At 48.6% G+C, this 67413-nt stretch overlaps 6 protein-coding genes across 15 annotated transcripts in view; 3 read left to right on the top strand and 3 right to left on the bottom strand.

Annotated features, from left to right (window-relative positions):
• The window catches only part of Foxr1 (forkhead box R1), a 6757-nt gene extending 2782 nt beyond the window's left edge, over positions 1 to 3975 (top strand). The window contains 6 exon segments of the mRNA XM_036193600.1: positions 1070 to 1125; positions 1127 to 1145; positions 1248 to 1513; positions 1718 to 1947; positions 3277 to 3515; positions 3923 to 3975. Coding sequence (XP_036049493.1) covers positions 1070 to 1125; positions 1127 to 1145; positions 1248 to 1513; positions 1718 to 1947; positions 3277 to 3515; positions 3923 to 3975 — 863 coding nt within the window.
• Positions 3976 to 23414: 19439 nt separating this feature from the next.
• Cenatac (centrosomal AT-AC splicing factor) lies at positions 23415 to 31551 on the top strand. Of its 3 annotated transcripts, none has more exons than XM_036193302.1 (11): positions 23415 to 23612; positions 23710 to 23873; positions 24300 to 24398; positions 28195 to 28261; positions 28342 to 28404; positions 28698 to 28762; positions 28878 to 28983; positions 29420 to 29450; positions 30955 to 31044; positions 31157 to 31289; positions 31361 to 31551. In XM_036193302.1, the coding sequence occupies exons 1-11, from the start codon at positions 23493 to 23495 to the stop codon at positions 31419 to 31421; spliced, it is 999 nt and encodes a 332-aa protein (XP_036049195.1). In that variant the 5' UTR covers positions 23415 to 23492; the 3' UTR covers positions 31422 to 31551. The 3 variants fall into 3 exon arrangements, with proteins under 3 accessions (XP_036049195.1, XP_036049194.1, XP_036049193.1); XM_036193301.1 differs by having other exon boundaries at positions 23452 to 23612; positions 28857 to 28983; XM_036193300.1 differs by having other exon boundaries at positions 23452 to 23612; positions 28842 to 28983.
• Rps25 (ribosomal protein S25) lies at positions 31544 to 34252 on the bottom strand. The gene is made up of 5 exons (XM_036193304.1): positions 34167 to 34252; positions 33842 to 33937; positions 32796 to 32979; positions 31653 to 31751; positions 31544 to 31564 (listed from the first exon to the last, which is right to left on the bottom strand). Exons 1-4 carry the CDS (start codon positions 34167 to 34169, stop codon positions 31657 to 31659), a joined length of 378 nt encoding a protein of 125 aa, XP_036049197.1. The 5' UTR covers positions 34170 to 34252; the 3' UTR covers positions 31544 to 31564; positions 31653 to 31656.
• Positions 34253 to 34394: 142 nt separating this feature from the next.
• Positions 34395 to 37685, top strand: Trappc4 (trafficking protein particle complex 4). The gene is made up of 5 exons (XM_036193303.1): positions 34395 to 34796; positions 34924 to 35098; positions 36306 to 36409; positions 37026 to 37152; positions 37353 to 37685. Exons 1-5 carry the CDS (start codon positions 34622 to 34624, stop codon positions 37429 to 37431), a joined length of 660 nt encoding a protein of 219 aa, XP_036049196.1. The 5' UTR covers positions 34395 to 34621; the 3' UTR covers positions 37432 to 37685.
• Positions 37686 to 38487: 802 nt separating this feature from the next.
• Slc37a4 (solute carrier family 37 member 4) lies at positions 38488 to 44712 on the bottom strand. 5 transcript variants are annotated; one of them, XM_036193883.1, is made up of 11 exons: positions 44589 to 44712; positions 44107 to 44268; positions 42942 to 43283; positions 42014 to 42246; positions 41455 to 41698; positions 40825 to 40983; positions 40534 to 40619; positions 39977 to 40090; positions 39739 to 39804; positions 39293 to 39431; positions 38488 to 39175 (listed from the first exon to the last, which is right to left on the bottom strand). In XM_036193883.1, the coding sequence occupies exons 3-11, from the start codon at positions 43087 to 43089 to the stop codon at positions 39009 to 39011; spliced, it is 1356 nt and encodes a 451-aa protein (XP_036049776.1). In that variant the 5' UTR covers positions 43090 to 43283; positions 44107 to 44268; positions 44589 to 44712; the 3' UTR covers positions 38488 to 39008. The 5 variants fall into 5 exon arrangements, with proteins under 5 accessions (XP_036049776.1, XP_036049777.1, XP_036049775.1 ...); XM_036193884.1 differs by lacking the exon at positions 44107 to 44268; XM_036193882.1 differs by lacking the exon at positions 44589 to 44712 and having other exon boundaries at positions 44107 to 44566.
• A 5672-nt stretch (positions 44713 to 50384) lies between these two features.
• On the bottom strand, positions 50385 to 63733 carry Hyou1 (hypoxia up-regulated 1). 4 transcript variants are annotated; one of them, XM_036193382.1, is made up of 26 exons: positions 63632 to 63733; positions 62589 to 62686; positions 62293 to 62386; positions 62064 to 62142; positions 61784 to 61938; positions 61577 to 61653; positions 61102 to 61283; positions 60731 to 60846; positions 58307 to 58499; positions 58033 to 58167; positions 57845 to 57927; positions 57623 to 57755; positions 57277 to 57464; positions 56867 to 57005; positions 55915 to 55975; positions 55622 to 55701; positions 55035 to 55220; positions 54737 to 54909; positions 54565 to 54652; positions 54362 to 54484; positions 54052 to 54185; positions 53838 to 53922; positions 53438 to 53678; positions 53299 to 53349; positions 51793 to 51843; positions 50385 to 51697 (listed from the first exon to the last, which is right to left on the bottom strand). In XM_036193382.1, exons 2-26 carry the CDS (start codon positions 62677 to 62679, stop codon positions 51636 to 51638), a joined length of 3000 nt encoding a protein of 999 aa, XP_036049275.1. In that variant the 5' UTR covers positions 62680 to 62686; positions 63632 to 63733; the 3' UTR covers positions 50385 to 51635. The 4 variants fall into 4 exon arrangements, with proteins under 4 accessions (XP_036049275.1, XP_036049274.1, XP_036049276.1 ...); XM_036193381.1 differs by having other exon boundaries at positions 50385 to 51700; positions 63632 to 63732; XM_036193383.1 differs by lacking the exon at positions 63632 to 63733 and adding an exon at positions 63486 to 63625 and having other exon boundaries at positions 50385 to 51700.
• Between the last annotated feature and the right edge of the window lie 3680 nt (positions 63734 to 67413).

Below are 67413 nucleotides of genomic sequence, written 5' to 3'. Positions count from 1 at the left end.
AGCCAGTGCTGCTCAGAGAGACCATTGAGCCATCTCTCCAGCCCCAATTTGGTTTTGGTTTTGTTTTACACACACACACACACACACACACACACACACACACACACAGTCTCTCTAAATAGCCCTTGCTGTCCTGGAACTCACTCTGTAGACTAGACTGGCCTGGAACTCTGAGCTCCTTCTGCCTCTGCCTCCGAGTGCTGGGATTAAAGGGGTGTGCCGACAGGCCTGGCTGTTGTCATCGTTTTACATGTAGTTCTGTAGATTGGAGTCAGCTCCAAATGCCCTGAGCTATCTTCTCAACCAAGGACTTTATTTTGGGGTATTATTTGCACAGGCAGAGAATGTAAGTCACTATCTGTAAATCTGGGCTCTCAAATCCACCTCCAGACCAGACCTCCTCTGTCTGTGAGCTCCATCTTCAGTTGTACATCCCATATGAGGTTGTAACTCACACTTTAGTAAGATGGGGTTATAATGAATGATACTTGTGGGCAGGCCTAGGGGATAGGTTCTGTTCTGAACATTACCTGATATTGCCAACCCAAGAAAGTGCAATTTAATTTTAGATGTTAAGCTTGAAGTTGGCCATAGTTACATGTCAGTAATCCCAGGAGGCTGCGGTAGGGGGCTAGAGTGTTTGAGGCCAGCCTGTGATTTATAACAGGATCCCATATCAAGAGGGAAAGGAGCTGAAGGGAGAGAGAAGGGAGAGGGGATATATTGTGTTTGAAGTACTCGTCAATATCCCAAGTAACAACACCCAGTCCACAGCTCTACTTTAGAGACTAACAGGGAAGTGTGATATGTAGGTAGATTTGGGAGCCCTGGGTTTAAAGATGGTAACACAGCCATGGGCATGTATGAGGCTGTTCAGGGATAGTATATACAGAGTGAGAAAAGAATGCAGAGTGTTTGAAGGTCAGAGATAAAGGGCACACCAGTCTCTATAGCTTCATACTACCCAGGCTAGGCCCACACCGCCCCCAGAAATCTTCAAGCCCCCAGATCGTGGGGAAACAGTGGAAATTCTAGAATGTCTTGACTCACTCTCTCTCCCCTTTGCCAGTTGCCAAATACAGACTCCAAATAGTTGAACCACCACCGCTGCCTTTGGAAAAAAAACCCCAAGCCTGATAAAGATGGTGAGTTGTGAGCTCTGTGGACACAGTTCTGTTTCCTGAGCTGGGGTCACCTTGCTCCCCAGAGCTGGTGAGCTATGGGAAGTCTCCTTTTCCTTTGCACAGGTCCAGACATTAAGCCCAATCTGTGGATGTGGGTGAACCCAAACATTGTGTATCCTCCTGGCAAGCTGGAGGAGGAGAGACTTAAAAAGAAGGACCTGCAAAGTGTGCTGCCTTCCTACCATCCGTCCCGGAAGGAGGGAGAAGCCAGCTATTCGAAAGTTTCAGGGGCACGGTCATGGCTGCCTTCTTCCAGACAGCTATCATCTCCTTGCAGGCGGAAGCAGAAGCAGAAGCATTCAGCCTCTTCTCCAAGCACCTGGGAGGAGGTATGGCTGAGTGGGCACAGGGTTGAGGCATCAGCAGCTGGGTTTCTGAGGGCCAGTAAAAGATAAGCTTAGAACTGATCTGTACCCTTGGGTTGGGGAGAAGCCCAGACGGTGGATTCCAGACTGCTCCCCCATCTACCTACCACTGTAGCCTGGAGCTGAGGCCAATGAGTCAGGACCAGATCCTACTCTGTGCCCCTCTAGCTTACAGATGAGGAGGAGGCCAAGGACCAGGATGACAGCTCCTCTGTGGCTTTCCCATCCCTTCCCACAAGGGCCCCCCTCCAGAGCCAGAGGAGGCTTCGCCAAGCTGTCAGCCCAGAAGGGAGGCTTTGGTCCCGCCCCCCTCTCAATTACTTCCATCTAATTGCCCTGGCACTCAGAAACAGCCCCTCCTGTGGCCTCAACGTCCAGCAGATCTACAGCTTCACTCGGTATGTGCCCAGGGGGCCTGTGAGGAGGGGAAGGGAGGGTCAGGGCTGCTGACTCAGTTTCCCCATCTGGGTCTGAGGATATATGTGCCTTTCTGGTTTTCTTTCCCCAGGCCAGTGTGTGCCTACCCCATGTTCAGGAACAGAATTACTCCCATCCCCTTTCACTTCTTAAAATTGAGCCTTCCCTCAGATATCCGTCCACCTGGGTCAAGTTGCAGCTTCTCCCATCCTGCCTCTAAAGATGAGCCAGAATAATATCCATATTCCCAACAACATCTCCCATCTCCCACCTACTGCTCCTTAGACTGTCCTGCCTGGCACAGAGCCCTGTACCCACTGGGGTCAACAAGCCTCACTGAGAATTTGCATTGAGTGAGATAGTTGAAAGGAGGGCCTCTTTTTTTTTTTTTTCTTTTGAGCTGAGGATCGAACCTAGAGCCTTGCACTTGCTAGGCAAGCGCTCTACCACTGAGCTAAATCCCCAACCCTTTTTTTTTTTTTTTCTCGAGACAGGGTTTCTCTCTGCAGCTTTGGAGCCTGTCCTGGATCTCACTCTATAGACCAGACTGGCCTTGAATTCACAGAGATCCGCCTGGCTCTGCCTCTTGAGTGCTGGGATTAAAGGTGTGGGCCACCACTGCCCAGCTAGGGCCTCATTTTTTGAGACAAGGGCTGGCCTAGATCTTACGATATAAACTAGACTAGGCTTGCACTCTGATCCACCTGCCTCTGCCTCCTAAATGCTGAGATTAAAGGTGGGATACTACGATTGGCTGGCTAACATTTAGCTTTGATAGTCATGTACAGTGAGTACTGGGGAGGCATTCCCTGGTGATTGACAAAGTCCTCAGCATGTCTGTTCTCACGTGGTTTGATAGTGATTGGTTCTGCTTTGTTCCTGCTGTCAAAATCCCTAACCCTTGAGGGAGGAGCAAAAATGAACCTGGAGTTGGGGCACAGTAACTGGGCTTTAGAAGAAGAACGTTCTCAGCCTAGCATGGTGGCACAGGCCTGTAATCCCAGCACTCCGGAGGGCGGAGGAGGAACAGGGGTTTAAAGTTGTCCTCAGCTACCCAGAGAGTTCAGTATCAATCTGGGCTACATTAAGACTCTCTCAAAAAGACCAAGAGAAAAAAAAAAAAAAAAGGTGGGTCGTAAGCAATGCCCAGGATTGTGGTTCTGCCAGCAAGAGGCCGTTCCAGACCAGCCTGCCCTGCTTCACCCTGCTAGGAAGTGCTGAGGCTCCTGGCCCTGGGGGAGAACAAGGACCAGAGTCAGTCTTCTTCAGAGGAACCACACCCTTCCTTACTTTTCCTCCCCTGTCCACAGAGAACACTTCCCCTTTTTCCGGACAGCTCCAGAAGGCTGGAAGAATACGATCCGTCACAATCTCTGTTTCCGAGACAGCTTTGAGAAAGTGCCGGTCAGTATGCAGGGTGAGGCCAGCACACCACCTCGATCCCGCCTCTGGAAGTTGACTGAGGAGGGACACCGCCGCTTTGCGGAGGAGGCCCGAACCTTGGCTTCCACACGGCTGCAAAGTATCCAGCAGTGCATGAGCCAGCCAGGTGTGAAGCCTTGTCATGGGTGGGCCCCACGGTGGGGGACCTGAGGCCCAGACCCTAGGCTGGATGTGCCTGCCAGGGTCACACTCTAGGGACATCTGTAGGAAACAGGGAGAATAGTGGTTGAGACCCTCATTGATGTCTGCCTCAGAGACCTTCCGTGAGAGTGAGACTCTATACAAAGAATAGGTTGGGAAACTGCCGCTGACTGCTCACAGCCCAGCATGCTGGGAAATCCCTTACGAGCGAGCGGGGTGATGTACGAGGGCTTGTGTGCAAAGACGACTCTTCTGTAGCAAGCAGAAAGGCTGCAGAAGCGGTCACATTGGAGCCTTGAGCTCTGGGGGACAGTGTAGCAGACCCGGGAAAGATCAGGTCAAGGTTGCAAGCCCCTCTGAACTCTCTTACAGATGTGATGCCCTTCCTCTTTGACCTTCAAGAAGAACCAGACATGCCTTATTAAATAGTTTCATTTGGCAGCACCTGTGTGTGTGTGTGTGTGCGCGCGTGCGCGTGCGCGTGGTCTCTAAGGTTAAGGCCAAGTGGGGAGCGGAATTCAGCTCCAAGAATGAGAATGGGATTCTGCTGGGTAGTGGAGGTGCACACCTTTAATCCCAGCACTTGGGAGGCAGAGGCAGGTAGATCCCTAGGTTTGAGGCCAGCCTGGTCTACAGAGTTGAGTTCCAGGACAGCCAGGGCTAGACGCAGAGAAACCCTGTCTACAAACAAACAAAAAGAAAGAAAAAGAAAATAGGGGTGCTGGAAGCTGGCAGATGCTCCTGAGGCAGAGGTAGTTGCCTGTCAGGTAGGAAGGGGAGGTGCTTCCTTTTCCTCAAAGGAGAAAAATGTTCAACTCTCTTCAGGATCCTGGAGCAAGTTGTCTTTCTGGGGCATAAAGATCATCTTGGGAGATGCTGGCTTGTAGCAGTCAGCCCTGGAAGTACCACCCACTCCTTCAGCTGACAGTTAACAAGCAGCTGCTGGTACTCAGCTAAGGATGAGAGACAGGCCCTGCCTCAGCTACAAGGGAAGGGTGGGTGCTCAGAGCAGATCAGATCAGCTTGCTTGTTTGAGATGGGGGTCTTGCTGTGTAAGCAGGCTGGCCTTGAACCAAGTCCTGCTTGCTTCGGCAGTTGGGACTTCAGGCATGCTTCACCATGGCTGGTTCATGTTTGGAAACTGGTGGTGCACGCCTTTAATCCCAGCACTCAGGAGGCAGAAGCAGATGGATCTCTTGAGTTCAAGACTAACCTGGTCTACAGAGCAAGTTCCAGGACAGCCAGGGCTGTTACACAGAGAAACCCTGTCTCAAAAAACCAGAAAAAAAAAAAAAAAGAAAAGAAAAAAAATCCCTCACAAGTGAACCCAGCCAGTTGGGTTTTAGTTAATTCCAGATGTAGTCAACTTGACACAATCATCTCTCTTTAAATTGTATTTAATTTCCAAATGAAAATAGTAACCAGGTCATAATTATGCCTGACATAACTATCCCATGTACAATAGCAAATGCATTATATATTTAACTAGGTCATAATTATGCTTAATATGGTAGATACAACTATCCCTCATACAATGGCAAATACATTATAAATTTTAGAATAGGTGGCAATATCTCTTGAGGGACTTTTTTTTTTTTTTTAGCTGAGGACCGAACAGGGCCTTGCACTTCCTAGGTAAGCATTCTACCACTGAGCTCTAAATCCCCAACCCCAAGGGACATTCTTTTAGTATCTCAAGCTTAAATATAACCAGTGATAGTTTCTTCCATTTCTTTTTGGTTTTTCGAGACAGGATTTCTCTGTGTAGCTTTGTGCCTTTCCTGGAGCTCCCTCTGTGGTCCAGGCTGGCCTTGAACTCACAGAGATCCTCCTGCCTCTGCCTCCAGAGTGCTGGGATTAAAGGTGTGCGCCACCACTGCCCGGCTGATAGTTTCTTAATAGATATTACATTGCATGATAAAGAAATTGAAAGAAAACACAAACATCTGTACAAACACATTAATGAAATGACAAACATCTTGACACTTATAATCTTGTTTCTGCAACTGGTTACTTAGCTGGTATATTTATAACTACCTTCCTCTACTACCCATTCTGTGTTTCCTCTACCCTCAGCGAGCACCTCAGCAGGTCTTAGCTCTTTTCCTGGAGGAGTGACCCATACCTTCATTCCTGATGGGTCTGTGCCTTTGGTCACCTGCCTGGCTTAGGTGGTTGAAGCTTCCTGTTGACTTTAATCGCAGGCCATGACAGCACCAAAAGACACCCTAAGGATCTCCTGCACTCCATCCAATTCCCCATGGAAATGTGGATCAGTCACCCCTCATATCGCTGTTATTCCTTTATTAGCTTGTTGCTTAAAGGCATCAAGCCAAAATGGCCAAGAGGAAATCTGAGCTTCCAGATCAATGGAATGTTTGTTGTATCTCCTGGCAGGCGCGTTCCCCTATTAGGAACCAAAATTTCTAGGCCAGAAGAACTTAAGGTCATGGAACAGAAAGCAAAAATCTTCCTAGTGGATCACTAGGGATGATGGTGAGTGGAACTGTTCCCTTTCCACACCTTGATCCCTGGACCCGTGGATCTTGGCTACGGGAGAAACTATACCATATGCTGGATGCTGATTCAAAGCATGTACCACCTTCTGGGGAACCCCGCCCCAGCCCTCCAGGCTGCTGCCACCTAATGGTGCAGTAACTGTGTCTTCAAGAGGCCGTTCCATCTTTCTATCAGGCCAGCTGCTTCAGGATGGGGACATGGTAAGACCAGTGGATTCCATGATCTGGGGCCTGCTGTTGAAATTCTCTGGCTGTGAAGTGAGTTCCTTTGTCAGAAGCAATATTATGTGGAATACCGTGATGGTAGATAAAACATTCTGTAAGTCATGGATGGTGGTTTTGATAGAAAAAGTATTTGCAGGAAAGGCAAATCCATAACCAGAATAAATATGTACTCCAGTAAGGGACAAAGTGTTGTCCTTTCCATGGAGAAAGTGGTGCAATGTGGTCAACCTACCACCAGGTCACTGGCTAGTCACTCCCGGCAATGGTACTCAGTCTGGGGCTCAGTGTTTGTCTCTGCTGTTGGCACATCTGGCACTCAGCAGCAGCTGTGGCAAGGTCAGCCTTGGTGAGTGTCAGTCCTTGTTGTCAAGTCTCTGCATAACTCCAGTCTCTGTCACCATGGCCACTTGGTTCATGGGCCCATTAGGCAAGGACAGGAATGGCTGGGGAAGTGACTGGCCACAGAATGGATCATCCTATCTGCTTGATGACTGAATTCCTCCTCTGCTGGAGTCGTCTTTTGATGAGCATTTACACAGGACAGTTCAAGTCCTGACCAGCCAGCCGGTCTAGTGGCTATAGACCATGAGTAAGTGAATAGTTGCACATCTGGCCGTTTCTCCTTCCAAATAAAAGTTCCAGAGTTCTGCCCACTGGTGTCTTATAGAGTTGTCCCAGAAAGGGGTTATAATGCTGTAGCTGTCCACTTCTGGTGGTTCCTGCAGAACCATCAGTCAACCAGGCAGAAAGAGGGTCCTAGTCTTCTTTTTCTCAGTCTTCTGATCACAGGGCACACCCCATGAGGCTATAGCTGCATGCCTGACAGCAGATGGCATTATAATAGCTATAGAAGCCAGCCATTTGGGCAGCTTCTTCATATAACTTGCTTGTGCCTTCAGGACCTACTTGGGCCTGATCTCTTTTTTGTTTTGTTTTTTCTGAGACAGGATTTCTTTGTGTATATTTGGTGCCTGTCCTGGATGTCACTCGCTCTGTAGATCAGGCTGGCCTTGAACTCTCATAGATGCTCCTGGCCCTGCCTCTTGAGTGCTAGGATTAAAGGCTTGTGCCACCACTGCCCGGCTGGGCCTGATCTCTTCTATACCATCTTCATTTGATAATAGGTTGCTGCTGTGCATGTCCTACCTTATGACTTGGTGGGTTAGGTAACACCCAGCTCATGATGGGCAGCACAGATTGCATGGTAACTGGTTCCATTGTCAAACTAAGGCCCAATAACAGGTCAAGAGTTCAGGTTATCGAAATAACAATGTTAAGGAAACTCTTAACTCAGTCGTGCATAAATATGCAGTGATATGGCAGAAAACACCAGCCTTGTGCTTGCTAGGTAAGCGCTCTACCACTGAGCTAAACCCCCAACCCTGGACTGGATTATTTAATAACATTATCTTACTGTGGAAGAAGGATTGTAAAAAAATGCCTTAGACATTTTCTTAGACAGTTTCTTAGCTTTTCAATTGTTGTTTCTTTCTAGTAGTCTTTGTAAGAGTGTAGAAGTAGAGTTGAGGATTAGCTCAGTGATAGAGCACTTGCCTAAACCCTGGGTTCTGTCCTCAGCTCTGAAAAAAAAAAAAAAGTGTAGACGCATTCCTTCTTTGATAATGTTAAATTTGTAAGTTTCAGATGACATGTGAAACTTTTTTTAAGATTTTTCTCAAAAGTTTTGAAAAGCTATTAGCCAGGATCATGGTGTAATAAGACATAATGTTTTTCCTTTAAAAATTTAAGCTGGGTGGTGATGGCGTATGCCTGTAATCCCAGCACTTGGAAGGCAGAGGCAGGTGGATCTCTGTGAGTTCGAAGCCAGCCTGGTCTACAAAGTGAGTTCCAGGACAGGCTCCAAAGCTACAGAGAAACCCTGTCTTGGGGGAAAAAAAAATTAAGTGCGTGTGTAGAGCTAAGTAAGAAGCTGTTGTACATTTATGATTTAATAATTCTAAAGGAAAGAAAAAGAGTTTACTCTCAAAAGGAGAATAGTTATCTGCAGGTGATGGTAGAGCCTTGCTCCAAAATCCCAAAGGCATCTTCTGTGATTCATCCATAGGGGCCTGTCAAAGGCTCCATACAACATCTCTATCTGCCACTGACACCTCAGGTACCATCAGGTCTGCTGGATCATACAAGTGGTAGAGCTGCCTGCATAGCAGCCTGGGCCTGTGGAAAAGCCTCTCCTGTTCCGGGCCCCACTCTAGCAGCTCTCTGAGTCACTTGGTATATGGAGTGAAACAGCACCCCCAGGTGAGGAATGCACTGTTTCTAGAATCTGAGTAGACCCACTAACCACTGTGTGTACATGGTGGTGGGAGGCGCCATGTCCAACATGTATCCTTTATCGTAGAATATCTCTGCATGCCCCACACCACTGGGCTCCTAAGAATTTCACTGGTGTAGAAGGTCCTTCAGTTTCGGTTGGTTTTATTTTCCATCCTCTAATGTGAACATGTGTTACCAACAACTCCAAATGGTTGCTACCTCCTGCTCATTTGGTCCAGTCAGCGTAATGTCATATAGAGAACCAATGTGCCGGGTGATGGTGGCGCACGCCTTTAATCCCAGCACTCAGGAGGCAGAGCCAGGCGGATTTCTGTGAGTTCGAGGCCAGCCTGGACTACAAAGCGAGTTCCAGGAAAGGCGCAAAGCTACACAGAGAAACCCTGTCTCAAAAAACCAAAAAAAAAAGAAAAGAAAAAGAAAAAGAGAGAGAGAGAGAGAGAGAAAACCAATGTGATATTCTGTGGAAGACACAAATGATCAAGATCCCTTCAAACTAAGTTATGACACAGGACTGGGGTGTTCATATAGTCTACTGACAGTCTCCCATGATCCATCTGTCTTCTTCACTGAACAGATAGGAGAGTTAAAGGGAGATGTGGTGTGGGAGCTACCACCCCTTTGTGTTTTTTGACCTTGATAGTGACACTGATTTCTGCAATTCCTCTGCCTCCTGAATGCTGAGATTCAAGGCGTGCACCACCATCCCCAGCAAAATACTGATTTTGATTCACTATTTTCTTTGGCAGAGAATACTCTAAAGACTTCCATTTAGCTTTTCCAACCATAATAGCCCTTATTCCACAGGTCAGGGAACCAATATGAGAAATCTGCCAACTTCTAAGTATATCTATCCCAACTATACATTTTAGGACTGAGCAAATAGCCACAGGAGGAGTTGGGGGACCCACTGGACCTACTGTGAGTTGGACTTCAGTCAAAACTCCGTTAACCCTCTGACCTCCGTAAGCCCCACATAAACTGAAGGGCCACAAGGCGGCTTGGGATCTCTGGGAATCAGCATCAGTTCAAAACCAGTACCTACTAGAACCTGGGAAGTCTGATTGTTTCCTTTCCTCTGTGTACAGGTACCCTTCTGGGGAAGGACGAGAGAAAGGCTAACAGGAAAACTTTAGGTATTTTATCAAGGTCCTTCTTCAGGAGAACCTGGTCATCCCTTCTTCAATGGGGTTCTGGGTCTACAAAGTGGCTTAAGTCTGAAAATTGGTTCATGGGTCAAAATTCCCTTTGGCCACAACCCAATGTAGCCTTTCATTTGTTCGAGAAATGTTCTGCCTATTCAGATTGAACAAAAATGCAGTGGACTTCCTATCTGTTTCATGCCTGGAAACACCATGATTGATGAGCCAACACCAAAGATCCATATGGGTCCTGCCACCACAAAAATCCCTTTGCATGTGTTGCCCATTACGGGTGAGGCCATTATGGACATGGCTTTGTCTGTGGTGCCCATTACGATAACTATGATCACCTCGCCTTGGGCAGGTCAGTGCTGCCACCCGGCCCCTGCTGCTTCAGGACCCGGTTAAACCCCCTGCATTTAGTTTATCCAGCTGAGCAGCAGCGTCGAAGGTCTGGCACAAAAGAGATGGTGGCAGCAAAGCTCTCAGATGTGCCAGTGCCCCCTCACTGCTTTGCATCTTCTAGGATTAGTAAAGAGCATGTCTCCTGGTCCTTCTCAAGGTGGACAATTAGGTTTTACAGTTTTAGTTTTACACTCCAGCACTGCAGTTTCCCCAAACCGGCACATCCCCTCATCGACACTTAGCCAAGGGATATCATTGGCATCTCCAACTACTTCTCAGTAGGCCGCATTTTGACAAATGCTTTAGCTAACCATTCTAACAAAATTTTGACACTTTTTTAAAAACTGTGCAAGCTTCCATACTGAACCTAGATTCTTCACACAATGGGCCCATATCAATAAATTCAGCCTGATCCAGTTTTATGTTCCTTCCATCTTATCCCACATCCTTAAAATTCATTCCCACATATATTCCCTAGATTTCTAATTGAATGAATTAGTCAACTTACTAAGCTCTTTACCAATGTAGCAACCTCCTCATGGACTATACTTTTTCTTTTCCCCCTAGAAGCCTGCTTAGCCTTTGGTCTGGTTATAGATCTAGAGGCAACTATCAGTGATGTGGCCCTGAGGGACATCAGTGTTGTCTTTTGTAGAGACCCTCAGAAGTTTCCTAGTGAGTACTTTACTCAGGGTCCAAGAATCTGAGCTTGCTTTACCCAGCAGGGCTGCATAATAGGATGGTTTGACCATAGGCATGGTTACCAAGTGTTTGGAAGGGTCTACACTTGGCTGTGCCATGTGTTTTGGTCTAGCAAGGGGGAGGTCATTTGCACTGCCCCTTGGCATTGTTATAAAAAGCCCTTTTGAAGAGGCAGAAGGGGCCATTGGGTTTTGATCCAGATCCTCCTGAAGCTATCCTGTGTTTCTGTCTTTCTCCTCTTCACTATCTTTTTATCTAAAAGTTTCTTATCCCTCTCTCCTCCTCATAGGAGCCCTTTAACAGGTGGGAGCTGGCCTTCTGCAGTCTTGTCTTGCATCTCCTTCAGGGAAAGGCACTGCTGCTTCAGCAGATAATGAAGGATTAACTTTCTCTGTCAAGGGTGGAAAGGTGGTATTTTAGGAGGTGAGCATAGAGAGACTTTTTCCTCAGGTGAGGTAAACCCTTGAGAATCTAAGGATTTGAAGTTCTCGGCCTGAATAGAGTCCTCTGACACATCTCCATCCCTATTTCCAGGGTATCATTCTTTTTTTTTTTTTTTTTTTTTTTTTTTTTGGTTTTTTGAGACAAGGTTTCTCTGTGTAGCTTTGCGCCTTTCCCGGAACTCACTTGGTAGCCCAGGCTGGCCTCGAACTCACAGAGATCCGCCTGGCTCTGCCTCCCGAGTGCTGGGGTTAAAAACATGCGCCAACGCTGCCTCCACCTGCCCCATTCTTCACCAATCAGGGCCCTTCATTTTTGCTGTAATTCAGCCAACCTTAGAGCGAGGGCTTCATTTGATTTTCCACAACTTGAGCTCTGTGGCTGCCAGAGAAAAGGTTCTCTTCCAGGGCACACTTAGAAACCTTTAGACTGTCTATGCACATCTGGAGCTGGCCAATTTTATCACTGAGTTCATTGTTCTTCACTCTATTCTGAGATGCTAGAAATTGGTTAATTTTACCACAGAGCATATTCTTTTCTTGTGTCAGTTTATCCAGAGATGTTAGAGCAGGCAACCAGCATCATCATTTTCCTTATTTCTTCCACAAATTGTCAATAGTTTTTATATACAGAGTCACCAAATCCATTGCCTATCACAATTGGTGGGTCAGGATAATTGAATGAAAAAAAAGAAATAAAAAGGGAGACATGACTGCTCCTAGGTATGGTGAGGAGGAAGTTTATTGTAGATATGAGGGAGAGCACAGCCAGGGGCAGAGACATCTGGGAGAGTCAGGAGACCAAGAAGCCAAAAGGAAAGGGAGGTAAAAAAGGACCAGGCATAGCCAAAATGACTGGATAATATGATGGGAAGAGCCACTGGGGGAGGGCAGCCCAGCCTCTGGGCTGGGTAGGGGGTGGGGCATGACATTCATACACTCTAGTTGATAGAGACTGAGGGATGCTGGGAGAACCTGGCGGTCAGGTCCACTTTGATATGTTACATAGGCACCTCGGGTTGAGGTTTGAGACCTAATGATAATCAAATGCATTTGCCTCTTTAAGTTTGTGAAATAATTCTGCATGGTGGTGCTGGCCTTTAATCTCAGCACCTGTTGCCAGAGGCAAGCGGATGGATCCCTGTGGAGTTCGAGGCCAGCCTGGTCTACAGAGTGAGTTCCAGGACAGCCAGGGCTACACAGAGAAACCCTGTCTCAAAAAAACAAAACAAGAAAGAAATCCCTCATACATGAACCCGGCCCCTTGGGTTTTAGTTAATTCCAGATGCAGTCAGGTTGGCAACCAAAAACAGATATCACGGTAGTAAGGGATGCAGACGGAACAAAGCACAGTGTTGTTTGGTGCTTGTTGGATTTGAAATCTCCAACAACATCTTGCCACAGTAAGCAGTTAAAAGAGAGTCCAAAGCACAGGTCCTGCTAGTGGGGTAGATGCAGGACAAATGGAACTTGCAGCTGGGAGTAAGGAGGGGCCTTGTATTCATGGACCAGTTGAAGGATTCTTCTCCAAGACCAGGAAAGGACTGGACTGTAAGAGATGGAGGACAGAATGTCTTGAGAAACCCACAGGTTCAAACCTTATGTGGTGCTGACATTTGATCTCTTCTCTGAATGCCAAATCAAAATGTGCTCATTCTGATTAACAAGACAGGAGGCGGCGAGCCAATGGGGAAGGAGTGAGAATTTGGAACCTGAGGCCGCTTTGCTCCTGCGGTAGCATCTCAGTGAACCTGAAGGGAAGGCAGAGCACCTCAGTGCAACAGTCCTGGAAGTTGCACGTCTCAGATGGACGGTGGCCTTCCTACCTGCCGAAGGCAGTCGTTAGGGTAGAGCAAATTGCCCCTGCCCTCAGGTCTGAGGGGAATAGGTAGAAGCCAGGAGATAAGGAAAAAGAATTGGGCCCAAGAGTATAGCTCAGTGGGCAAATGCCTTTGCTACGCAAGCCTGATCCCACAATCAAAGATGAGGCAACTCTTTCTAAAGTTGGCCACAGCTCCACCCACATTCTGTGGCATGTGTGCACATAACAGAAACAATAAATGAAATGTTTTTAGTTTTAACTCACGGGTATGTGTGTGCACATCAGTGCAAGTGCCCACAGCAGCCAAAGGTGTTGAATCCCCCTGGAGCTAAAGTTACAGGAAGTAGTGAGTCACTCAAGGTGGGTGCTGGGAATCAAATTCTGGTCTTCTGGAAGAGCAGTGAGTGCTCTTAACAACTAAGCTGTTTTTCCAGCCCAATAAAAATGTTTTTAAAAGGTTCCGGGCCAGGTGTAGTGGTTCATGACTGCAGTCATGGTACTTGAGAGGCTAAGGCAGGCAGACAGCTAAAAGTTCTGGTTGTAGCCAGTGTAGGCTACAGAGTGAGACTTTTGTCTCAGGAAAAAAAAAAAAAAAAAAAAGGGATGGAGGTGGGAGGTACAGGATGTGGCTGGTTGGTGAGCCATGAGCAGAATCCTGAGCTTGAGCTTCGGCACCAAGTAAATGGTTGTCCACACCTGTAACCTCAGCCTTCTGGAGGTGGAAGTAGAAGCATCAGAAGTTCAACGTCATCTGCTGAGGAGAGAGTCTGAGGCCAGCCAAGCTATAAGACTCTGTCTGTAAAATACATAAATAATAATAAAAGGAATGTGTGGAGTTTAAGGCTTCTCAGGCTTCCAGATACTCGGTGTGCATTCAAAAGCTCTATCTCAGGAGACTGCAGGACAAATGTACCTGTGTACTTCAGCATGTGGTCCTAGATTAGATTCTGAACCAGGAAAGGAACAAAACAAATAACAACCACACCTTTCTCTCTTCCTACTAGAATAGCATTGGTAAACACAGAAATAAAGTTTATGGCTAAAAAAAAAAAAACAAAAAAAAACCTCTATCTCCCCTGAACTGATTTGACTGTCTTGTCCTGAAGTCCCCACCCTCGGAGGTGACATGCCTACCCAAGGCTGTGTCCTCAGAAGGACACAGTATCCTCTCCAGAGACTCCCGTGGGTGTGACTTCCTCCAGAGAATGGGTCCACCACAGGGCTTTCCATCGTCCTCCTTTGCTGGGTGTCCACTCTGCAGTAGATCTACCTCCTCATCTAGAGTCTGCCTTGGTGGGAGCTAATAAATGGGAGCTGTACTGTTCACTGTGATATCACTATTCCAGGAGGCTGCTGGACTCGTCGTGGTCTGGATCTACTTTTAGGTCTGGATGACTCCTACTGATAGCTTGGACCTTCATGTTGTTAGCAATGTTTTTATTTTGTCTTTGACACCCCTCTTGGCTGTCTCGGAAGATAACGTCCTGAATTGAGCTTTGCTTTGGGCATAAGTTTTCTGAACATTTCTTTTTTTTTTCTCTTTTTTTTTTTTTAATTTTTTCTGAACATTTCTAAGCCTGGTTCCTCAATATGTGAAATTAAGATAATGAAATAAAGTGGAGATTTGATTTGAGAACCAAATAAGATCATGGAAAGGTCATAGTCTGGTGCACAAATGAGTGGGATGTTCAATCAGATGAGATGTCATTGTATGTGTACTTTTGGATTTAATACACACCAATACCTTACGGAGTACTGTCTCTTTTTGCTGGGTTTGTTTGTATATGTGTTTAGTTGACAGGGTTTTGTTTTGGTTTTTTGAGACAGGGTTTCACTGTGTAGCTCTGGTTGTCCTGGAACTCACTCTGTAGACCAGGCTGGCCTCAAACTCAGAGATCCACCTGCCTCTGCCTCCTGAGTGCAGGGATAAAAGGCGTGTGCCTCCACTGCCTTGCTTAGTTGATTGAATTTATTTTTTGTGCTGAGAATCGAACCCAGGGCCTTGTGCTTGCTAGGCAAGCGCTCTACCACTGAGCTAAATCCTCAAAGAGTTGATTGAATTTTTTACATTTTTTTTTTTTTAGTGTGTGTGAGAGAGAAAGAGTGTGAGCATGTGCATGTGAGTGTGCACACATACCATAGCATGGTGTGCATGAGAGTGTGCACACATACCATAGCAGTGTGCATGTGAGTGTGCACACATGCCATAGCAGTGTGCATGTGAGTGTGCACACATGCCATAGCACGGTGTGCATGAGAGTGTGCACACATACCATAGCAGTGTGCATGAGAGTGTGCACACATGCCATAGCACGGTGTGCATGAGAGTGTGCACGTACCACAGCACAGTGTGCATGTGAGTGTGCACACATGCCATAGCATGGTGTGCATGAGAGTGTGCACACGTACCACAGCACAGTGTGCATGTGGAAGCTAGAAGACAACTTATAGGGTGGACACTGTCCTTCCACCAGGTCTTAAGGCTTGTCGGCAAGTCCTTTTATCCACTGAGCCATCTCAGCCATCCAGATGGTTAAATTTTTTGGGAACAGGGTATCATGTATCCCAGACTGGCCTCAAACTCAGTAAGTAGCTGAGGACTTGAACTTCCGATCATCTTGCCTATGCCTCTGAGTCTAGGGTTATAGGTGTATGCCACTATGACAGGTTTTTTTTATTGTTGTTTTGTTTTTTTAAGACAGGCTCTTCCTAGGAAGCCCAGATTGCCCTCTGACTTGTACACGTGCACACATGTGCACACACACACACACACACACACACACACACACACGACACACACATCTCCATCTCTCTCACACACACACACTCACTCACATACACTAATGATAAAGTTTAAGAAGTGAAAGCATGTCTGGAGAGACAGCTCAGCAGCTAAGAAATACTGGCTGATTTTCTAGAGAACTTGGGTACTCACAGCCCTTTGTAACTCTAGTCCAGGGAATTTAGCATCCTCTTCTGGCCTCTAAGGACACTACTACATAGGCAAGGTGCATAGACATTTGTTCAGACAAAAATATATGAAAATAAAAAAAGTAAAATTTCAAAAATGCAAGTGAAAATCTGGTTTAAATTTTTTTGTTGTGAAATATTAGTTGAAGATATATTACATTTGTTTATGCTGTGGAATATTTGTTTAATGATGCAAAGATGTGTTGCATTCTTTATTTTTTTTATGTGCATTGGTGTGAAGGCGTCAGATCCCCTGGAAATGGAGTTACAGACAGTTGTAAGCTGCCATGTGGGTGCTGGGAATTGAACCTAGGTGCTCTGGAAGAGCATCCAATGCTCCTAACCACTGAGCCATCTCCCCAGCCCCATGTTGCATTTTTATGTTGCATTTGTTTAACTCTGTGAAGCTGTGTTTACTTTGCATGCCTAAAACACCTGATTGGTCTAATAAAGAGCTGAATGGCCAATAGCAAGGCAAGAGAGAGAGAGAGGTGGGGCTGGCAGGCAGAGAGAATACATAGGAGGAAAGATCTGGGCTTAAGAGGAGCTAAGAGAAAAGGAGGAGAGGAGGATGCCAGGGGCCTGCCCCCCAGCCCCCCAGCCACAGAGTAAGAAGGGAAGGAAGACATAGAGAATAAAGAAAGGTTAAAAAGCCCAGAGGCAAAATGCAGTTAAAGAGAAACATGAAAATTTAAGTTAGAAAAGCTGGCTAGAAACAAGCCAAGCTAAGGCTGGACATTCATAAGTAAGAATAAGTCTCCATGTATTTATTTGGGAGCTGGTTGGTGCCCCCCCCCAAAAAAAAACCAACTACATTTTATAATCAAATTTCTTTATCTTATTTTATTTTTAATTATGTAGGTGGGAGTGTGCACATTCATACAGATGCCAATTAGAGCTGGCGTTACAGGCAGTTGTGAGCCATACATGTGATGTAGGTGTTGGGAACAGAACTTGGGTTCTCTCAAAGAGCAACAAATACTCTTTACCACTGAGCCACCTCTCCAGCCTTGAAGTAAAAATTTAAAAGTCAGTATTAGGAACATAGATGAGAAAAATAAGTTAGTTAATACAACAAACAGCATTTCCTTCTGTTCATTTTAATATCATCTTTGTTTTAGTCTATTTACATGCAATTGTCCAACCATCTCATATTTTCAAGCACGGTTGTTCATATCAATATCTTTTATTAATTTTCTCCCTTTCTTGAGTTAACCCAACTAGTGAATTACAGTGAGAGTTGTTTTTATTTCCTCTTATTGAGACATGGTCTCATGTAGCCCATGCTGACTTTGGACTTTGTTGATAATCACCTTCAACTGCTGGTCCTCTAGCCTATAGCTCCCAAGTGCTAGTGTTACAGGTATGAAGCACTGTTCCTGCCTCTATCATAAACTTTTTTTTAAACCTTTATTTTTTATAATTTATTTAGCTTAAGTACATTGGTGGGAAGGTGTCTGATCCCCGGAACTGGAGTTGTGAGCTGCCATGTGGGTTCTGGGAATTGAACCTATCATAAACTTTTAAAAGTTCCACATGTGGGGCCGGGCCATGGTGGCACATGCCTTTTATTTATTTATCCCCCCCCCCCCAGACAGGGTTTCTCTGTAGCTTTGGAGGCTGTCCTGGAACTTTCTGTAGACCAGGCTGGCCTTGAACTCACAGATCCACCTGCCTCTGCCTCCCGAGTGCTGGGATTACAGGCGTGTGCCACCACAGCCTGGTTGGCACATGCCTTTAATCCCAGCCCTCGGGAGGTAGAGACAGGTGAACCTCTGAGTTCGAGGCCAGCCTGGTCTACAGAGGGAGTTCCAGGACAGCCGGGGCTGTTACGCCGAGAAACTTTGTCTTGAAAATTAAAAAAAAAAAAGTTCCATGTGTGGTAGGTTATTACCAGTATGATTCTTTTCAGAGAAGGAAAGTGTTTGCAGTAGCCCCCGCCTAAGGCTGATGAGGTAGACCGCTAAGCTGAGCAGGCTAGAGCACACAGCCCCCACCCCACAGGGGCTCCTTTTCAGTGCTCCTGGCAACCGGGAGGACAACACGAAGGCATAAGTGGTGCTCGTGTCCAAATCCCCAGAGCGTAGCATGGGGTCTGTTAGGTTGTAAGGCTTCACTGTTGGCTATGAATAGTCACTTCTGCAGCAAGCAGTTTCTGTCTATCCCAGGAAGCACAGAGAAAGAGTAATTAGCTCTGGCTGCAGGAGCTAGAGAAGGCTTCTCACAGGAGGAGATACTTGGCACTGAGTGTTTTCCAGATCTGAAAAATAGTTAATTCATTTACACAAGTGCCCCAAGCTAACCCTGCTCAGTAGGATCAGCTCATGTTCCCAGGAAGCATAGGTAAAGGCTGCGGAAGGGGAGGGCAGAGAGGTGTGCGTGGGGAATGTCCAGAGAAGAGGATTCCCCCACTGTAAATTGGAAATGTACTAAATGTACCTAACGCAGAGAACTTCCTCATTCACCAAGATAGTAGACATGAGAGGATGGGTTGTTTGTCTTTTTTGTTTTGTATTTCAAGACAGGCTTTCTCTGTGTAGCTTTTTTTTTTTTTTTTTCTTTTTCTGAGCTGAGGATCGAACCTAGGGCCTTGTGCTGGCTAGGCAAGCGCTCTACCACTGAGCTAAATCCCTAATCCCCTCTGTGTAGCTTTTACAGCCTGTCCTGGAACTTGCTCTGTAGCCCAGGCTGGCCTCGAACTCACAGAGATCCACCTGCCTCTGCCTCTGCCTCTGCCTCCCGAGTGCTGGGATTAAGGGCGTGTGCCACCACTGCCCGGCAGTTGTTTATCTTGTGATCCCGGAGCTAACTGGGAGCTGTGGCTTATGCTGCTGCCAGCATCAAAAGAAAAGAAGCTGGGGGTGGAGAAAGGTCTCAGTGCGTAGAGTGGTACTGGCCATCCAGGTGGCAGCAGCGGTCTTGGCAGCGCACACCCTTTACCTAGGTGCCTAGCCTACACATCAAGTTCCAGGACAGCCAGGGCTGTCTCACAGAGAAACCCTGTCTTCAAAACAAAACGGATCTGTTGGGCGCTGGAGAGTTGACTCAATAGTTAAGAACACTTGCTGTTCTTACAAAGGACCCATGTTCAATACCCATCACCTCATAGAGGCTCACCACTTCCTCAGGCACCAAGCATGTATGTGATACACAGACATGCAGACAAAACATTTATGCACACAAAATAAAATAAATCTTTAAAAAAAGAAAATACTTTGTTGAGTAGTGGTGGCACACACCTTTAATCCAGAGGCAGGCAGATCTCTGTGAATCTGAGGCCAGTCTGGTAAAAAGAGTACTCTTGGCTGCTCTTCCAGAGGACCTGGGTTCAATTCCCTGTACCCACAGGTGTGGCTCACACCATCTGTAACTAGCTCCAGTTCCAGGGGAAATGACACCCACTTCCGACCTCCAAGGTCACTAGGGTTGCATGTAATGCACAGACATACATGCAGGCAAAACTCATACACATGTTAGGATGGAGGTTTGGGGACAAAAAAGTCTGCCCTCCCCCCAATCCAGCCAGAAGCCTTGCAGAAGCCCGTGTAAAACACTGGACAAAACAGACACTTAGTTCTGGATTCCAAAGTGACCACTGGACTCAGGACACACATACAGGACCCCCAAACCCAGGCAATGCTCCAATACCTTATCAAGCACATCACTGCCTCCCACCCCTTTCCAACAAGTCCAGCCTTGGGACTTCGTGAACCTCCTACTGTGAGACCCTAAATAAACCTGCCTTTTATCTTTTAATTTGGCTTAATTGGATTTATTGTATTAGCAGCAGAGAAGCAAATTCACATAAAATAAAAATTAGAGCTGGGGAGTGGTGGCACACACCTTTAATCCCAGCACTCAGGAGGCAGAACCAGGTGGATCTCTGTGAGTTCGAGGCCAGCCTGGGCTACAGAGTGAGTTCCAGGACAGGCTCCCAAAGCTACACAGAGAAACCCTGTTTTGAAAAACCAAACAACAACAACAACAAAAGCTGAGCATGGTAGCTTACACTTGGAATTCCAGCACTCAAAGTCTGAAGCAGGAAGATCTCTGAGTTAAGAGGCCAGCCTAGGTTACATAGCAAGATCTCAGTGAAAAGGGAGGGGGCAAGACAGAGACAGACAGAGAAAAGGAGAGAGAATGAGAACACACTTGTGCTGAGCAGATGGTTCAGTGGTGAAGCACAGTTGCTGCTGTTGCAGAAGACCCAGGTTCAGTTCTCAGAACCTGCTTAGTGGCTCACAACCCTCTGTAACTCCGGATCCAGAGGATCCAGCATCCTCTTCTGGTCTCTGAGGGCACCGGCAGACATGTGGTACATATCTATGCCTGCAGACAAAACACTCATGTACCTAAAAACCAACAGATACTTTTAGGAGAGAGAGAAGCTAGACATAGTAGCACATGGCTATCATTCTAGGAGGAAGCTGAGGTAAGAAGATCACTGAATCTGAGGCCACGCTGGTTGTGGGTAGTGAACGTGACAAGACTTTTCCTGGGAGACACACACACTCATCTCCAGGTAGGGAGTCTACAACAGACCAAGGCACAGATACCACCAAGGTCCAACTTGGTGAACCAATGAGCTTTATTGGGGTTACTACAGGAATATGGGTGAAGGGTTACTTTGTTTTTGTTTTTTAATTTTTGTTGTTTTTTTTTTTCCAGACAGGGTTTCTCTGTGTAGCTCTGGCTACCCTGGAACTTACTCTGTAGATCAGACTTGCCTAGAACTCACAGAGATCCACCAGCCTCTGCCTCCTGAGTGCTGGGATTAAAGGTGTGTACCACCACGCCTGGCAAGGGTGAAGGGCTGTTTACAGGAGCAGAAATGACTCCAAGACTTCTGTCTCACCAAAGCCCACCTCAGCATGGGAGACAGATCACAAAAGCTAGGAACCTGGAGCATGCTGTGCAGCCTGCTGGGAGAATGGGAGAGAAAACAAAATTCTGGGGTTGGCAACATATTTCTGTGGTGGAGTACTGGCGAAGCTTATGTGAGGCCCCGGGTTCCAGTCCCAGCACCACGAGTGAATGAATTCACAGTCACAACTATGAATTCCACAAAACAGTGCCTTTCATTTGGTAAACACTGAGAGCTCACTGTGTGCCACATAAAGCCACTTCATTGCCACTGCATTCCAGCTCCGATTTCAGAGCCTTGTAGAATATAGAGACTATATGACGAGGGAATGGAACGACATCAGTCCCAGGCATAGAAAATAGAGGGACAGACACGCTAAAGTGCATCGGCGCAACAGGACTATTGAATACTGCCAGGAAGAAAGATGGAGGCCAGGGGAGGGGAAGGGGATGAATCAAGGGAGTTGGGAATCACCTGGTAGGAAGCTCTGAATGGCATGCAGGGGGGGGTGGGGGTTACTCTGAAGGCAATTTAGTCATTAGTTACTAGACTAATCAGGAAAGTTGTTTTGGAGACTTTCCAAGGGTGACTGCAGAGGGTACATGAGTGAAGCAGGAAGAGATCTAATACTTGGAAACCAGTTAGATCTTACGTGGCTGGTGGGTCAGGGATGCACAGCGGTAATCCCAGCATCTGAGAGTGAAGGCAGGAAGGTCAGGAATCGAAGGTCATTCTCTGGCACACAGCAAGATTTAGACCAGCCTATGCTACGACCAGATCCTCTCTCAAAAAATAAATACAAAACAAAACAGATTTGACATGGCTCCGAGCAAGAAAAGAAGGATGTGAAAGAGATCTGCTGTGGCTTTTAAAACATCTCAGGAGTCCAGTGAATAAGACAGTTTACTCACTGGCTGTCTGTGGGACTGAGTAAAAGAGCCTTCTGGTTTTAGCTTGGTGGTTTCATTCTCTGGGAGATAAGTCACTGTTAAGTGTTATAGCTCTAAGAGGAAAGATTTCACCAGTGAAAGTGTTGGAGCTCCAAAGGAAAAGGTAATCTGGCAGTCGGGAGCCAAGGAATATCAAAAAGTCACACCACACAACAAACCTCACACAAGAGATTTATTGGGAAGGACACAGAGGATGCCTCTGCTCTGTGAGAGGCAGCAAAGAACTCATCAGGAGGCAGGCTTTATAGGGGGGGGGGCGCTTTCCTGGGTGCCCTGATTTTGGGGCAAGTTCAGGGACTGGTGGGATTCAGTGGCTTGATCTTGTTTGTTTGTTTGTTTGTTTGTTTGTTTGTTGTTGTTTTTCTGTAGGGTGGAGCTTGGCTGCCTGCTTCTTCCAGGGCAGGAAACAGCCATTCCACAGAGTAGTCTGAGGTCAGAGTTTACAGTCATGAAGAGAAAGATGTTGGATTCTGTTTCACAAGCCAAGTTCAAGTGGGAAATGAACACTTAGTGGTGGAGAATAGCAGGCAAGTAATTTCATAAACCAAATTGCAGAGGCCCAGGGAGTTCATAGTAATGGGGCAGACTGTAAACTACTTTGAGCAGCTTTGGAACAAATGAGGAAAACACATTCCTAGGGTGACATATGATGTAAGGGAACCCCCCCCCCCTTTCTTTTTATTTGATGTTCATTGGTGTTGTGCTTGCATGTATGCTGTGTGAGGATGTCAGAAGCCCTGGAACTGGAGTTACAGACAGGTGTGAGCCATGTGGGTGCTGGGAAATTGAACCAGGGTCCTCTAGAAGAGCAGTCAGTGCTCTTAGCAACTGGGCCATCTCTCCGGCGACATACAAGAATTTTTGCAAGGGCATTAGAGCAGGATTCACTTTAAGCATTAAAGTTTAAGGAACTAGACTACCAATCCAATGCTGGATTTCAAAGAATATTCTACTTCGGAGCATTTTTAAAGATTAAGGATTATCACCAGCAAGTCAACACTGCTGTGGAGTGACTGTAACTAGATCACAATCACTTAGACCAAGTGTTCCCCCTGCAGGCTTCCGGGAAGCTGGAGGTGCTTGGCTCCGCTGCTTAACACCTCTGTAGCCTTCCTCAGAGGTCCTCATTTCTTCCAAGTCGAATCTGTCTCTCGTGTGAAATGCCAATAATGCCAAACCACAAAACGTCAATGTGAGGATTCAGTAAGGTTGTTAACACAGAGCTGGGGGGACACAGTGTGCGCCCTGTAGTTACCGGTTCTGATTTGTTACGCTGTCTAACTGGGGTCTTTGTCAACGCCTAGAGAGTGTGTAGTCTGTGGGCCTGACTGGCGTGGACCCTGTCTCCTGTACCCACACGGAGTCCTTTGGCACGCCGCAGAACATCTGGGATGCTACTGATTCCGCCAGGTGATTTCTGCGGGCGCGTGGGCGGGGCGAGGGAGTGAATAGTCTGCGCAGCCGCAGAACTGATTGCAGTAGCGCCTACGGCCTCTAGAGGGGCCCGAGAGCTCCCGGGTTCGCCCCGCCCCGTCCCGCCCCGGGTGCGTCAGGGGTCAGTGGGTGGTGACAAACCGGTTGGCTGCGGAGGTGATCGCCGGTCCTGGGTCGATGGCGCCACCGCAGCGATGTCCTCTGTGTCGCCAAACTTTCTTCTGTGGTCGAGGACACGTCTACAGCCGCAAGCACCAGCGGCAGTTGAAGGGGGCCCTGGAGCGGCTTTTACCGCAGGTGCCGACGCGAGGCTGGGGGAGGCCGGGGATGCGAGCAGGGTAGCCAGGGCCCTCGGGCTGTGGTTTCAGGGTCCTAGCTGGCTTCTGGCCTGCAGGTGGAAGCTGCCCGCAAGGCCGTCCGTGCCGCCCAGGTAGAGCGCTATGTCCCCGAGCATGATCGGTGCTGCTGGTGTCCGTGCTGTGGCTGCCAAGTGCGAAAACACCTGAGCCACGGAAACCTGACAGTGCTGCACGGGGGTCTGCTGGAACATCTGGCCAGGTGACAGCTGGGGAACACCTGCCTCCCTCCCCCCCCCCCCCCCCCCCGTACGCACGAAGAGATGTACCCTCGTGTAGGGTGGAAAGTTAGAACTGAAGAGAGGAAGGTCGCTTTTGTGATTTAATTGGGGTGGATGCATTGAATTACCTTGTCAACCTTGGAACATAGCGAGGGGGGAGGGCTTAGCATTCACTACCGTCGTCTTGTTAGGAAAGCCGACTTGCCCTCCTTCCACCATCTCACACTTTATTGAAGGAAACGAATCCCGAGATTGAGATCTTGAAGAGGTTGATGATAAATAGTATTCTTCTCTCTGCCTTGTCCAAGGAAGCAACCCAGATGCTGGTCTGTGTTACTCACCTCATGCTCTGATACCCAGTACTGCCTTACTGTCTAGCTAAGATTACTGTTCCTCTTCATTCTCAGCCCAGAGCATAAGAAAGCCACCAACAGATTCTGGTGGGAGAACAAGGCCAATGCCCAGATGAAAGAGAAGTTTCTGATCTCCCCCCAGGATTATGCACGGTAAGTCACCTGTTATAAGAGATAAAGTAGCAAAGTGAATTCTCCAGATCTTTGTCAGGCACAAAATCTTCTTCAAATTGCAAAGTTCCAAGGGAGTGTGGTGGTTCACATCTGTATCCAGGACTAGGGAGGCTTAGAGTGGATTCTTGAGAGTTCAAAGCCAGCCTGGGACAGAATGAGACCTTATCTCAAAACAAGTACAAATTTGGGAAGTTCAGAGTCAAGTGTGTTGGTGCAGACTCATAGGCTCCAGTGCCCAGCTGAATCAGGAGAATCTCAAGTTCCAGGACAGCCAAAGCTACATGTCTCAACACACCCAAAATAAGGAAGTGTCTTGGGAAGTCCAGTAGGGATTGCATTATCTGTTTTCATAGCACTTTTTATTAATATGCCCCTGATAAGTCTATATTGAACATGCACACACACAAAGATGTGATGACTGGGTATGGTGCCTTAGACCTAGAGTCCCTGCTGTTTGGAAGGCTGAGACAAGAGGATTGCTGGCCTCAGAGGTCAGAAGAGGGCATCTGGTCCTCTGGAACTGGAGTCACAGATGCTTTGAGCTGCCATGTAGCACTTTAAACCTGGGTCTCTGAAGAGCAGCTAGTACTTTTAACCTCTGCGCTGTCTTTCCAGCCTCCTGAATAGGGTCTTTGATTAGTGAATAAAGATATGTAGAAACTTACTATTGAGGGTGATGAATTCTTTTTCTTTTTCTTTCTTTCTTTTCTTTCTTTCTTTCTTTTTTTTTTTTTTTAGTTTTTCAAGACAGATTTTCTCTGTCTGGATCTCGCTCTGTAGACCAGGCTGACCTTGAACTCACAGAGATCTGCCTGGCTCTGCCCACACCCAGCAAATTCTTTTTCTTTCAGGAGACATTCTTTTCTTTCTTTTAAAGTAATTTGTTTAAATTTATTTTATGTGCATTGGTGTGAAGGTATCAGATCCACTGCGACTGGAGTTACAGGTAGTTGTGAGCTGCCACGTGGGTGCTGGGAATTGAACCCAGGTCCTCTGAAAGAGCACCCAGTGTTCTTAACCACTGAGCCATCTCTCCAGCCCCAGAGACAAGGTTTCTTTATGTAGTCCTGGAATTCACTATGTAGATCAGGCTGGCTTTGAACTCACAGAGATCTGCCTGCCTCTGCCACCCAAGTGCTGGAACTAAAGGCGTGTGCTACCACATTAACTTACCCTTCTAAGTAAGAGAAAAAAAAGCAAGTGTAAAAATGCACCCAAATGCAGATTACAGGTACACACCTATAATCCCCACCAAGAAGGCTAGGACAGGAGGATTGCCTAGCCTTGCTTGTTTTGAGACAGGGTCTCACTATATAACCCATGCTGGCCTCAAACTCAAGATCTTCTTGTCTCCTTTCTCAGTGGTGGTATTAGTTAAGACTTTTCTTTTATGTGTAGGAGCATTTGGCTGTATTGTATGTATGGATGCTATGAACGTGCAGTGCCTGCAGAGGCCAGAAGACAATGTCAGATGCCCTAGAACTGGAGTTACACAGTTGTGAGCCACCATGTGGGTATAAAAAACCAAAACCAGATCCTCCCCAAGAACATCAAGTGCTCTTAACCTCTGAGCCATCTCTCCAGCCCTTATTTTTAACAATGTTGGGGAGGGGAGAAACGGTGTGTGAATGCAGGTGTCCTTGGAGGCCAGAGAGATGGTTTCGTGGAGCTGGTGTTACAGGCAGTTGTGAGCAGTCCCACATGTGTGTTAGAAACTGAACTTGTGCTGTATGTAAGAATGGTATGTGCTCTTAACTTCCAAGAGCCATCTCTCCAAGCCAATAGTGGTACTTTTTTTTTTTATAGATTTATTTTTAAAAAGAAGTCTGTGCAGTGGTAGCATACCCCTTTAATCCCAGCACTCAGGAGGCAGAGGCATGCTGATCTCCGAGTTTGAGGCCTTCCTGGTCTACAGAGTGAGTTCCAAGACAGCCATAGCTACACAGAGAAAGCCTATCTCAAAAAAAAAAAAAAAAAAAAAAAAAAAATCAGGCAGTGGTGGCACACCCCTTAATCCCAGCACTTGGGAGGCAGAGGCAGGCAGATCTCTGTGAGTTTGAGGCCAGCCTGGTCTACAGAGTTTCAGGACAGGCTCCAAAGCTACACAGAGAAACCCTGTCCTGTCTTGAAAAACCACACACACACACACACACACACACACACACACACACACACACACACACGAAAAGGATTATTATTTTGTGTTTGTGTATATATGTGTGTCTATGTCTGTTGGGTATGTGCACATGCGTGCTACTGTACAAGGAGGTCAGAGCGTCATATCCCCCTAGATCTGGAGTTACAGGTGGTTGGCAGCTGCCCAGCATGGGTGCTGAGAACTAAAGGAGTGGACTGGTAGATGGCATGTGCTTTTTACAACAGTTATGAGTGCTGGGTTACTAGCATGTGTGTCTGTTCACCATTTGTAGGCCTGATGCCCTCTAAAGCTGGAAGAGCTCCCCTGGAACTGGAGTCAGAGTCTAGTGAGCCACCATGTGGGTGCCAGGAATCAAACCTGAGTTCTGTAGAAGAGCAGCCAGTGCTCTTAACCACTGAGGCATCTCTCCAGCCCCACTTTTTAAGTATTGTAATATCAGACAAATACAAATGTGTTGTTGGGGACCAGAGTTTTCACTGTGGCATGTGAAAAGTGGAGGGATTTAACTAGGAAAATATTCTATGAACTCTTCAGGCATAAAGGCTAAGTGGTCAAGAGTGGTATTGGTAACAGACTAAGTGCTGGCAGTTCATGTGCCTTCTAATAAACAGTGGAGGTAAGCAGTGTAATATTTCTGTCAGAGACTGTTAACCTGAATCCAGCACAGGACAACTGCAGGGCCTGGAGATGATGCCTCGGCAGTTAAGAGGACTTGCCACTCTTGCAGAAGACTTGAGTTCAGTTTTCACCATGCACTAGTTGTGAAACTCACAACCACCTCTAACTCCAGCTCCAAGGGATCCAACACTCCCTTTTGGTTTCCAAGGAAACTAGACATGCATGTGGTGTACAGACATGTATGCAGGCAAAACAACCATACTTGTAAAAATAAAAGATCTGCTAGGCAGCGGTGGTGCACGCCTTTAATCCCAGCACTTGGGATGAAGAGGCAGGCAGATCTCTGTGAGTTCAAGGCCAGCCTGGGCTACAGAGTGAGTTCCAGGACAGCTAGGGCTACACAGTGAAACCCTGTCTTGCAAAACCAAAACAAACAAACAAATAAATAAAAAAAACTAAGTCTTTCAAAAGAAAGTAAATGAAGGGTGAATTATGGAGCATAGCAGTGTTACCAGCGTACCCAGCTGAGAGGTACAGGTGCTCATTTTACCAGTTTTGTAAGCTGAGCATGGTGGTTACGCTCTGTAATCTCAGCACATAACTGGCCGAGGTGGGAGTTCTGTGCTAGTCTAAGCTGTGCAATGAGACTGTCTCAATTTTCTTCCCTTAGAATTAAAAACTCTCTACTGAAATATACTTTATAACTAGTGGGGCTGGAGTTCTAGGCCAATTTATCTCTTTCCATTTATTTTATCTTTAATTTAATCTTTCCATTAATTTCATTTAAATTAATCTTTCCATTAATTTATCTTTCTTTTTTTTACCCTGAGACAGAGTTTCCCTGTGTAATAGCTCTGGCTGTCTTGAAATTCACTTTGTAGACCAGGCTGGCTTCGAATTCACAGGGATCCGCCTGCCTCTGCTTCCTAAGTGCTGGGATCAAAGGCATGTGCCACCACCGTCTGGCCTCCAATATTTTTGTAATTCTTTTATTTTTAGGTTTAAGAAATCCATGGTGAAGGGCTTGGATTCTTATGAAGAAAAGGAGGACGAGGTGATTAAAGAGGTAAGAGGTGGGAAGAAAGGCCTCTGAAAAGGACCTCTCCCCATGATCCTGAACCACCTTAAGCATTCTTTCTTTCACAGATGGCGGCTCAGATCCGCGAGGCAGAACAGAGTCGGCAGGAAGTGGTCCGATCTGTCTTAGAGGTTGGTTTCCCTCCGAGGACCCAGAGCAGTATCCAAATCCACTGATGCCCGGCTTCCCCCGTCCAGCGTTTTGACTGTCAGCTCTTCTCAGAGAATGGGTCACAAGTCCATACGCCTCAATTCCCTTCCCTGTCCACTGGGGCAGGGCACCTCAGTGGAGATGTGGGCAGGGCTGAGAGTTGACAAAATGGGCGATATCCTCCATAAGATACCGGGGTCTGGAGTGTGGGGGCATGGCCCAGGCAGGCTCTTAAGCACCTTAGACACATTTATTTTTCCTGAATCAAACTCAGCCTCAGGCAGAGCCAGATCCAGAAGAGGGCTCTTCGGCACCTGGAAGCTGGAAAGCAACCAACGGGTAAGTTGTCAGGGAACTTCTTGAGTTGGATGCTGGAAAACGGGAACAGCTCTGACCTTTGCCATCCTCACTGCTCAAGGACCTCATCTGCCAGCCCGGCTCCCCTGTCTTTCAGCCATGTAGCCTCCAGCTCACAGCAGGTATCACACTTGGACCTGCAAGGTGTTCCAGAGCTTGACTGGATGGAGACAGGACAGCACCTGACGTTCATTGGCCATCAGGTACAGGTGCAATGGACAAGCAAACCGGAAGTGGTCACTGACCCCTCAGCTGTTTTGGCTTTTCTACCTGTTGTAGCCATCTGCAGCTCCTCTTGGTTTTCCCTTACTATACTCTTCTGTGGTAGTGTTCCTAGACTCCATTGCAACCTTTCAGGGTGATCTTTTCGTAACAGCCTCACAACGTACTCTTGATAGAGGGTGTCCACACTTGGGTACCCCTGCAGGCATCTGACATTATGTCCTACCACCCTGCTGTTGAATCCTAGCACCCCCTTCATATTGCTGTGTCTTTATTGACTGACTTTACCTCCTGTCTACCTACCTCAGTCCCACCTTGGGGCTGTTTGCAGTGACTGGAGTCACTGACGTTTGCTGTCTCTAGCTTTGAGTACTGTGCCTCACAGTTTTCTCATCTCGTATCTTATTTTCACCACAGGATACAGCTGGAGTTGGGAACATTCACTCAGGTAAGTTTCTGAGCACTATTTCCATGTTTCTATGTCTGCAAGATAATTTTGGGGTTTTTTGTTGTTGAGACAGGGTCTCAATTTGTAGCCATGACAGGGGATGGCCTGCAACTCCAGAGATCAGCTGTTTTGATACAGGTTAATCCTTAGCTCATGCTGGCCCTGAGCTCCTGCCACAACTTCTCAAGTGCTAGAATTAGACACTGTCCCTATCTGACCTGTTTGCTATTTGCTTTTTTTTTTTTTTTTTGGCTTTTCGAGACAGGGTTTCTGTGTAGCTTTGTGCCTTTCCTGGATCTCACTTGGTAGGTAGCCCAGGCTGACCTCGAACTCACAAAGATCCGCCAGCCTCTGCCTCCCAAGTGCTGGGATTAAAGGCGTGCGCCACCACCGCCCAAAATGCTATTTGCTTTTTAAATAAAGCCTTAAAAAAAAAAAAAAAAAAAAGCCTGTTTTGCCAGGGTGGTGGTGGCCCACACCTTTAATCCCAGCACTCAGGATGTAGAGGCTGGCAGATCTCAGAGTTCAAGGCCAGCCTGTTCTACAGAGTGAGTTCCAGGACAGCCAAGTATTTGTATCCAGAATAGATCAAAACTTGCAAGAGCTGAGGAAATGGCTCAGTTAAAGTATTGCTGTGCAAGCCTGATGACCAGCCTCCAATCCCCAGCACCTACACAAAAGTCAGGCATGACCCCTTAGCAGTAAGAGCTCACTGACTAGCCACACTGGCTGAAACCAAGCTTATTTATTTCAGTGGCTTGTTTTTCTCTGGGTAGCTTTGGAGCCTGTCCTGGAATTAAAGGTGTTTGACACCACAGCCAATAGAGCAATAGAGAAACCTGTAAGTCCAGCACTTGGGAAGCTGAGGAAGAAAGACTTGATTTTGAAGTCAGCTTGAACTGTATCGGCAAACCAGCTCCAAAAGGAATAAAAAGCCAGCCAAAACTATTGTTTATTAGCCAAATGGAAATGAGCTACTGCTACACAAAGTGACTAAAATATTAACTGCACCAAGTGCTTAGCTGTTATGAGAAGGAACTTCTGTAATCCTTCAAGGAGTGTAATAACACTAACCTTGAGAGTTCAGCATATACTTGCACATACCCTTTCACTTCCAAAAGCATGTGCCATCACCACTGGCTTGTCTTTAAACAGGATCTATTATTACATAGCCAGGGCTGTTCTGGAACTTGCTCTATAGACCAGGCTAGCCTCTCAAGGCAGAATTTAGGACCTAGGTTCAATAGCCAGTACCTCACAACCACCCAGAACCCCAATTCCAGGGAATCCAATCCTTCTTGGAATTTTTGCAGGCACCAGGCATGCACATGGCACAGACATACCCACAGGAAAATACACACAAAAAAATGGAGGAAAAAAAAAAAAAGGCATCAGAGAATATGGTTTCAGTTACTCCCAGGCCTGACTCCAGAAACCCAGCTTTTTATTTTTGAGCACTCCTGGCTGGAACATGCTCCATAGTAAAGGGCTTTCCTTGTTCTAGGTGCTGTGCCTCCATGGATGATTCAAGAGGAGGAACACAGCTCTGGGAACCTACCAATAGGCCCTTCCTATGAAGAATTTCTCAAAGAACGTAAGCACACTACTTCCTATTCCATGCCATTCCCTAAGCAGGCTACAGTACGGTGTCAACAGACCCACCTACTGAGCAGAGACCAGCCACTCAACACATTTCCTGTTTGCAGAGGAAAAACAGAAACTGAAGAAACTCCCCCCAGAGCGAGTTGGGGCCAACTTTGACCACAGCTCCACCACCAGTGCAGGCTGGTTGCCCTCTTTTGGCAGAGTCTGGAATAACGGACGACGCTGGCAGTCCAGGTATGTGTCCAGACTCTCATCAGCCACTTCCTAATATTTGTTAATCTTGCTGAGTCTTCATTTCTTTTTAGGCATCAATTCAAAACGGAAGCCGCAACAAGAAACAAGCAGTCACATAAAGGAAAAAGTTGAAGGCTCCCGGCTCAGCCAACAAACCCATTCCAACTATTATTCCTAAAACCTTTCTTAGGAAAGTTGCCTTTCTTAGGAAACACAAACACCCGTTCATTTGATTTAATAAAGTTTTATTTTTCCAAACGTACAGCTGATTGAACCTGAAAAAGAGAGAGGAGAATTAAAGTCAGAATCTGTATCTCAGGGGGAGTACAGTTATTTGAACACCAAGAGACCTCGGGTTCTCACCTGTTCAAGCATCTTCGCCAGCAGCTGGGGCATCTCCACCCTTTGTGTTTCTAGTGTAAATGACTTGGGCTCTGTGCTTTGAAACTAGCTTGATAAGTCCTAGGAAGAAAGGGTAAGGCTTTTAAGTTATGTGTTTGAAGGTTTGCCTGCATGAATGTATGTGCAAGTGTGTGCCTGGTATCTGAGAAGGCCATCTGGAACTGCTGTACAGGGTTTTGAGCCATGTCTCCAACCCCAAGGCCATGATCCCCACCCCCCTCCCCACAGCTGAAACCTTGCTAGGCAAGGGCTCTAATTACTGAGCTAAATCCCCAACCCCAAGGCCATGATTTTTATAACTTTTCTTTCCCAAAGAGAATTACTTAGCAGTTGGACCCTAAGTTCTTAGGGTGGTATTTGAAAGAGGGTCTCTCTCTCTATAGCCCAAGCTGGCCTGGGAATTAGGATCCTTTGAACCTTCAATGTGCTGGGATCGAGTGTGAGCTGCTTTTAGGATTTACGAGTGAAAAGTCAACTACCTGGAATCAGTTTTCTCCTTCCACCCCATTGAGGCAGAGCTCTCCTGCTTCTACAGAGCACTACACTAGGCTAGCTGGCCTGAGAGCTCCTGGCTGATTCTCCAGTCTCTGCCAGTGTTGGGATTAAGTCACTACACCAGGCTCTCTAAGACATGTACTTCTATACCAATGTAATCTTCCAGACCCTTAGTATGAATGACAACACCCAGCCCCACCACTTCAGTCGGTGTATTTAATAAAAATTACTATAGCCAAAACATGAGAGGTGGGAGAATAATTTCCCTGGGCTACACAGTGACATGACATCCCTAATGGCATATTGGTGCTTGCCTTTAATCCCAAAACCCAAGAAGCAGAAAAGGTCAGTAATTCAAGGCCAACCTTGACACATAAGACCCTGTCAATAGAGGTAGGCGGTGGCAGCACACACCTTTAATCCCAGCACTTGGGAGACAGAGGCAGGCAGATCTCTTCCAGCTTGAGGCCAGCCTGATTTACAAAGGCATTCCAGGAGGGCCAACACAGAGAAACTATCTCAAGAAATATGTATGTTTAAAAAGCTTTCCTGGTAGTGCTGCCAACAAGAAAACCCGCTCCACAAAACACACAGGTCACTATCTTTCACCTTTACTGAGTAGCTCCTGGAGGGCTGCCCTGGCCAAGGAACCGCGAATCTTCAGTCTCTCAGAGACCACAGCTGGAGTGATGAGCTTGTAGTTGGGAACCTCCTTACAAAGTTTGTCGTATGTAGCTTTGTCAAACAGGACCAGATTGTTGAGCTTGTCCCGAACTTTGCCTTTGGACCACTTCTGCTCGTTAGAACAAGAAAAGAGCACTGGTCAGGAATTCTGGCAGAGCTATCCTTTCCCAAATAACACAAGTCTGAGAAACCTCTTGTTGTCATCTCAGGTAAGTTAAGGACTTCAAACTAAGTAACACCGCCTGGTAACAAAAAAATTCTACAGCACCTGTTATAACGTTGTAGTTTGAAACAAAGACTTTATACTCATTTCCCCGTTTAAAGATTTGTTTATTTATTATGTACACAGAAGAGGGCACCAGATCTCATTACAGATTACCATCTGAGCGCTGGGAATTGAACAGATGAACAGAAGGTGCTCTTAACCTAGGAGCCATCTCTCTAGTCCCACTTCCCCGTTTAAAGCAGTGGTTCTCAACCTAGGGTTCGTATAGCACATATTTACATTATGTGCTTTTGGGGGGGGGGTGTATTTTTCGAGACAGGGTTTCTCTGCATTATTATTATTAACTGTAGCAAAATTACGCCGGGCGGTGGTGGCCTCTAATCCCAGTACTCGGGAGTCAGAAGGATCAGAGTTCCACACCAGCCTGGTCTACAGAGCAAGTTCCAGGACAGCCAGGGCTGTTACACAGTGACCCTCTCTCAAAAAACCAAAAACAAACCCCGCAATTATGGGGTAGCAACGAATTTTAATTTTATGGTTGGGGGGTCATCACAACATGAGGAATTGTATTAAAGGGTCGCAGCATTCGGAAAGTCGAGGACCACTGTTTTGAAGGTTTACAACCGCATTCTTGAAATAACGACAAGATAGGAATAAAGTCAACAAGGGAAAAGAAAACAATCCCAGCACAGGTTCACGAAAGGTCCCCTCCAGAATCATCCTTATTACAAATGGCCACCCCTACCTTCTTTTTGGCCTTGCCACCAGACTTATTTACTGGGTCTTTGTCTTTTTTGGCCGACTTTCCAGCATCTTTCTTCTTCTTGTCATCCTTGGGCGGCTAGGGGAAGAAAGCGGGGTGCAGGCTGGTCATTGGTGGCCCCCGTCTCCCCGATTGGTGTATCTCACCCACCCATGGCGGCGGCGCCGGAGCACATGGAGGCAGTGCCCGCGGCAGCCCCGAGACGCAGCCCGGCACATCACGAACCGCTCCGTGCAGCGTCCCCTTCACCGCCCCCCAGCACCGCTCGGCCCTCTGATCCCTGCTGCTCAACATTCGCGAGCCTCACCATGATGAAGCTCGGAGAGTGGCGACGACCACTGCAGCCTCCCTAAGATGTCGGAAAAAAAGGAAGCCCGGCTCGCCAACAGTCCCAGAAACCCCAGCCTCGAGAAAGTACTTCCGGGGCAAGGGGTGGGGCCACGCTTAAACTCCGCCTCGCCCGCCTGCGAGAGACGGAATGGGAGGAGTGGCTTCCAGCCTGCAAGTCACGCCCCCTAGGCGCTGGTTGTAAATGGCTGGGCCCCGCTGCCGGTCACCCGACGACAGCCACTAAGGCTCTTCCCTGGCTCTGAGAAATACAGTAGATCGGTTCCCAGAAATTCGTTTCTTCGAATATGTAGGCTTGATCTGCGCGTGCGCCTCAGGCGGGGGCGGAGCAGAGGCGGGGCTATGACACCAGTTCCGGGGCTGGAACGTCCGGCAGAGGCCGTATTATAGCGCCTTTCGCGGGGCAGCGCAGCGATGGCGATTTTTAGTGTGTACGTGGTTAATAAAGCCGGCGGCCTGATTTACCAGTGGGACAGCTACTCGCCACGAGCTGAGGCCGAGAAAACTTTCAGTTACCCTCTGGACCTGTTGCTGAAACTGCACGACGAGCGAGTGCTGGTGGCTTTCGGCCAGCGCGACGGCATCCGGGGTGGGCTGGGCTCGAGGGCGGGGCCGGCTCTGCGGAAGTGGGGCTGGTGGCAAGGTGCAGGATTGGGAATCGGAGTAAAAGGGGGAGTGCACCGGAGCGTCTCTGATCCTTAGCCTCTCTTCTGTAGTGGGCCACGCAGTGCTGGCCATCAATGGCGTGGATGTGAATGGCAAGTACACGGCCGACGGGAAAGAAGTGCTGGAGTATCTAGGTAACTCTGCAAATTACCCGGTGTCCATTCGTTTCGGCCGGCCCCGCCTTACCTCTAACGAGAAGCTTATGCTGGCATCCATGTTCCACTCGTAAGTCCGCTCCCCTCCCTTAAACTTTTACTCTCCAGCCAACTATCTCTAGGATGTCTAAAGTGTTTTCTGTGTACTATCATTTTGTGCCTCTTAAGTAGCCGAGTTCTGGTGTCATGGGGAGATAGCTGATAGACTATATCCAGGTTGGAGTAGTTTAATCCTGCCTAACTCAGCTTCTCTGCTCCTCTTAGCTGTAGTCTAACATAAGGTCATTGATTTTTTTTTGGGGGGGGGGGCACAAGGCTTTTCTGTGTAGCCCTGGCTACCCCTAGAACTTGCTCTATAGACTAGGCTGACCTCCAACTCACGGAGATCCGCCTGTCTGCCACCCAGGTGTGTGGAATAAAGGTGTGCACCATCACTGCCTGGTTAGGTAATTGAGTTAAATAGACATTAAAAGACTTCCTGTGGGGCTGGAGAGATGGCTCAGAGGTTAAGAGCACTGACTGCTCTTCCAGAGGTCCTGAGTTCAATTCCCAGCAACCACATGGTGGCTCACAACCATCTGTAATGAGATCTGGTACCCTCTTCTGGCCTGCAGTCATACATGCTATATACATAGTAGATAAATAAATAAATATTAAAAAAAAAAAAAAAACATGATCACAATAACTGGTGTGGCACTGAAAAAACTTTAAAAAAAAAAAAAAGACTTCCTGTGGTGTGAGGTGTGTTGACATGGCATGGCTATGAACTAAGAAGGTATGTACGTGCTTGCTGCTCTCCCAGAGAATCAGTATCCACATGGTGGCTCACAACTGTAACTCCAGTCCCAAGGGATTTGATGCCTTTTTCTGGCCTCTCTGGGTACCAGGCATGCACGTGGTACACACACATACCTACAGACAAAAACACTCACCACAAGCCCATCTTTATTTTGTCCTTATTGCTACATAAAGCAGCCTGTAGGGGAGGCTAGAGATGAATTGACTTCACTGTCATTAGGTAACTGAGTGACCAGACTTGAGATCATAAATAACATTTAAGAAATAATGAATCTTCGGGGAATGTACAGTGTATTCAGAAGGCCCATGAATGTGAACGAAATTTTGACACTGCTGCTCGGTAGTGCACAGTATTTCTCCAGACTGCCCCAGGCTGCAAAGTGAACTCCTCAGATTAGGTACCTGAGTGGAAAAGTTTGAGGAGCGTTTTTTCCTCACGTCACCTGGTATGTTCCCCACTTTACCTCTCCTTCACACAGGCTCTTTGCCATTGGTTCCCAGCTGTCTCCGGAACAGGGAAGTTCAGGCATTGAGATGCTGGAGACAGACACATTCAAACTGCACTGCTTCCAAACACTGACAGGTATGTGCCTACAGAGGTCATAGGGATAGATGGGGCAGACTGGACCAAGGGATTGACCAGAGAACGCTCTGGTAAATAAGGACAGGGATGGTGTCAGGTTTTCCAGGGACAGTTGTACAAATACATCCATTTGTTTTGCGAATCCAAAGCCAATATTTAATCAGAGGCTGATTTTGTTTACGTCACCCAATGTGCTCAACCCTGGTTATCTTGGGTTTGGATAGAATCCACATTAATGTTAGATTTCACACATTTTGGAATGTGTTGTTCCAAATAAAATTTGAAAGCCAAATAGACATGGCCTTTGGATCCTGCTTATCATCTCTTCACTCCTTGATGCCGGTAACTGAACTGCCAGAGTTTTGTCTTCTGCTTGTCCTGTTTCTGCTGAGGGATTCCAAAACTACAAATGGCATTTAGACCCCAAGTCTGGTCATTCACTTACCCGGTGACGGGGAAGTCACTTCATGTCTAGTGTGCTCTGTTGGCTGTTTGATGTGGCAATAGGGACAGAGTAAAGATGGGCTTATGGCAGTACTTCACAAAGGGCTGCATGCAGGACAGTATCTGCTGCATTCTCTGTCCTTGGGTGACCAGCATTCCTGGCTTTCTCTAGGGATCAAGTTTGTGGTCCTGGCAGATCCTAGGCAAGCTGGAATAGATTCTCTTCTCCGAAAAATTTATGAGATTTACTCAGACTTTGCCCTCAAGAATCCATTCTACTCCTTGGAAATGCCTATCAGGTAGGTATCCCCAGTCCCCAGACACCGTGAGAACCTTGTCTCCCAAGTCACTTTAGGTAAGGACAACAGATCTTGAGAACACAGGGCTTCCTTGTGCTTCCGGTTCTTCAGATAGTCTCTACTGAGTTTCCCACTACCTTTGTGGCAGGAGACTTGCACCTCACAGTCTCACAATTTTTTGTCTTCTGGGTCTGGCCTAGATGCGAGCTATTTGACCAGAACCTGAAGCTAGCTCTAGAGGTGGCAGAGAAGGCTGGCACTTTTGGACCTGGGTCATAGGCTGAGCCTGGAATGAACCCCTGAGACATGCTGCAGAGGGCTTTGCTGTTTCCACTCTGGTGAGGATCCCATTGCAGTAGCCTTGTTAATGTACTTGAAAATGGGAGAACACTGAGCCTGGAGATGGGAATAGATCCTGGGCTAGAATGCCATGTTCTCTGCCCTTCTGTATATATCACGGTCCTTCTCTGTACAGATTTATTTATGGAGGAAGCCGGCTTAGCAGTGCTATAATAAACATTCCTTTGTTCTAGTGTTTGCTGTCCTAACTCATGGTTTGGGAGAAGGCATGGGAGGGGAAGGCAGAAATGGTGAGGGCGGTCTGCAAAGGTGAGGTACTGTCTTCTAGTAGAAAACAGAACAAATTGATGTTCATTAGCTAACATCATAGTTTGACTCTTGAGCCCTAGATGCAGTCCCAGAATTGCTGGTTTCCTGGGAGCCTGATGTGTGGTGGTAGTGGAGGATGGAGCACTTATTAGCACTTAGAATCAAACTAAGTTTGATCTCAGTGTGCACTCTACCCTAGGATGCATATCCTTTTACAGACAGAATTATTCAAAGCCCTCAAGCCGGTTACTGATGGCCCGAGTCTGGATCCATGCTTCCTGACCTCCCTCCTTCAAGTCATTTAACCTGCCTGCAACCCCAAGTGTCCAGTGTCCAGTGTCCAGCTGAATGCTGAGCTTGTACTCAGCATTTATACTTCTCTTGTCTCACTTCAGAGAAAGATCTTTCCCTTAGGGTGGAAAGAGCAGATACTGGTAAGAATACTTTGCTGGGGGCTAGAGAGATGGCTCAGAGGTTAAGAGCACTGGCTGCTCTTCCAGCAGTCCTGAGTTCAATTCCCAGCAACTACATGGTGGCTCACAACATCTATAATGAGAGCTGGTGCCTTCTTCTGACCTGCAGGCATACATGCAGGCAGAACACTGTGTACATAATAGATAAATCTTAAAAAACAAAAACAAAAAACCAAAAAAAAAATCAAAAAACTTTCTCAAGGAAATCTGTGTCTAGCTTACGTCTCCCTTTGAAAGGATAAGCCACTGACTGTTTAGTATCAAATCTAGTTTTATTAATCTGTAACAAGTCGGCTTGCCCGCTATATTCCCCCCCTTTGTCCCAGGGTTTGGTGAGAATGGTGGCTTCCTTTTTTCCCTTGGGGACTGAGGTATTGGCAATAACTTTACCCTGTCAAGAAGCCTTGGGGTACAACAGAAAGCACAGGCATTAATGTTATGTGGCTGCAGAGACAGGTTCACCTCACTAGGGGATAGGGACAGGACAGAACCTAGGAGAGGAAGAAGGATAGAAGAGACACCCTAAATGCAGGAGTTGTCTGTCTGCTAGAAGGTAGAAAGAGAAGCTGATGAAGTCTGAAAACAAACATCATTTAAATAGAGCATAGGATGGGGATTTGCGATCTTATTAGCCACTGATAACTTGCAGCACCAGGGAGGTCCAAGGAGACAAGTGTAGACACAGAAAGGTTCTATGCTAACCAGAGCAGCTTCTCCCTTTCTATGCCCTGCCAAGGAGGCTGAGGTCGGGATGCTCCATAGTGAGTACTCTCTTTACTCTGCCTTCTTGGGCACTCGGCCCATCTTGGTGCGGATATTTCGAAGCAAGAAGAAGACAACTGTGCTGGCTATACAAATCACTTCTGCCACCCAGAAGGCTGTGCTCCAGCTATAGTGCTTGGCGATGGTGCTGAAGGGTAACCCAGCCAGAAATCCGCCCACTGTTGGGGAGAGAGAAGAACCTGAGCCACATGTAAGGCTAAAACAGGCAGTTCTGTCTCTAGCAGGCCTGAGCAAGGCAGTGCCAGGAGGCAGCTATTCCAGAAAGTACCACTTACCATTTGCCATGAGTCCCACAATGGCATGAGAGGTGCCACACAAGTTGGGAGGTGCACTCTCATTGGCTATGACTCCAAACAAGGCAATGGGACCGTAAGAAGAGAAACCAAACACAGCTCCCAACACCAGGATCCAGATCTGCAAGGGCAGGGAGAGGTAACATTGAGAATTAGTGCCCACAATTGCCTAAGGAGGAAAGAGTACCTAGCCTTAGTCAAGCCAGCCAGCAGCCATCCTCACCCACTCCCGATACAGCTGCTGATACAGATGGTAGTGAGCAGCCCCAAGGGCCCAGGTGGACAGGGGCAGGGGAGATAAGAGTTATCCCTCTTGAGTGGGGTGTTGGCTGTTTCAGAATTTGTACAAGCTGGGCTGGCTAGGGCCAAGACGGGTGAGACAAAAATGAGACAGACCAGGAGGGAAGCCAGAGATATCTTTAAGGCACCTCATGCTCCGTAAAGCCCGTGAGCTCAGCCAGAGGATGGAGAGTGGGAGTCCAGAAAGCATCGTCCTAGAGAGCAGAGGAAAGAGAAGAAAACCAGGCCCAGAGTAGAGGGAGACACAAAGTACCAGAGAGAAAGTAAGGTATAAACAAACTGCACAGGGAGGAGGAGCCGGCCAGGGGAAGAGAGTCCTACTTTCTCTCTTTGTACCTTGCAGCTTGCCAGGTTCTTTGTATTTACCTTGGGTGAGTCACTGGTCACCGTGACCCGGAAGAGGAACATGGATGCTGCCATGCCAGCCATCATGAACAGCAACAGGCCATGACGAGGGTTCCCATACATAGACAGCCCTGCCTACGGATACAGTGCCAGCCATGTCAGGCCCTCCAAGCAAAGCAAAACACCCCCACCCCTGGACTCTGACACAGCAGGCTATTGCTGACAGGTCTTTGGCAATCTGTCACAATTCTTGGCCCCAGACAGCCCTGGGAGGCCCTGGGAGCTGCTTGGTGATCTGAGGCCAAATTCCACAGCATCCCTTCCTCCACCTTGGGGCAGGCATGGGACACGTGCTAGGGAGCTGCGCCTAGTCCACTGCACCCCTAGTTTTCTTGGGGCAGAGGAGAAGCCTACTGAGAGATTCCAGTTGTCTTTGCCATCAGTTAAAACATTCCCCACACGTCTTATCTCCACATCTCAAGCAGATAAGAGAAGCCTGGGGTCATTCCTGTCTCACAACTTCTGGGCCAACCAGCCCACATGCCAGGATGCCCATCCCTCTCTTCCTGCTGGCTCACCTTTGCCATGGCCCGGTCTGACAGATAGCCGGCTGCAATGCTGCCCACGAGGCCTCCAACCTCCAGGGCACTCATGTAGGAACTACCTGCATGGAGAATTGTGGGGAGACAGAAGGCAAGAGGATGAGAAGAAGTTTCCCTACTGAGGCTATCCCAAGATGCAGAGACGCACCTCCAAGGGTGCCCAGCCTCCGGGAAGGAGTCAGTGGGTAAACGGAAGCAGAGCCTGGGTATCCCATCTGCCCTGGCTCCTGCTCTTCACCCCCTGCCCTGTCCAGACACTCATCTTACCCACAAGGGCAGACTGCCCTCGCTCCTGGATAAGGAAGAACTGGCCCCAGTCTGTACAGCAGGTCTTTACTCCAAAGACTACAAGGTAGCCAGTGGAGAGCACCCAGAGATAGGGGGACAGTAGCAGATCCTGCAGGGTGCTGTCCTCCTTTGATGAACCTGGAGGTAGGAAGAGGCCAAATAGGATTTAGGCTCTGCTCCTGCTGGCCTGCCCCTACCAGATCACCACCACCACCACTTTAACCAGCTGCATGGCTAGAGTCTGGGCACCACCAGGATTGAGGTGACGGGTAACCCTTCAAACCCCTCTCTCTCCTCTACCTTGCTACAAAAGCCTCAGCAAATGAGAGAGAAACTGAGGACTAGTACGGATAGAAGAAGGCACACAAACCACTTAAACTTAAGGTGTTATCCAGACTAAAGAGGTCTGTGCTGCCAGACAGGGCCCAGGATGTGCTTGTTGGCTTTGACTTAAGGGTAGAATTTTACTTCCCCACACTCCCTCCATTGCCATTCCTTCGCCTACATCCTTCAACAAGCACAGTACAAGGCTTAAGCCAGTCCTAACAAAATGGTGCCAAGTAAAGGGTGAATGAAGGCGTCTTAGGGGTCAGCTCGGCAGAGGCTCACCCTTTTTGCCCTTGGAGGGGGTAGGGTCCAGATTTCGGAGTCCAACATCAGCAGGCTCATTGTGGATGAGCAGCAGGCAGAGGAAGGAGACAGCCACGCACAGTGCCCCAGACAGGGCCAGTGTGCTGCGCCAGCTGTAGCTCTGGGCAAGAATCGTTGCCAAGATAGGTCCCAAACCTCCAGCCAGGTTCATGCTGGTTGACAACACAGCCCACCAAGTGCCAAACTGGGATGGCTCAAACCACTGTGACAGAAGAGGGCAGAATAGGCGCCTGGCTCACGGTCCACACTGAGAACCGCTCAAGTGCGCAGACCTAGAGACTCCGATTACAGGGATGAGGGAGAGAGTGCTTCTACTTGGCAGAGCCGATTCCCCCATCTGCCACCCGATCCCACCTCTCTCAGTCTCCTAAAATATCCTGACAAGTAGCAGAAGCTGGCAGAGACCTCCTAAGGAACCTGCTATGGGTTGGGGTGAAAGGGGTGCGTGAGAAAAGGTTGTCCCCAAGTTCTCATTAGGTACCCTGCCGCTCCAGACAGGCTTGTTGGATGCACTCACCTTCCTCAGGATCTTCCCACAGGGGGGCCAGCCCAGCCCCTGTGCCAGGCCATTAAGAAACCAGAGAGCAGCAAAGACTGGTACCGTGGAGCTCCAAGAGAAGACGACGTTGACCAGGCCGACCAGGAGCAGCCCAGAGGAGAAGAGCCAGCGAGCGCTCATCTGGTCAGAAAGCACCCCACTCACAAACTTGCTGATGGCATAAGCTGCCGACTGGCTGCTGGTGATGAGCCCTGCAGCGAAGGGGAGCAGGGATCAGGACACCTGAGGGGTTAGGGACAGGGCAGAGGTACAGGAGGGGTGGAGGAAGGCAAGGGGTCAGGTGTGGACAGGTGCTTGGCAGGGTGGAAGGGGTTCCTTGGGTTCCTTCCCAGAGCAACGGAAGGACCCGTGCTGCAAACTTGACACTTTCCTGCCTGCTGAGCCATGTATCATAGGCCCAGGCTGACTTGGGACTTCTCAGCCTCTTGGATAATTCCATCTGCAGCTGTCTGAACTAGAAGGGTGATGTTTTCCTCCCTGGAATTTGCATTTCCCACCTCACCCTGAATGCCAACCGAAGGCCTCAAGAAGTTCTGTTGCCCCACCATGCCTGAACGTGGAGGGAAGGGGTCTTATCCCTCCTGGAGGTAGAATGGCAAGCTACATCAAATCATGGGTGCTGCCTTCCCAGTGCTCACTAACCTGCAGGTATAGCATGCACCCACAGAGCCCCCCTAAACGTGCCTCCCCGGCACGTGTGGGTCACAGGCATACACACCAGATAACCAGATAGCCTCAGCCCTTCACCCACACCCAAGCACATGGAGCTCAGCCTCTGTACTTGGTACTCGCTTGACTGACTCTACACGCACTTTATGCTTGTACACACCACACTCCAAACAGCGTATCCCGTGGCCCACAACCCTACTACCCTCCCAAGGCTTACCCAAATCGTCCTTGTCCAGAGCAATCTCTTCCACCAAGGATGGCATGACGAAGGAGAAGGTTTTGCGGTTGAAGTAGTACAGGCTGTAGCCCCCAAACATGGCTGCGAAGATGACAGCGCGGTAATAACCATAGCCTTGGGCTGCCATGGTAGAAGGAGCAGGCCCAGCAGGCCAGGTCACAGTGCTTCTGAGCACAGCCTCTTGACTGCTCCTGCCTGCAGCTCTCTTGGTGCCCAGATCTGCTGAGCTGTGCTTTTCTGCTCCCTCCTCCGCCCAGGCTCTTTATAGCCGCCTTCTGGACAATCATTAAGCCTGGGGCAGCAACTAGGGAACCCAGTGTCCTGAGAGAGACCAGAAAACAGTAGATTACTGAAAGCCAAACTGGGGGAGGAGGGGGTCCCCGAGGGAGGCAGGCCTGTCCCCACAACTTTTGCCTTTCCCTCCTTTCCCATGTCTTCTCGCCTGTGAAACCAGCTGTGATTAAAGGTTCAGCCTAATTACTTTTGTCTGCCGGAGCCCAGGGGAGGCAGGGGTAGGATGGCAGCGCTGAGCCCAGTACAGCCCTACTCCCTTAATCAGTGAACTTTCTCAGTCACTCAGGCTCTGGGAGGGTTCCAGGTTGCCAGGCATCATGAAAAGCGCTAGATTGGTTTTACGCTCAGTCTCTTTGAATCGGTACCCTAAAAAGCCCACTTCTGAGCCTTCTAGAGCTGACTGCCCCAATGCTTAGCACACAATGCGCTATAACTTTGCAAATAGGTATCCCCCTTTACCGTGGAAAACATTCTCTGACCCCCTCGTGGTGGTCACAGTGAACAATGTATACACTCCCCTTATAATACACAATGGTAAAACTTAAATATATAAATTAGGCCTGGTAAGAAATTAATCAAACAAGTAATAGCAATGCACCATAATAAAAGTTTCTTAAAGTCTATTAATGGTTTATTTCTGGAATTTCCCATTTCATTTTCCCCTTGCGGCTCGCCTCGGTCACTGAAATGTGCAAAGCACAGCAGTGGGTAAGAGGGAGCTAAGCTGGACGCAGTAGTTGTACAATTTTAGCCGAGGGCAAACCCCTCATTTCACTGTGACATATAGAAGGCGAGCTAAGGGTTCGGGTCTGGGTGAGAGCCCTCGGAACTGCCTCTGGGTCCCTATTACCCTGCGTCATCAGTCAGGCTTCGGTCCCGCGGGGGTGTGAGCACCGCAGCATGTCACCGCGGCTTCCCGTTCCGCTGCGAGACCGCTGGAGCAGAAGGAGTGGGCGCGAGGGAGCCGCACGTAGCCCCGGGAGGCCCCTCGCTTTGGCGGCCCAGGGTTGGCCTGTCAGGAGGGGCGGGCGGCGCCGATCAGCACCTGCCCTGCACCCGGTGTCCTCAAGCCACCCGGGACACCCGACTCCAGGCTGGGAACTGCGGGTCCCAGGCACAGGAGCAGGAGAGCCGCGGTAACAGAGCGCTGCAGCCACGAGGGCGCGGCGTCTGCACGACCGCTGTCCCTGGCCCGTGGAACTGTCGCCATCCCGGAAGGGCAGTTACAGGGACAGCCTCCGCCGCAGTCGGAAGTCAGGGGAGCCCCAAGGCCCCAGAATGGCCCTCCGGTCCCGCCCTCGCTGACGCCCCTCCCTCGCATGCCACCCCTACCTGGACGGAGGCGGTAACCCCACTAGGACGGGGGCGGGGCTTGAGGAAGGCTGGTGCGCACGCACGGAGGTGGGCGGGCCTCGGTTTAGCTTTGCGGCTGACGGCTGTGGCCCTGGGATTGAAGGCGTCATCCTGCCTGGTACGCTGCTCCCTGCGTAAAGCCAGCGACGCTTCTAGGCTGAGCACCACATGTCCCATTACGTTCCACCGACCAGTTTATATAGCGTGCCTCCGGTTACGGTGCACATTCAGAAAACTAAAATAATCCCTGCTTGTTTAGGGGCTTGGTATTTTCTCTAAGAAATAAATGCAGTCTACAGCACAATTGGTAGTTTTACGTCGTGGTCAAGCTAATGGGAATAGAGACAAAACAATATAGCCCTAGCACTTACAAGACACAATCCTGACTAAACTTTGGGTTCTTTTAAAAATCTTTTTAATGGTCATGTATGCATATGCAAGGAGGGAGGTTGTGAGCATGGTGGAGAGGCTAGAGGGCAGCCACGGGTGTCATCCTCCTCCAGGATACTGTAACTTCCTTTAAGACCAGTCTCTCATTGATTAGGCTAGGCAGCACACCTGGCTATTTCTTTTTCATATGGGAGCTAGGGATGGAACGTAGGTCTGCTCAAACTCTTTACCATCTGAGCCATCCCCAACCTCACATTCTAATCCTTGAGCCACGACTTTGTGGAGGAGACACGGTTATAGCCCAGGCGGGCCTGGAACTCTGGGTGATCCTTCTGCCTCTGCCTCTAAGTATCAAGGGTTACTGACATGCCTACAACCTGACTTGGACCCAGAAGATTAATAGTGGCCTTGGGCAACTGTTCACTGACATCTGCCAACTTCAGATCCTTTGGTAGCTCCACAGATGATTTGCATGAGAGAGCAGGAAAGTTAAGCCTGACCTTGACCAGCTTCAGTCTCAACTACTCAGAAGGATGAGACAAGAAGTTCATAGTTCAAGGTCTACCTGAGCTACAGAATGAATTCAAGATGAGAATGCATACTTTGGCAAAACCCTGTTAAGAAAAAAAAAAGTACAGTGAATGTATATCAGTTTAAGAAAAGTAATGATACACTTGTGTGTTCATCCAACTGGTGGACAAAGGCAGGTTAAATAAGTGCAAAGTAAATCCTCTTTGGAAACCCAGAACTCACTGTTCAGTATGAGGGGTTTTGTTGTTGTTGTTGTTCCTTTTTATTTTTTTATTTTTTAAATTTTTTCCAGAGACATGATTTCTCTGTGTAACAGTCCTGGCTGTCCTGGAACTCACTTTGTAGACCAGGCTGACCTCAAGCTCACTGAGATCTTCCTGCCTCTGCCTCTGGAGTATTGGAATTAAAGGCCTGTGCTACCAGCCCTGAGCAGTAGTGGTACATGCCTTTAATCCCAGCACTTGGTAGGCAGAGGCAGGCAGATCTCTGTGAGTTTGAGACCTGCCTGGTCTACAGAGCAAATTCCAGGATAGCCAGAGCTGTTACATAGAGAAACCCTGTCTCAAAAAACCAAGGAAGAAAGAGAGAGAGACAGAGAGAGAGACAGAGAGACAGAGACAGAGAGAGAATTCCTACCCAGCTGTGGAGGGGCCCCATGACCACCTTTGGGGCCCAGACACAGCTTCTGTGACAGGCTTACTGGCAGGCAACACCCAAATCCAGGAGAAGCCATAAGCTGACACCACCCAGGGATGGGGAAATACCTGATGCCCCAAACATTCCAACCATTAGATAGTCCCTGAGTCTAGCACACACTTGCTGTTTTACAGATACCCTTAGACGAATGTCAGTCAGGGTCCTGGATCCTGGAAATCCCTTCACCCCAACCTCTACTATGATTTAAACACACACACACACACACACACACACACACACACACACACACACACACACACTACCCTGCCTGGGCTCAGGGCTCTCTGCTCCCACTGCTGTGTGGGACAGACAGACAGACAGACCAAGCTTGGAGCTTGAAAATAAAGGCTCTTTGCTTTTACATGCGGGATTTGGTCTCCATGGTGGTCTTTTGGGGGTCCCCACAGTTTGGGCAGAACACCAGCATAGTGATGCATGCCTTTAATCCCAGCACTCAGGAGCCAGAGGTAGACAGATCTCTGAGTTAAAGCCAGAGCTCCAGAGAAACCCTGTCTTGGGGGTAGGGGAAGCATAGAGGGAGGAAAAATTCTCTACAAAAATGGCTTTCACCTGATAAACCAAAACTCTTAGCCAGGCATGGTCATAGGCACCTTTAATTTCAGCAGAAGCAGGTGGATCTCTGTGAGTGTGAGTCCAGCCTAGTCTACAAAGTGAGTTCCAGGACAGCCAGAGCTACACAGAGAGACTCTATCTCAAAACAAACAAACACACAAAACCACAAACCCCTCTCAAAACAAAACAAACAAAAATCCAGAACTATTTTGTTTGTTTGTTTGTTTCACTGTGTTGTGTAGTCCTGGCTGTTCTGGACCTCTCTGTAGACCAGGCTGGCACAGATTAAAGGCCTGTGTCACCACAACTGTCAGAAAAAAATCCCAAACTCTTTAGACCAAGAGATCTCTAAAATAAGAAGATTCATTAAGCCTTACTAACAGGTTTTCTGTAACTCAATAACAGGTTTCAGCCAGGCGGTTGTGGCACATGCCTTAAATCCCAGCACTTGTGAGGCAGAGGCAGGTGGATCTCTGTGAGTTCGAGGCCAGCCTGGGCTACCAAGTGAGTTCCAGGAAAGGTACAAAGCTACACAGGGAAAACAAAACAAAACAAACAAACAAAAAAGTTTCCCCACCAACACAGTAAGCCAGACCATGCCAAATTGGAAAAGTAGAAGAATAGGTTTATTTGAGAAAAGCAACTCCTGGGTGAGTCCTCCAGTCCCAGAGATCAGGCCAGAGAAGCCACACAACTGAATTAAAGCTTATATATCCTGTAGGCAAGGGGGTGATAACATGTCCACCACAAGCTGGGTTTGTGCTCAAGTATGGTCAAAAGCTGACCGCTTTTGGCAGGGTCTTGGACTACTGGCAACTTCAGGGGAGGAGCTGCCGCAGCCGCCAAGAATGCAGAACTGGGCTTGTTGGCATCTTTTCTTTCTTGGAGGGTCTCTGAGATGGCAGGGTTTGAAGAGAGAGGAATGGGACTTTCCAGACCAAGCAGGAGTGACCTGGAGGTCCCAGCCCAACAATTACATCATAGTAGTCATCTTGGGACAGGTTCCCACAGCCACCAGCTTCTAAACTAGGTAACTGGTGGAAGAATAATGAAAAATTGGAGTAAACTGGGCATGGTGGTGCATGCCTTTAATTCCAAGATTCAGGAGGCAGAAGCAGGTGGATCTCTGAGTTGAGGTTTGCCTGGTCCACAGAGTGAGTTTCAGGACAGCCAGGGCTACACAGAGAAACACTGTCTCGTCTCAAAACAACAATAATAGGAAGGGTGGGAGGGAGAGAGAGAGAGAGAGAGAGAGAGAGAGAGAGAGAGAGAGAGAGAGATTGAGGAATCATAAATTGTGTTGAATCTATGTTGACTACTGCAGTGGGTGTCTGTGGAACATGTACCCACTACAGGCTACAAATAAGAACAGTGGGGCTGGAGAGATGGCTCAGGGGTTAAGAGTGCTGACTCTTCTTCCAGAGGACCCGAGTTCAATTCCCAGCACCCACATGGCAGCTCACACCTGTCTGTAACTCCAGTTTCCGAGAACCCCCAACACCCATGGCAAAGACACAAACGCACATAAAAATTAAATAAAATATATTTAAAAAAAAATAGTGAAACAACTGAAAGGAAGTTAAGTTTTGTAATGGATGGGCAATCTACAAGAAATTCTTGAGCCAGGTGGTGGTGGCACGGACCTTTAGTCCCAGTCTAGTCTCAGTGAGTTCAAGGCCAGCCTGGTCTACAGAGCGAGTTCCAGGACACCCGGGACTACACAGAGAATCCCTGTCTCAAAGAAAAAAAAACAAAAATCCTTGAAAGCCAGTTTCGGTAGCACTCACCTGAAACCCCAGGACTCAGGATATGGAGGCAGGAGGATCAGGAGTTCAAGGTCCTCCTCAATTGAATAGCAAGTTTGAGGCCAGGTTAAATTACATGAAACGCAACAAAACAGGCATGATGGCCAAAACCTTTAATCCCAACACTGACAACTTCGCAGTCAGAAACAGGAGGATCTCTGTAAGTGAAAGGCCAGCCTCATCTACAAAGTGAGTTCCGGGTCAGTCAGAAATACACAGTGAGACCCTGTCTAATGCAAACAAGAACCCACTAACTTATCTCTCCTCTCCCTTCCTGCCTTTATTGTTGAGTTCAGGACATCTTGGAATTTTCTTAGTACACCATCCTGTGCGCAGGAAAATGGCTGGACATTTTTTAAGTACTTCAGATTGGAGAGCAAAGATCTTTTAGAACAGTGAAAACCAAAGAGCAAGAGGAGATAACATGGGATTCTACTGGTGCTCAACTTGTGTAATTCAACAAATATCTACTGAACTGAAGCCTGGTATATATATATACCAAGCAGACAACAGAACCAAGGACTTTGGTCCTACAAAAGCAAGCTCAAGGGCATTGTGGCACAGGCCTTTAATCCCAGCACTTGGGAGGCAGAGGCAAGGGGATCTGAGTTTGAGGCCAGCCTGGTCTACAGAGCAAGTTCCAGAACAGCCGGAGCTACACAATGAAAACACAAAAAGCAAGCTCTAGGGGTGTTTAGTATGTCTAAGGCTCTAGATTTGATATAGGAGCCTGTGTGGTGTGGTGATGGGAGATTCCCTTAGTTAGGCATGTCTTATCAGATGTGTAATCCCAGCACTTGGAAGACAGATGGTTCAGCAATTAAGAGGACATACTCCTGAGTACCTGGGTTTGGTTTCCAGCACCCTCATGGAGTGGCTCCAAACCCCCTATAACCAGCCCCTTTGGGTTCATCAGGCATCTGCACATATGTATAAGTACCCACACATACACATATTAAAAGCAACTTTCAACTGGGGGCGGAGGGATGACTCAGTGGTTAGGAGTACTTTCTTCCAGACAACCTGAGTTTGGATCATGGTACCTAGGCTGGTGGCTTACAATCATCAAACCTCAACTCCAGGGGATGTAGTACCCCCTTCTGGCCTCTACAAGCACCTGCATGAACACGTGATATGCAGAGACATGCACACCTATGTACGTGCACATAAAATAAAAATTTTGCTTTTATTCCATGTTATAAGACAAACAACAACAATAACAACAACAAAAAAACTTCTCTTATTTAACAGATGTGAGATGTGGGGACAATTAAGTCCTTCCCCCTGTACGTGTATGTATCACCCCTGTAATTACCACTCAGATGAAGAAGTCTTTTATTTATTTGGGGAAGTCTCAAACCTACTCCACAAAGTTTTAAGAATAATCTTGACTTCTCAACAAATGTTAACACTGTGGAGTTTACCTAGTTTCTCTGCATAAATATTCATATATATGCCCATTTCCAAGGCATGTGAGAGCTCCTGACATCATTAAACATTAATTTCAATTTGTGGCCATATTACTGTAAAAACAAGGCTATTCTATACAGCCACACTACTGTCACACTCAACACAAGTCATGAGTGTGTCAGAAATGTAAGCATGTTGCCAGGTGGTGGTGTATACCTTTAATCACTGCATTCAGGAGGCCGAGGCACGTGGATCTATCTCTGAGTTCGAGGCCAGCCTGGTCTACAGAGCAAGTTCTTTAGATGGTCAGGGTAACATAAGAAACCCTGTCTTGGGTAAAAAGGGGGTGGAGAGGAAGCAAAACACACAATTTATAGAAAAGAATATTTTATTGAAACAGTTTCTCAATTAACAATGGAACAAAGTACAATTTGATTCAAACCTGTCCAACCAGCCTGAACTGCTAATGTAAGAACTCAGACACACAGGAAGGGCTGACTGCAGGACTTGAGGTCCTTCTGCCAATGTGGCAAACCAGGGAGGTGGGGTTTGGGGGGGGGGGGGAAGACCAAATGACTGACATACTAGTTTGCTTTGCCCCAAGCGGAGTAGCCCTAGCTCCTGCTACAGGTGCAATACTGGAGGACAGGCACTCCAGACAAGGGCATAGTGGGCAAGGCTTTCCCTCCTAGCAAGGTGCACTGGGAAGTTGAACCCTTACTCCTCTTCCTTACCCACAAGCCTGCCTGAGAGTGAGGTGGCATTTTGACATTCACACTATGGTCTCTCTGTCCCTCAGTCTTGGGAAGGGGGCTCACAGTAGATAGCACGTTTTTTGGTCAGCCCAGGGGGATAGGAAAAAGCATGAGAGAAGGGGTAGGTGTCACAGGAACTGGGGTAAGGATTACAAGTGCTTGCGGAATACCTGTATCCTTGCCAACCACTCTACATACTTTCCTGGGCCCAACAACCCACAGCAGGGGCTCTGGGCTTTCACATTCTCTCTCCTTCCACTGGGCAGTGGGTTTCCTTCTCATTTGCTCCCTGCTTGCTCTGGCCACCAGGGGTCGCAGGAAGCAGGAGAGCATGTTTACACAGTCCTGATGATGAAAGGCTTTGGGCTAGAAGACCACAGCCCAGTGGATACTGGGAAGGCAAGGACAAAAGAAGAGCCGAGGAGGAAAGGCAAGGGAGAGAGAGGACAGGAGAGAAAAGAGGCACTCAGGAACCAATGGTGGTGACTGAGGCTCTGTGGAACAGGAAAGGATGTAAGGATGCCCAGAGAAGACTGAGTACTCTCTAGTGTCGCAAAACATCCTTCCCACTACCAGGTCTCCAACAACCACTGGCAGCCATGCTCTCACTTACCCACAGGCAAACAATTAAGACATAATAGTGATTTTCCCCAAACACAGGGCCAGAGAGTAGGAGACCAGAGGGAAGAGCTGGGGACAGAACTAGATCCGCTTTCACCCGTGGAGCTGCTCCAGAGGGACTGCTGAGAGAAGGAACTTGAACCTCTCTCTAATGGCAGGACCGACCCCAGCCCCAACCCTGATGTGTAATAAATAGAGGTGGTAGGAGAAGGGGCTGGAGCCAAGTGGGAAGACAGGAGGTGGGGTTATAGTTCGTCATTCTTCAAAGGCCGCTTCTGTCCCGCTGTCTGCTCTTTCTGTTCAGATCCTGCTGGATGATGGAAAGAAAGGAGAAAGGCTCGCTCTTCTTTTCTTTCTCTGCAACCCTAACAGGCTGCCCAGCACCCCATGCTTCACTCTTACCTGCTCCAGGACCTCCTATTTCCAGGGGCTCCGAGTCTGCTGCTTCCGTAGCTGCATTTTAGAAGGAAAATGTCAGTCACTAAAGAAGTAAAATGCTAATACTGAGTATGCAAATCCAGGCAGTAAATATTACAAGATGTGTGAGACACATTTAGGGTCTCTGCCTCCCTTTTCTAATTTTTGTTTTTCCAGACAGGGTTTCTCTGTGTAGTTCTGGTGCCTGTCCTAGATCTTGCTCTGTAGACCAGGCTGGCCTTGAACTCACAGAGATCTGCCCGGCTCTACCTCCGGAGTGCTGGGATTAAAGACGTGTGCCACCACTGCCTGGCTCCCTTTTTAAATTTTTATTTAGTATGGGTGTTTTGCCTACATGTATCCCTGTGTACTACATATGTGCCTCAGAGGCTAGAAGAGGGCCTGGCACCTTTGGACCTGCAGTTAAGACAGCTGTGAGCCATCCTGTAGGTGCTGGAAATACAAACTGGATTCTCTGCAAGAGCAACCAGAACTCTTAAACACTGAGCCATCTCTCCAGCACCCCCCACACCCATTTTTGAATTTAAAGTTAGATAAATTCATTTTATGTATTAGTATTTTGCCTGCAAATATGTATGCATGTGCACCACATCTGTGCTGTGCACCACATCTGTGCTTGAGTGCTTAATGCCTGCTGAGGACAGAAGAGAGCACTGGACCCCTGGAATGGAGTTATAGATGGTTATGAACCCGAGTCCTCTACAAGAGTAGTAAGTGTTCGAACAGTTGAACCATCTCTCAGCAGCTTCGGCTGTCCTGGAACTCACAGGCTGGCCTCAAACTCAGAGATCTGCCTCTCCTGTGCTGGGATTAAGGAAAGTGCCACCATGCCCAGAAAAATCTTTGCTTAAAAAACCATCACCAAGCTGGGTGGTGGTGGCGCACACCTTTAATCCCAGCACTCGGGAGGCAGAGGCAGGTGAATCTGTGAGTTCGAGGCCAGCCTGGGCTACAGAGTGAGTTCTAGGACAGAGAAACCCTGTCTCAAAAAAACAAAAACAAAACAAAACAAAAAACACACCACCACCACCAACCAAGGTGCATACGTTTTGCCTGTGCATATGGAGGCCAGAGGCTGATGCAGGGTTTCTCCCTCATTGCTTCCTACCATATACACTGAAGGAAGGTCTCTCACCTCACTTGAATCCAGAGCTACGATCCATCTAGACTAGCTAGCCAGCCAGCTCTAGACAACTGTCTCCTCAACATTCTGGGATAAGTGGGCAGTATGCCTTCCTGGCATTTATATAGGTGCTAAGGATTTGAACTCTGATCCTCACTGTGCAATTAAACACTTTATCTTCTGTCTCCCTAGGCTGTCTGTTCCTTTTTTTTCTTCCAAAGAAAAAAACAATACTTTTAAAACTTACAGGCCACCTACAATTCATGAGCTGAGCAGAAACAGACCACGCTTGCTAGTTTGCCTGCCCCCAGATTAATGAAATGTCCCACTCCAGTTCCCCCACTCACCAGCCTCTTCTTTGTTAGGTTCTAAAATGGGCTTTGCCTCTTCAGTCTGACCTGGAGGGAACCAAGAGTTAGCCGCAGTCCAGGAGAGAAGGGTAGCTTTCCTTTGCCCAGTGACTGGAGCCGAACACCTTCCCCTCACCTGCAGGTGGAATGACCTTCTCCCCTTGGTCACCAGCACTGGCATTGACGGGAGGTTCTGTCCGGGTGCCATTCTTGTCCTTGGGCCGTGGCCGGGGTTTGGTGAACTTGGCCTTATTGAGGAGATACTGTACCTCCCGGTCCAGGGCCATCATCTTGGCCTCAATGTCTTTTGAAAGCAGCACAGGCTTCTCTGTGGCAGGAAGCTTGGCCTGCTCAGCCATAGTTGCATTCTTCCAGGCCTGTGGGTGAGGCCAGGGAAGACTCAGAACTAGCCACAGACTTGGCAGGTGTCACTTTCAACCAGTTAAGGCAACTTCCGTTGACTAGAAATCACCCTGCCATCCTTAGCACCCCAGGGTTCCAGCTAAAGTGTCCAGTCACATGGTCAAAGTGATTACCCAGGTGTCATTGATGACTTTCTCTAATGTTGTCATCTCCACCTCAGTGAAGATCTGGTCCATCTCCGGGATGAGCCGGGCACCCCTAGAAGCCAAAGAGGAGAAGATCAGCCTAGGGCAGAGGGCCTGGGCCAGAGGACCAGGAAGCTGACAGCGAGGGAATCAAGGGCTCAGCAGGACTACACAAAGGAGAACAGAAGCAGGGAGTACTCACTTGAGGAAAATGCTAGAGTGGTTGAGGAGATTATCCAGAGCCGAAAGCCGCTCTGGCCATTTCTTACGCTCTTCCACCCGAAAAAACAGCCCTTGGCATAGCTTTCTCAGCTCAGCCAGCTTCTCCTTCAGCATCTGATGGATAGAGGAAGAAGAGGAGGAGGAGGAGGAGGGTTGAGGTGGTAGCAGAAGCACCCTGGACCCAGTCCTGCATCCTGCTTCATGGCCTGACACCTCAGCTCTTCTTGCTCTAGCCCTCGAAGGGGAGGCCAGCCCTCCCATTTGCCTGCCACACCCCAGGGGCTCCTCACCACCGTGGTGGCTCCGAATCCCTCATCTTCCAGCCAGTTAGAAGCGGCGGTGAGTTTGCCAGAGATCTCCTCCCGCTGTTCCTCAGTGGACACTTCCTGGTACTCAGGTTGGTAGAGCTTGTCCTAGAGTAAAGGACACAAACGCAGTGAGCTTTGGGGCAAGTTAGAGAGTAGGGAGTGCTTGCTGCCCACGGCCCGCTAACCTGGGTCTCAAAGATGAACGCTTCCAGGCTGTTGGCAGCCTTCTCCCTTTCCTGCTTCTCTAGGTCTCGGAGGGTCAAGTCCTCAAGTCTGCAGAATGAACAAACACAAGGCAGGTAAGGTGGGGCTGGACCTGGAGCCCTAAGATCACCTTTCCACACACACGGCACTTACTTCTGCACAGAACGAGCCAGCTCATCCTCTGGCAAGTCTGGCAGGTCCAAGACAGCCAGCTCCACACCTATCTCCTCCACCATTTTCTGCTTCCGGGCAGGTTTCTGTTTTTTTTCTTCCTCAGGAGCTGGAGGGACACCGTCAGGCCCTGCCTGCCCCTTCTCATCTGGCTTCTGAGTGGAAAGAGCAGTGATGTCAGGAAAACCACGAGCTGCCCCTCCTCCAGGGGGCACAAACAAAGCAGCTCCCATTTACTCTCAGCCCCTGGACCCAGGGGCTTCCTCTGCAGCTGGCTCACCTGGGCCCCAGACTTGTCCCCACTTCCTTTCTCTTCAGGTTTTTCCCCCTCAGGGGCTGCATCTCCCTTAGGCTCAGCGGGTGGAGGCTGAGAGGTATCTTCCACAGGAGCTTCAGTTTCCTCCTTAAGCTCCCCCTGCTCTCCAGGTTCATCCTTGCTCCCCTCGGTAGGGCTCTCCTCTTCCTCCTGGGAGACAATTACAGAAACCCCAGAGGTTATATACACCACTAGCTGAGCCTACGGCCATGTTCAGCCTATGACCATATCAGCTCCTCTGCTTGGACGGAAACACGGCTCATGGTGAAACTTGGGGACAAGCAGATGATACTGTGGACAAACAGTCAGGGGCTGTTGGAATTTGCAGAAATACAGGTTAACAAAGGTCAGAACGAGAACAATAAGCCTTAGGCTTTGGTAATGGCTCCGTCTAATGGAGTAGTAGAGAGCAACCTGCCATAGGCTGAGGAGAGACAAGATGAGGACCACTGAGGTCCACTGAGTCCAGTCAGCTGGGATGCCCAGACTCTGCTTCTGTCTACATTACCCCAACCCCTTGCTATTTATTCCCCATGCTTCTCTGCCCTTACCTGTACAGAATCAGTACCATTCTCTTTGGCATCTGATGAGGAACCACCTCCAAACAGGCTGGAAATGGTGTTGCCAAGTTCTAGGAAGAAGGAAGCCCAGAGGTTCAAGAGGAAATCAAACAGTGAACCCACTTCCCACCCCAACAACAATGCCATTACCTCCCCCAAGCACACATGTATGTTCACTCTCACTTGCTCACACACGCATGCGCGCGCGCGCGCGCGCACACACACACACACACACACACACACACACACACACACACACACACAGGAGCCCATCTGCATCTTACTGGTAAGAGTAGATTCTTCCTCTGGGCTGTCCTCCACCAGGGTCTCAAATACAGACTCCACCTATTTTGAAATAGGTTCAAGTAAAGCGCTGCATAGTAACCCACACTGTTCCATAAGCATGCTGCTCAGGCATACACCAGGAATACAAAATGACTTGCAGCTGTGGGGACTACTTTCTCACCTTCCTTTTCTAAGACTCCTGGATGGCCACACCCCCTTTAAGTGCAGCCCTCTCAGGACGGCTCTCTCTCCTTTCCTCACAGCCCTCCATGTCCACTTGGTAATGGACCACAGTTTCCCAGTGTGCCACAAGACATTAACTCAAAATTACTCTTCAGAAATGGGCTTATCTGCCGGGCGGTGGTGGTGCACGCCTTTAATCCCAGCACTTAGGAGGCAGAGGCAGGCAGATCTCTGTGAGTTCAAGGCCAGCCTGGTCTACAGAGTGAGTTCCAGGACAGTCAGAGAAACCTCATCTCAAAAAAAACAACAAAAATAAAATTTTAAGAAGGGGGTGGGGGATGCTCTGGGCTGGCAAAGTGGCTTAGCAGGTAAAGAGTGCTTACTCTCAAAGGTAAAGGGAGGAAAACCAACTCATTTCCTCTGGCCTCCACATGTGCTGTGGCATGCTCCCCACCCTCCATCATATACATACATGCTCAAAAAATGTTAAGGGGTTGGAGAGATGGCTCAACAGTTAAGAGCACTAGCACAGACATACATGCCTGCAAAACACGCTACAAAAAATCTGGACTTCTCTCTAATAAAGTCACAGTGATCATCAACACATTCTGGCCATGAAGAGCCCCATTGTTTCACTGTGTTTAAGGCCAAGATTCATTAGATCTGCTCCCCAATGCGTTGTGCTTATCCTATGAAACCCACTCTGGGAAGACTGGTGGGACCAGGGCTCACCACCCCACCCTGATGAGGGTTCCCGTTTGCTCTTACCCTATCTAAACTGAGCACCCCACTCTCATCCAGGTTGAAGTGGGCCTTGATGCCTTTGGACTCATAGTCGGGATATTTCTTGAAGCTCTCTCCCACACCTTTTAGCTTCACTGTGGTCAGATTCTGAGAGCCAAATACCCTGGTTAGGAAGGAAAAGGAGGGTTTGAGGAAACCCACCTGCCCCAACTCCAACTCCAGACCATGTGGCCTGCTGGCACGAGACATCACGGGCCCTACACAGGACACTCAGAAGGATGGACCCTCTCTCCAAGACAGGCTGTTCACACCTTGACCCTAACCCACTCCAGCCCTGTAAGCCCCACACTCCCCTCCCCATCCTTAGGTCATCCACATCTGGCAGGCACACCTCCCACACTCCCTGGAGGTGCCATCCTGCCCCCGCCCCTCACCGAAGATCCTCAGGCCCCAGGAAGCCCAGGTCACCGTAGTTGATGTGGAAGTTGAAATCATGGCTGTAGCGGTTAAAGGTGATGACTTTGCGCTGAGGGTAGGGCCCCATTCTAGAGAAGAGCACACGTTTATTGTGCTTCAGGCTTCGAACCCCAGGCTCCTCCTCCACTTCCCTTGTGAACTCCACCTACACAAGAGGCAAAGAGAAGGTGCAGTGGAGGACCAGGGAAGGTTCTGTGAGTGAGGGTATGGGATCTCTCTCAGTTTAGAGAAAAAGGGACAGGTTGAGGTAAATAGAGATCTCACTAGGAGAAGCAGAGGAGTATGTCACCTGGTCAGGCTTACCAGGATGGGGTAGATGACGGCATCCCGCACAACAAATGGCTTCACCTTGAAGGCTTTGCTGAGGGCCGCTGCCTGGTACACAGCGCCCATGGCGGCCGCTTCATCTGCATTGATGTTCTTTCCTAGTTCCTCCCTAGGAGACACAAGCTTCAGCATCATCCACTGGGGAGCGGGTTCTCTCCCCTCGTTCCTGCAGCTGCCCAGCTCCCACACCATACTCACTTGCCCACGGCCTTGAGCAGCACCTCTTGAACTTTGGGAACACGAGTGGCCCCACCCACCAGGATCACCTGCTCAATCTCATCCTGCAGAGGGGGGAAGGTGAGATGCAGGAGTTAACGGCCTTCCCCTGACACCTTTGGATGCCCTACGCACTCCGGTAGGCTCTGCTGCCTCCCGCATGCCCTCACCAAGCTCATCTCCGCACTCTGGAGGGCCTGCTGCACAGGCCCAGGCACTCTCTCAAACAGGTCTGCGCACAGTTCCTCGAACTCCCCTCGAGTCACCTTTGCCTTGAAGTCCACATCGTCCATCAAGCCCTCAATCTGCGGGAAGAGGAATCTGTTAAGAGGTTCTGGCCAGATCCTGCTCCCTGGGCAAGAGACGACAGAATTCAGGAAAAAAGGCTCTCCACCCTTGTGGAGAGGAGCCACTAGCCCGCCCTCCAAGCTCCTATGTGGGCACCTGTGCCATGTGATCAGCATTGGCACTCAGGACCGTTTTCAGACGATTGGCTTCTCGAAGCAGTTTGGCCATGGCACGTGGGTTTTCCCGAACATCCTTGGCCTTCTGACCCTTGCGCTGCTCATTGAAGAGCTTGGCCAGGTGTTCCCGCAGCCGAAGCTCCATCTCTAAGCCACCCAGGGTGCGGTCAAACCTGTTGGGGAAAGGGAGCAGGTAAAGTGTAAGAACAGTCGAGGGCACTCCCACTGGCACAAGAGACTACAGCATTGTGCCCACAGCTCTCTACAACACCAACAGCAATTCAGAGCAGCAGCTCATGCAGAGCCAGGCGGATCTTTGTGAGTTCGAGGCCAGCCTGGTCTATAGTGCGAGATCCAGGACAGGCACCAAAGCTACAGAGAAACCCTGTCTCGAAAAAACCAAGAGGGGGAGGGAAAAAAAAAAAAAGGAAGCACTCAGCATTAGGAGACAGAGGCAGGTAGGTTTCTTTGAGTTTGAGGCCACTCTACATACAAACTCCCAGGCGAGCAAGGGCTACACAGTGAGACCCTGTCTCAAAATGAATGAAGAAAAGTAGAGGTTGTTAGTGGTGTGTGAGCACGCGCACACACACAGGAAGTCTGCACTGCTCAGAGCAGCCAGAGAAACCTCCTCTGAAGAAGCAGCACACTGGAGCTGACATCTTCAGAAGAGCTGGAGCTGACTAGGTACAGAAGAGAGAAGAGCCACAGCCAGGCAGTGGTGGCACAGGCCTTTAATGCCAGCATTTGGTAGGCAGAGGCAGGAGGATCTCTGTGAGTCTACAAAGTGACTTCCAAGATAACCAGGACTGTTACACAGAGAAAACCTATCTTAGGAAAGAAAAAAAGAGTAAAGAACATTCTAGACAGAAAGAAGAGTTTTGGTAAGGACCCCGCGGCAGGAAGTAGGAGAATGCATGGTCACCTCTGAAGAACGACAAATATATTCTTTAAGCGTGAGAGGAGCCAGGCATCATGGCTCATTTTTTTTACCCCAGCACTTGGGAGGCAGAGGCAGGCAGATCTTTGTGAGTTTAAGGCCAGCCTGGTCTACACAGAGAGTTCCAAACAGCTAGAGCTGTGTAGTAAGACCATCTCCAAAATAGAATAAAGAGCTCGGCCAGTTACAGGAGGCAGGGATCAGACAGGCAAGATCACTGAAGAAATGGACTACTGTCATAGTCATATTTATTTTCTCTTTAGTGGTACTGTGGACTGAGACCCATGAACTGTAAGTCAGTCCCCACTGCTGAGCTACTATACCGACACTCTATCTTAAGAGAACTTCCTAGCTGAATAGTGAGGAGCTGAAAAAGGAGGTTCTAGAATTAGAGAGGCTTTGTTTTTTCATAGGGGGTGTCTCATGTATTCCAGGTTGGCCAAGGACTCCATAAATAGCTGAAGATTATAGTGATATTTTATTTGTACTGAAATGTGATTTTATTTGTATATTAATAAAGTTGCCTTGGAGTCAGAACAAGCCTTAACTTGGGTGGTGGTGGTACACGCCTTTAATCCCAGCATTTGGGAGGCAGGATCTCTGTGTGTTCAAGGATACAGCCCTCATGGCGACACACGCCTTCAATCTCAATACCAACCATAGAAGACCTGGAGGTCTGTATAGACAAGCATTGATGAGGAGGTCATGTGGCTGGGTTTACAACCAATGAGAAGGCAGAACAGAAAGTCTATATAAAAGATAGGACACAGGAAGTAGCTCTCTGGCGGAGAGGAAAAACAGAGCAGCAGTGAAGGGTAAGGTTTTCAGCTCTCAGCTATTGCTGACCTCTTGGCTTTTAACTCTGCAATTGGCTCTGTGTTTCTTATTTAACAAGACGGTTACATCTACAGAAAATGAGTTTGAATTTCTGATCCTTCTGCCTCCACCTCCCAAGTACCAGGATTTTACCTCCTTGCCTTGTTTAGGAACGTTTGTTTTTTAAATTCTGTAGGTCAGGGGACAGAGGCAGGACTGCCAGAAGTTTTGACAATCCTGGTCAACACAGTAAATTCCAGTAGCAGAATGCTTGTGTGTGTGTGTGTGTGTGTGTGTGTGTGTGCGCGCGCGTGCGTGCGCGCGCGCGAGACCCCAAGTTCAACCTCAGTGAAAAGAAACAGGGGCAGAAAGAGAAATAATGACCACGACAGGCATAACCTCAGTGTGTCAAGAGAGCCAGAAGTGACTGCACCTGACACTCAACCTGTCTGTCCTCCCGGGGAAAACATGCTCAGGAAGTTCCCTGCTTTGCAAACTCCCTAAACTGTCTCCTGCTCTCACTTCCTGTTCGGGAGCAGCCTCCCACAGGAAGCAATGCTGCGTCCAGAAAGTGTGTTCCTTCAGGGACCAAAAGAAAGGCACCTGAAATCCAGGAAGAAACCACCTCCTGAAGTCTTAGGAACTCACCCCACACCGCGGATCTGCAGCTGTGGCTGCATCCCAGCCTCCTTGGTCTTCACTGTTTGGTAGGTCACAATGGTGCACACGGTGCTGCCTGAGCCCATGTCATAGAACATGACATTCTGTGGAGACACCAAGGAAGGGCACTGTCACGGGAATCCTATCAAATGCAGGATGCCTATCCCCCTGCCTTCCTGGAAACAAAGAGCTGTCATCTTTTACCATAAAGCGACCAACTCCAATGGAGACTGAAAGGAGGCGACTGCCACACTTTGTCAAGGGATGGCCATGCAAACAAGGTGCAAAGCGGGCCAAGCCCTGCATCCTCAGACTGAGCAACTGTGCACCTGGCCGTCAGGGAGCCCTCCTTAGCTCACCTGTGCAGTGGCGTTGATATCTTTCCGGCGGAAGACGCCATAGCTGAGGGCAGTGGCGGTGTTGTCATTGATGAGCTGCAGCACTTTGAGGCCAGCCATTTGGGCAGCCTGCAGCACAGCTCGGCGCTCGGCCTGGTTGAAAAAGGCTGGCACGGTGATGACCGCATCTTTAATGGGTTGTTCTACAGGGCACAAAAGAGCAGGATCACACCAACTGCAAACCTCAGACCAGCATTTCCAGACTCAGTGCGACTGACTTTGAGCTAGGGAAGTCTCTGGCTGGGGCCTATCTATATACTACAAGGTGTTTACTGGCCTTCCCTGCCCGCTCCTCACTAAATGCCAGTAGCTTATCTCCAGTTTGTGACAATCAAATGTATCTTCAGGCACAGTCCAATTGTCACTAAAAGTGCCCCTGCTCAACAGTCACTGCTTTTGGGGGGCTTGCTGGCACTGGCCCCATCTTGATACTCACCAGCAAAATCTTCAGCCAAGGAACGAGAGTAATTGAGAACCATGCCCAGCACCTCCTCAGGGGAGAACTGTAGCTGCCTGAGAAGAGAAGGGGTTGAGACACGGGAAGCCAAACACCAAGACCAATAGTCATGAGCACGTGCCAACACGGTGGGAGCCCAGGAGGGCTACTGAGACCACCTTCCCCCACTGGACACTTGACACTCACGGACTGATCTGGAAGCGCACAGTCTGCCTCTGTGGGTCAATGTTTAGCTCATGTTCTGGGAAACGGTCCCGATACAGAGCCACATGAGGGTTATCTGCCTGCTTTCCTAGGAGGTGCTGGAAATAACGGAGTGTAGCCTTTGGGTTCTTGATGGCCTGAGAGGAGAAGGTCCAGAAGGTTCTTAGGCCCAAACCCACCTTAGCTTGCCTCTTAGCATCATCAAGACAGACAAGAGACCAGCCTCTGGAGGAACCAATCAGGCTGTGGAGCTGCTACTCACCATGCCTGCCGCGCTGTCACCTAAAAACCTTTCGTTTTCTTTCAAGGTCACAGTCACTGGAGTTTTCCTCCGAGATTCCCTAAGAAAAAGCAGCATTTAAAAAAAGCAGCATTAGCCTAGCTTCCTGCAGCATGGTATAAACCTAGGAGCCCACAATGGGCTCAGCCACCCAAGTCTGTTTTGGACACTACAAATTAGAGACATACCCTCGACACAGATCTAGCCTTACTTGTTCAATACAATCTCCATGGGCACTCCAGGCTTGACAATGGCCACCTTCATGGATTCACTGCCCAGGTCCACAGACATCACAGCCAACGTGTCTGAAGGGAAAAGAGACAGTAGGCTTATCTGTTAGTTCTCTTGCTTCCCACACCTTCCTGGGTTAAATCAAATAAAGCAGTCTACGTTCTATGGAGAAACATGGCAAAGACAAAAAAGCCTGGATCCAGCAACCCCACACACTCAAGAAGGCACGTCTTCTTACTACTAATTTACTCTTAAATCCCTTTGCCAGGTACATACCGCTCATTGCCAACAGGTCTGCCAAGAGGATAGCCACCAAGGCCCAACACGGTAGCCTCCTTGGCCTCTGTCTTCTCACTGTGGCTGCCATTGTGACCCTGGCAGAGAAGGAAAAACACTTGTAACTGGATGCTCTGTGTGAAGAAGGAAACAGAACCACATCCCAGAACAGACAAGCTCAAAGATTCCTATCTGTTGCACTTTTTGGCTAAAGGCAAAGCAGCCTGCGCTCCTTCCCTTCTCTCCTGAGGTTTCAGTCATTCTCAACATCCCCCCAAGTGTACCACATTTGGGCCTGGGCAAAAGCTCCCGGATCCTTAGCTCCACCACATCTTTAGACAGACAAATAAGAAGGAGACTTGACCTTCTTTCCGTCCAAGCAAAGGCAAGTAACTGGCACACCACAGCACTGTGGGCATTGTCAGATACCTGGAGCTGGGCCAGGGACCCCTCAATACCTGCTCAACTACCTCACACCTGGAGCTCCCCTGGTGGTGGGGAAAGCCAGGATGAGCCTGGACAGGAACTGGGAGGTGATGACGTTAGGGATCGCTGGCATGGAAGGGCCTGTCCCCTCCTCTGCATCCCGAGTATTGCCCGACCCACCCTCCTTGCCCATCCCACTGCTGGGCCGCCGCTGCCCACGCAGAGGCGGTGCGGGCTAAGGTTACTGGTCGGGAGAGTGTGCACCTAAACCTCACCTGACGAAGGTGGAAGATCCCACTCCCGGAAATGGATTCGGCCCACCCCGAGCTGCGAGGGGGCAGCCCAGCGACTGAACTGTAGGGCCGAAGGCACCGGTATCCGTGCGGCCCTCGCTCCCGCTACCGGCCCGCCCCCGAAGCTAGCACGCTGCCTCCCCTAGGAGCCGCGGCCCGGCTGTTGCTCCATCCTCACCCCCGCTCGCTCTGGCCTTCAGCTCCTGCGGCCCTGGCTCCAGGATCAACGCGGCGCGGACGTACCCACACGGCCAGCAGCACGACCCCAACCCCAGGCCCTTCACAACTCCCCTCCGTTTGCAAACTGTTACAGTAGCCACCAACCTCTCCGCGGCGTCTCGCGCACCAGCCGGCCCCGGACGCGGCGCACGCTCATTGGAGACTCCGCTGCCCGGCCCTGCGCCGCACACCTGGCCCCACCCCTGCGGGCCGGCGCGCGTTTCCATTGGGCCACGTATAGACCCGCCCCCTCTCCGGCTCCGCCCCCGAAGCGACCGCGGGGCCGGAGCACCAGTTGGAACAAAACCACCGGCGCCGGCTGCGGATTGGGCCACGTCACGGTTCGCGGCCGGGTTGCTCCTCGCGGGACTTCTGCCAGCCTTATGCTAGACGCTTCGTTGCGGAGGCCCAGTGGAACCCCGCGTGCGAGCAGGTGCTGTCCGGTGTGCGGATCTCTTCCAGTCGCTTGGGGCGTCTGCGCGAAAGAATGGGACTGCGCTGCATTCTCTGCGGCGACGCGGAAGAGGCGCGTGCGTTTGGCAGCGCTCTACTGCCCTGGGCTTTGGCTAGACACCAGAGGAACGCTGCATTACTCCAACCTTCCTGTCCCATTGAGGAAACCTAAGCCACAAAAATGATGTTCGCTGATGGGCCGGAGATAACCGTGTTTGTGACAGAACTTGGCTTTACCTCTGAACTCCATTAGGAGGAGAGATGATATTCCAAACTGAAACAAGGCTTTATTTGACTACATTATGTACGTCATTCGTCTATTTATTTCTGTTCCGTTAAGTCTTGTGCTTTCCTTTCTGTGTAACTGCTTAGGTCGTAGAATTAAAGTTCTAATACACCCATCTCCCCAGCTATTTTTCACTTCTCTCTCGCCTTTCTATTAAGTTATGGTCCGGTGGAAATACGGTCCTAGGAAAGTGCACATACTTTGAAGTACCGCTCAAAAAACAAATCAGTATTCAAGTGATATATAAATTAGAAATACAGGGTTGGAGAGATCACTCAGCGGTTAGGAGCACTGATTTGCTCTTCCAGAGGACCTGGGTTCAATTCCTAGCATCCACGCGGCAGCTAACAACTGTCTGTAACTCCAAGATCTGACATCCTCACCCAGACTGGCAAAACACCAATGCACATAAAATCAAAGTAAACAAATTATTTAAAAAATAAATAGAAGCCAGGTGGTGGCAAACACCTTTCATCCCAGCATTCAGGAGGCAGAGGTACATGGATCTCTGTGAGTTCAAGGCCAGCCTGGTTGGTCTACAAAGTGAGTTCCAGGCCAGGGCTATTATACAGAGAAACCCTGTGTCGGAAAAAAAATAATAAAGAAAATAAATAAATAAATAGACCTTTGCTTAAAGTTGTAACAGTTGAATCACACTAAACAACACAGATGCAATCTTGGAAAGTTTTCTAGACAAATCCCCTGACATCAGTTACAACCTCTCACTCTCATCTGTAGTATGACATGTAACTTTACTGCTTCTGGCTTACATACATGTCTCTCTAGAAAAGTAGCTTGTATATTTTCTGAACAAAAAAATATGTAATTTTTTGCAATTTTTTTCTTTTCTTTCTTTCTTTTTTTTAATTTCCAGACAGAGTTTGTCTGTGTAGTCCTGGCTGTCCTAGAACTGGATCTACAGACCAGGGTGGTCTCAAACTCAGATCCACCTAACCTCCATCTCCCTCTCGAATGCTTGGATTAAAGGTATGAGACACCACTGCCTGGCAATGTTTTTCAACTAAGAGAATTTCCATGTTGGTGGGATTCACCTCATTGTTGTTACTGCTATACAACATTGCATAATGTGGGGTTTGTTTTGTCCTAGTGATGGACATATGTGTGGTCAGTTCTACTGCTTTTTTTTCTTTTGTGTGTAGTGTGCATGCACAGAAACCAGAAAAGTATGTCAGATGTCCTGCTTTATCGATTTCTGCATTATCTTTTAGAACAGGTTTCTCATGAACAGGGAGCTAGGCTAGTGCCCACCAAGCCCTGATGGATTGTCCAGTCTCCAAATTCAACAGCACTTGATTGTGGTGCATGGGTGCTCTGCTTGTTTTGTTTTGTTTTTTGGAACCCTGCCAAGCTCTACCACTGAGCTAAATCCCCAACCCCTGCTTGTTTTGTGTATAAACGGCCCCCTAGCTGAGAACTGAACCCAGGGCCTTGCACTTGCTAGACAAGTGCTCTACCACTGAGCTAAATCCCCAACCCCCAAATTCTCTTTTTCTGTGTTTTCATCTGAATTCAGGTCTTCGTGCTTGTGCAGGAAGCATGTTCACCCACCAGACATCATTCTGGTGCACTTCCTTCTCTTTCTATTTGTCTTGCCTCTTCATGTTTTTGTTGTTGTTTATGTTTGGTGTTCCTCTGTGTAGCCCCAGCAGTCCTAGAATTTGTTCTGTAGACCAGGCTAGCCTCAAACTCAGAGAGCTGTCTGCCTCTGCATCCTCTGTGCTGGACTAAATTTGTGTGTCACCACACCCTGTTGTTTGTTTTGTTTTGTTTTGCCCCCAAGGCAGGGTTTCTCTGTGTTGTTTTGGTGGCTGTCCTGGATCTCCCTCTATAGAGCAGGCTGGCCTTGAACTCACAGAGATCTGCCAGCCTCTGCCTCTGAAATGCTGAGATTAAAGGCATGTGCCACCACCACCCGCCCATTTGTTTTTTTTTTTTTTTTTTTTAAACAAGGTTCTACTATCCAGTGCTAGTCTGTATTGGACAGGTACTCACTATATGTTATGCCCAGATTGAGGGGACCCCCAAAAGACCACCACAGAGACCGAATCTCATATGTAAAAGCAAAGAGCCTTTATTTCAAGCTTGAAGCTGGGTCTCTCTGTCCAACACAGTGAGAGCAGAGAGCCCTTAGCCCAGGCTGGGTAGGGTTTTTGTCATATTAGAGGTTGGGGTGAAGGGATTTCCAGGGTTTAAGACCCTGGCTGGCTGACATTGTCTGGAGGTAAGAGCAAAAAGGAAAGATGGGTGTGTGCTAGACTCAAGGACATCTGGCTTTTATCTAACCTTATCTAATGGTTGGAATGTTTAGGACGTCAGGTACACTTCCCCATCCCTGGGTGGCTTTTCCTGCATCTGGATGTTGCCTACTTAGTGTCTGGGCCACAAGGCAGCTGTGTAGTCAAGCTGTTTTGGCCTCCCGCCACGTGTAGATGAGTTTGGCTACTGACCATGAATTTGAGGCAACCTACTTGCCTAAGATTCTGCCTCTTGAGTGCTGGGACTATGAGTATGTGCCACTATGCCTAGCTTCTGTTTTTGTTTTGATTCTCTTTTGTTTTTCAGGGTTCTTTTTTATATAATTTATTTAACTTTATTTTATGTGCATTGGTGTGAAGGTGTCAAGTCCCCTAGAACTGGAGTTACAGACAGTTGTGAGCTGCCATGTGGGTTCTGAGAATTGAACCCGGGTCCTCTGGAAGAGCAGCCAGTGCTCTTAACCTCTGAGCCATTTCTTCAGCCCCTGTTTTTCAGTTTTGAGACAGGGTCTCATGTAGGCTCGCCTTGAACTCAGTCCTCTTGGCTCCGCCCCTCCATTGCTTAATTGCATGGAAAAATATTTTGTTTCTCAACAGTAACTCCACTTTTGGTCAAAGAGGCAATACATTACCTCCATCCTTATTTCTTTGCCCCCCGAGAAGCTACAGCCAACTATGCCCAATGGTTCCATGTACTATTAAACCTATGAGTTGATTGCTCATCTGGAGGCTGTTTCCTGTTCCTAGGAGAACTATTACCCCGGAATACCCTTGCTGGAGACAGTGCTATTGCCGTTACAGTCTTCAGCCCCGTATCTGTCCCCTTGGGAGCTGTAGCAGGTGTGAGAGCTCTAGGGAGTCGCCTGTTTTTG

This window comes from Onychomys torridus, chromosome 7, assembly GCF_903995425.1.
Source record: "Onychomys torridus chromosome 7, mOncTor1.1, whole genome shotgun sequence".
Classification (NCBI taxonomy): Eukaryota; Metazoa; Chordata; class Mammalia; order Rodentia; family Cricetidae; genus Onychomys; species Onychomys torridus.
The sequence above is the reverse complement of the archived record's forward strand: the minus strand, read 5'-3'. Positions and strand labels throughout refer to the sequence as shown.

What these genes read in the sequence shown, in the direction of transcription:
- Cenatac (XM_036193300.1), top strand. Translation starts at nt 23,493, where the DNA reads ATGGCGCCACCGCAGCGATGTCCTCTGTGTCGCCAAACTTTCTTCTGT. An exon ending in TCCCCCCAGGATTATGCACG is followed by an intron (nt 24,399 to 28,194) that starts GTAAGTCACCTG and finishes TTTTATTTTTAG; the next exon opens with GTTTAAGAAATCCATGGTGA. An exon ending in AGTTGGGAACATTCACTCAG is followed by an intron (nt 29,451 to 30,954) that starts GTAAGTTTCTGA and finishes TCCTTGTTCTAG; the next exon opens with GTGCTGTGCCTCCATGGATG.
- Rps25 (XM_036193304.1), bottom strand. An exon ending in GTGGCAAGGCCAAAAAGAAG is followed by an intron (nt 32,980 to 33,841) that starts GTAGGGGTGGCC and finishes TCTAACGAGCAG; the next exon opens with AAGTGGTCCAAAGGCAAAGT. An exon ending in CCAGGAGCTACTCAGTAAAG is followed by an intron (nt 31,752 to 32,795) that starts GTGAAAGATAGT and finishes CTTTCTTCCTAG; the next exon opens with GACTTATCAAGCTAGTTTCA.
- Trappc4 (XM_036193303.1), top strand. Translation starts at nt 34,622, where the DNA reads ATGGCGATTTTTAGTGTGTACGTGGTTAATAAAGCCGGCGGCCTGATT. An exon ending in CTGCTTCCAAACACTGACAG is followed by an intron (nt 36,410 to 37,025) that starts GTATGTGCCTAC and finishes GGCTTTCTCTAG; the next exon opens with GGATCAAGTTTGTGGTCCTG. An exon ending in TCCTTGGAAATGCCTATCAG is followed by an intron (nt 37,153 to 37,352) that starts GTAGGTATCCCC and finishes GGTCTGGCCTAG; the next exon opens with ATGCGAGCTATTTGACCAGA.
- Slc37a4 (XM_036193883.1), bottom strand. Translation starts at nt 43,089, where the DNA reads ATGGCAGCCCAAGGCTATGGTTATTACCGCGCTGTCATCTTCGCAGCC. An exon ending in TCTGGACAAGGACGATTTGG is followed by an intron (nt 42,247 to 42,941) that starts GTAAGCCTTGGG and finishes CCTTCGCTGCAG; the next exon opens with GGCTCATCACCAGCAGCCAG. An exon ending in CAGACCGGGCCATGGCAAAG is followed by an intron (nt 40,091 to 40,533) that starts GTGAGCCAGCAG and finishes CTGTATCCGTAG; the next exon opens with GCAGGGCTGTCTATGTATGG.
- Hyou1 (XM_036193381.1), bottom strand. Translation starts at nt 62,679, where the DNA reads ATGGCAGCCACAGTGAGAAGACAGAGGCCAAGGAGGCTACCGTGTTGG. An exon ending in ATGCTGATCACATGGCACAG is followed by an intron (nt 58,168 to 58,306) that starts GTGCCCACATAG and finishes CTCTTCCCGCAG; the next exon opens with ATTGAGGGCTTGATGGACGA. An exon ending in CACTCTAGCATTTTCCTCAA is followed by an intron (nt 53,923 to 54,051) that starts GTGAGTACTCCC and finishes TTTGGCTTCTAG; the next exon opens with GGGTGCCCGGCTCATCCCGG.